This window comes from Lithobates pipiens, unplaced genomic scaffold (assembly GCF_037356315.1).
Source record: "Lithobates pipiens isolate NorthernLeopardFrog02 unplaced genomic scaffold, aLitPip1_a1.2 Scaffold_3, whole genome shotgun sequence".
NCBI lineage: Eukaryota > Metazoa > Chordata > Amphibia > Anura > Ranidae > Lithobates > Lithobates pipiens.
In genome coordinates, this window is record NW_027507790.1 from 195,122,443 (window position 1) to 195,189,135 (window position 66,693).

The window sequence follows — 66,693 nt, forward strand, 5'->3', positions numbered from 1 at the left end:
TTTTTTTTTTGATGGTAGCCTTCAGCTAGTCTGCGATGTTGGGTCTGGTATCTCTCTCATCTTCCTCTTGACTGTACCCCACAGATTCTCTATGGGGTTTAGGTCAGGCGAGTTTGCTGGCCAATCAAGCACAGTGATACCATGATCATTAAACCAGGTATTGGTACCTTTTGACAGTGTAGGCAGGTGCCTAGTCCTGCTGGAAAATGAAATCAACATCCGCATAAAGTTGGTCAGCAAAGGTAAGCTCTCAGCTCTCTAGAATTTCCTGGTAGAGGGCTGTGCTGACTTTGGACCAACACCAGCAGGTGACATGGCTCCCCAAATCATCACTGACTGTGGAAACTTCACACTGGACCTCATGTGACTTGGATTCTGTTCCTCTCCAGACGCAGACTCTGGGACCTTGATTTCCAAATGAAATGCAAAATTTACTTTCGTTTAAAAGAACTTTGGACCACTGAGCAATAGTCCAGTTCTTTCTTTCCTTAGTCCAGGTAAGACGCTTCTGACGTTGTTCCTGGTTCAGGAATGGCTTGACATAAGAAATGCAACAGTTGTAGACCATGTGGTGGCTCTTGAAGCACTATGGACCAGCCATAGTCAACTCCTTGTGAATCTCCCCCAAATTCTTGAATGGCCTTTGCTTCACAATCCTCTCTATGCTGCGGTTATCCCTGTTGCTTGTGCACCTTTTTCTACCACACTTTTTCCTTCTCAACTTCCCATTAATATGCTTGGATACAGAACTCCGTGAACAGCCAGCTTCTTTAGCAATGACCTTTTGTGACTTATTCTCCTTTTAAAGGCTCAGGAAACCTTTACAAGTGTTTGTAGGTTAATTAGCTGATTAGAGTGTGACATCAAGGGTCTACAATATTCACATTTTCTGAGATACTGAATTTTGGGTTTTCAATAGCTGTAAGCCATAATCATTAAAAAAAATGAAATGCTTGAAATATATCACTCTGTGTGTAATCAATCTATATAATATGAGTTTCACTTTTTGAATTTAATTACTGCAACAAATGAACATATTGAAGATATTCACATTTTTTTTAGATGTACATATATGTGAACTGTTTTACCTGCTAATGATTTTGTAAATCAGTTCAGCCTCTTGCCTCTGCCTGACTGCACAGTGTAGTCCTGGAGCTCCCTGCAGAGTACACCACAGATGTATAACCTGGTCCATGTTCACAGATAGTGCTGTGCAACACAGACCGCTTCAAGTCTGAATGCTGTACTGCACATCTGTAAGATCAGTCTTTGATGTCTCTGGGTCAGAGAGTACAGATGACACTGTAAAAATTCTATGCACAGCAAGGGGTGGAAGGAGACATTTCAATGAAAAGTATACATACTGTGCATGCAAAATTACTGATGCCAACTTGGAAATCCAATATAAGTGTCATTGTTTACAGCTTATAATTGAGTATCTATTCTAACCTCTTGTTTTGCCACCCAGGTGTGTTCCTCCATGTACTGGCTGACACTCTAGGCAGTGTAGGTGTGATAGTCTCCACCATTCTGATTCGGCAGTTTGGCTGGCTCATCGCTGATCCTCTCTGCTCTCTCTTCATTGCTATTCTGATATTCGGAAGTGTCCTTCCTCTGCTAAAAGATGCCTGCCAGGTGATCCTCCTTCGAATCCCTCCAGAAATAGAGAAGGGGATAAACATTGCCCTGGAGAAGGTGAGACTGGATAGAGCTCTGGGAACTTGGGATGGAGGGGAATTTGAGAGATACTGGCTTGCTATATTGTAGCTGGCCTGTGCTGTCCTAATGAGACAGTATAGCTGTGCATTTGCATGAGTACTCGTGCAAATGCTCCTGTATGTGAAACTGATACCTTTGTAGTGCGATTTGAGCCCATACAAAATGAATTGGCTCAAAACACACTGAAAAGAATCGCATGCAGTTTGAACAGGAATGTGGTGCGATTCCTGTCTGAATCGCATTCAGTTTCCCTCTCCGCTCCTGTGCGAGCCCAGGCTTGTCATTGTGTCTTCAGCCTGGGTTCGCAACAGGAGCGGTGGGGGGGAAAAAACGGTATTGGTGCAACCTTACTTATTGAGATCGCCCATTTCATTTCAAAAGGAGTTTTTATATTTCAAATAACTCTACACAGTTGCCAATGTTTTTTGCTAGTCTGAGAAACATCTCAAATTGGATGAAAGAAGAACGTTTTTTTTTATACCTCCTATCCCATTTCCTTTTCCCACCTACACTGGAAGAACCAATAGGAAAATATAATTTGTTAAGGACATACAGCTGTATAAATTCATAGGGCCTCATCCATTCAGTCCATTGCACAGATGTGTCTGGAACCTCCGATCCCCATCACAGACGGGTCGTATTAAGACCCTTTTCACACTGTGCCTCTGCGGGCGTCATCGGTAAAGTGGTTTTAGCGGCGCTATTTAGACGTTAGCGGGGCGATTTTAACCCCCCGCTCTTGGCCGAAAAGAGTCAAATCTGCCCGCAAAACGCTGATGCAACCGCACTTTGCAGGCAGTATGGCAGCGATGCGCCATTGTTTTCAGTGGGTAGGAGCGGTGTATTCATCGCTGCAAAGAAGCTGCTGGCAGGACTTTTTGTGATGCCATGCCAGTGCAGCGCCCCAGTGTGAAAGCACTCGAGCTTTCACACTGGGTTTGCAGCTGAGGCTTTTTTCAGGTGCCATGCAGACGCTATTTTTAGAGCTGTATCGCCTGAAAAACACCTCCAGTGTGAAAGGGGTCTTAAGTGCAATGCACGTGTACATAGTGTTTGGGTGTGAATGAGGCACATAGAAAAACACTGCTTTCTATGTGCTCTTGAAGTGACCTGTGTTGACCGGTGCAGAAGAATGCAGGTCACTGCACATGATGTGAATGAGCCCTCACTCCCCTCTGGCTGACATCAGTACTTTTCTGAATCCTGAGGCCGCGTACACACGCGGGGACTGTTCGCTCAACTTTGTGCGCTGAACAGTGTTTCGGCGGACAGTCCGCTCGTGTGTGGGCTTTCAGCGGACAGTTTCAGCGGACAGTCTGCTGAACAAAGTTTTTCGGAAATTCCGAAAAACTGTCCGCTGAAACTTTGTTTCAGCGAACAGTCCCCTCGTGTGTAGGCTTGTTCGTCAAACTAAGTTCCGCGCATGCTCAGAAAGGATTTACACGCCGAAGTTTGCATTGCAGTGTATAGGACGTCGTATTTTTCGTCCCGTCGTACGTGCCGTTCACGTCATCGCGCACGGTTTCAGCGGACTGTTCGTTCGTCGTGTGTGGGCAAGTCCGTCCATGCTAATTTTGAGCGGACTGTCCGCTGAAACTGTTTGACGGACAAAGTTGAGCGAACAGTCCCCACGTGTGTACGCGGCCTGAGAGAAACCCACATCTGGACAACCAATAGGAATTGTCCACATGATATGGACACCCAAAACAGGACCCATGCAGGTAGTAAAGAGAAGTATTTGGTGCTTTTGTGTCCTGTGTCTGCTGCTTATTGTGAATCTTTAGATTATTTTTTTTTTTTTTTTTTGGGGTGATTTAATTTAAAGCTGAGGATTTAAGTGTGTTTGCATTCCCATAGACTTGTATAGGAGGAAAAGATGTTCTGAAGCAGACATAAGCCCTCGGCACTGGGCCTTACTGTGAAATAACTTTTCATACAGTTGACCACTAGAGGGTGGTACAGAAACTGCATGAAAATTCATGGTTATTACACAAGATGTTTGCAGCTTTTACACTGATTGGCCGTGTGTAATGCATGCAAGTTTTGCATGTATTTTAAAAACATATTTTCATATTTGTATGCAGCACATGTCTTATCTACAAATCAGCATTTTGCTGTTTGCTTTCATTTTGCATTCATAGTAATTTAAAAAAAGAACTTCTCTCACTTTTTAGATATCGAAGATCGATGGTCTTATATCTTATCGGGATCCTCATTTTTGGCGTCACTCCGCTTCAATTATTGCAGGGACTATACATGTACAAGTGATGTCTGATGTTGTAGAGCAGAGGATCATCCAACAGGTAAAGCACCATGGACTAATGGTGGTGATCACACATTGGCATGCAATGTTTTCTTTCCTCATTGTGCACATAAACATGCATAGTTTTATTTTATGGGTGTACTGGCTGATAAGATCTTACTAACAAAGATCTCCAGTTCTTTTACTTCTAAAGTACTTTTTACAGGCCCACTTTATAAAACAGTGGTATGTCCTAAGTCTTCTGGGGTATTAGGCACAGTGCTCCTATCTTTTCAATGACGTACTTGCAGAGGGGTCACTCCGTGGAGCAGGGGTTTTTGGTAGTACTACCGTCTAGAATTGGGAAATTATCTTCCTGCCTCCCCTGCATTCAATTCTATCCTAGCCATTACATACACTCTATTTACTTATGTCTAGATTAGAATTTTTTTGATTTTCTGTTTTTTGCATGCTTTTATATACAGTGTGTGTACAATTATTAATCATTTAAGGACCGAGCCTCCTTTTTTTACACTTTTTTTTGATAGAATTACCTTAAAAAAAAAATATATATATATATATATATATATATATATATATATATATATATATATATATATATATATATACACACATTTTTTTTTTTGGGGGGGGGGGGTTCTAGCGAAAAAGGTCAGCGGGAGGGCTCGGCCCCACCCACTGGAACTGTGACCCAAGAGAAAAGAGCTGACAAGTCAGCACAGCGCTCGAAACCAAGCCTATATCGATACAATTTGACAGATTTTTTGTTTTTACAATACACAGGGTTACTTAATATGGTACAGAGGGGATGAGAGGATTTGAAAGATGTGGGTTAACGACCACTTTAAATCTCTTTTAGACCATTTTCCCAGAGGAAAAGAAGCTGCCTAATAATTATGCACACCTTGATAAAGGGTATTGATCTCCTTAGGCCACACCCTCCATCATTACACAAAAACACATCACCCGATATGCTTAAATCCAATAAGCATTTAAGTTTATAATTATAGCTTGGAGTTGGACAAAATGCATACAATGTATGATTTGGTCAAAATACTCATTTGCCTAATAATTGTGCATACCGTGTATTACTGGGTTACTGTGAAAGTATGTGATTTATCAACATTCATGATATAAAGACCTGGGTCTTCCCCAGACAACATGAAAACCTTTTCATTTGTGTTAAAGAGGTAGTTCATTGTTATGCTGGGGTATTCCATATTGACTTATAAGCGGGTTTTTTATGGGGTAGAATGTGTTTTTGTTTTTTTGCTTATTCTTTTTTTTAAATTTGTACATTTTGATATTTGTTGTGCAATAGCCCACTTTAGGGGGTTTGCCCCCCTTAGTTTTGGCTGTGCACAACCTTTATATTTTTTACTATTGCCATAACCTTTGCCTGTTTGTGTGTTAGGTAACCGCAATGCTGAAAGACGCTGGAGTCAATAACCTTACTATCCAAGTGGAGAAAGAGGCCTACTTCCAACATATGTCCGGCCTTAGCACCGGGTTTCAAGAAGTCTTGGTCATGACGCAACAGATGGACACCATAAAATATTACAAGGATGGGACGTATATCATGTGACTGGCACCTTTCCACTCAGTATTCTTCCTGTGTTTGTCAAAGGAAACTTTCAGACTTGAACTTCAGTGTACAGAAATGAAACATATAAATCTGGATTTTATACTTCACCTCTATTCTTATCTTTGAGACTGAATCAAGATGTTTTTATACATTGTTATAAAATGACTTCTGCCATTTTTAGTTCTTTACGGGGATCTGAAACACAGAGGAGGTACTCTATTTTGTGCTATCAGATATAAATACTGTTCATGGTCTGAATGGAATAGTAGGACAATAGTCTATCATTCCTTTTTTATTTTTTTTTTGTTCCTCCAGACAGTGAATTTGTTCTAAATTGTGCACAACAGAACAGATATTTTGAATATAATTATAATGGATAAGGACATTTTATGTATTTAAAATTTGAGTCTAATATATGTTGCATTCTCTTACTTCTCTTGATTTGCTTTGGGCTTTCAGATAGGTATTCGTAAATTCATTTTCGTATAAAAAAAAATAAAAAAAACCCTTGGGTTGGCTCTTAAAGTGGTTATAAGCCCTTAAAAAAAAAAAAAAAAAAAAAATATCCAAATAACAAACCTGCAAGACAAAGGCACAACGAGCTAGTATGCAATTCATACTAGCTCATTGTGAATGACTTACTTGAGATCGAAGCCCCTGCAGCCGTCTTCGTTCACCTTTCTGGCAGCCAACATCGCTTCCAGGGGTTACTTCTGGGTATGGCGGCTCTGGCGCTGTCATTGGCCGGAGCCACGATGACCTTACTCCCGTGAAATGCGCAAGGGAGCCACCGGTAATGGCATAGTCTAACTGAAGCAATGCCATTGCTTCAGTTTGCTTAACTTTCGATGCCCTCGGCACATGCAAATACAGGCATATCTCCTAAACCGTGCAGGTTTAGGAGATATCCAGTGTAGCTACAGGTAAGCCTAATTATAGGCTTGCCTGTAGTAAAAGGTGGTTGTAAAGGGTTTACATCCACTTTAAGACCCAACCATACCATCTACAAAAATTGAATAGTTAAATTCTGGGTGAAGAAAATACTACTCCTGTGAAGTCTTGGGGCCCATTCACAGGGGTGTGTAGATCCATAGTCCATGATTGGGTCATGTCTTTAAGAGGTTGGAGATGCCAAGTACAGCGTACAGGCAGACCAGGCATGTCTATGTGAATGCAGCCGCTGTTCAGACACAGTCCTCCCAACTGCGTTCCAACTGACATAAACTGTCTGTCTGCACATGATACCTGGCAGCTCCAGCTGATTAAAGTGGTTGTAAACCCTTACAAACCACTTTGACCTACAGGTAAGCATAGATTAAGGCTTACCTGTAGGTCCAAGCAATATCTCCTAAACCTATATGGTTTAGGAGATATTTGCCCGAAAACAGGCACCGCTGTCTACGGCGCATGCGGCGTAGACAGCGGCACGCAGGCGCACTGAGCGTGGCATTCTCAGCGATGGAGCTGCCGCGCGTGTCGGCTCCCGTGCGCATGCGTGGGAGTGACGTCATCGCGGCTTCGCCGACCCCACCAACAAGATGGATGCGGCGGACTACAGGGGACAGAGGCGACTTCGCTGGCTCCTGTGTCAGGTAAGTGACACATAATGGGCTACTATGCGATGCATAGTAGTCCATTATGCTTTGCCTTTGCAGGGAATTAAAGAGGAAGTAAACTCATCAGGGTTTACTTCCTCTTTAAAGTGCAACTTCACTCTCTCAATCAACTTTGACCATTTTGAATCCTTATGCTGCTACCATTAGTAAATATTAAAATATATTGTTTTAAACCTTTTTTTTTTTTTTTTAATGCATGTCTTCAGTTACTTCCTGGTTTCCATGCCTAGCAAATGATGTCATACATCCCAGCAGTCTTGAGGAGGGGCTTTTTCAGCTAAGAACATCCTCCTGCCTTCACCCTTGAGCTAAGGGCAGGAAGTAAATGCTACATGAATCATCTGCCCTTACTCGAGATGTCTGCCAGAAATGTCCTGGGGTGGCAGGGGGGTGTTTTTGAAGGTGATTTCTCAACAAAATAAAGCTTGGAGACATGGCTGGATGGGGGAGTTTACCTTGAATGTTAAAAATGAATTAAACAACATTTTTGGTTTGTGCTGCTCAGATGCAGTGTAGTTCCCCTTTAAAGTGGTGTTTCCCCCAAAAATATATATATATATATTTTTTTTAAATTGGAAAAAAAATTAACTCACCTCTAAATACCTGTTGCTAGGGGGGTCCCTCATAGTCTGCCCCCTTCAGTGCCCGGGCTCGTGACATCACTTCTCCTCTGCGCAGTCAGTCATGTGGGACACGTGACAGGTCCCAGATGACTGCGCGGCGCAACGCAACACCGCTTGCGCATGCGCAGTAAGAATGCCGGCGCTGCCGAGCAGGGCTTTGTTCCCCCACATCACTGGACCCTGGGACAGGTAAGTGTGCGATTATTGGAAGTCAGCAGCTGCAGTATTTGTAGCTGCTGACTTATTTTTTTTTATTTTTATTTTTTTAAGGGGCACCCCACTTTAAAGACCTGGCCCATTTGTGTACTTATCAGTTTTACAGTGAGGGGGGAAAAAAAGTATTTGAGCCCCTGCTGATTTTGTACTTTGCCCACTGACAAATTATCAGTCTATATTATTAATGGTCGGTTTATGTTAACAGTGAGAGACAGAATAACAACAAAATATCCAGAAAAACGCATTTCAAAAAAGTTATAAATTGATTTGCATTTTAATGAGTGAAATGTATATTTGACCCCTTCGCAAAACATGATTTAGTACTTGGTGGAAAAACCCTTGTTGGCAATCACAGAGCTCAGACGTTTCTTGTAGTTGGCCACCAGGTTTGCACACATCTCGGGAGGGATTTTGTCCCACTCCTCTTTGCAGATCCTCTCTAAGTCATTAAGGTTTCAAGACTGACATTTGGTAACTCGAACCTTCAGCTCCCTCCACATATTTTCTATAGGATTAAGGTCAGGAGACTGGCTAGGCCAATCCAGGACCTTAAAGCGGGCTTCCACCCTAAAGTGGAACTTCCACTCATCGGAACCCCCCCCCCCTCCTCCGGTGTCACAGCTGGCACCTTTCAGGGGGGAGGGGGTGCAGATACCGGTCTAAGACAGCTATTTGCACCCACTTCCAGGCATAGACTCCCAAGGGAGTCTATTCTTCCTCCTCTCCGGGCGTGCTGTCTGCTGGGAGACACACGGGTCCCAGAGACGGCGCGGTAGGGAACCGGGAAATGAAGCCGCAACACTTCACTTCCTGATTCCCTCACCTAGAATGAGGGTGGCAGCAGCCGAGAGCCAAGCGATCGATCGGCCTCAGCTGCCGACATCACTGGACCCTGGAACAGGTGAGTGTCCATTTATTAAAAGTCAGCAGCTGTAGTATTTATAGATGCTGGCTTTTAATAATTTTTTTTTTCCAGTGGACTCCCTCTTTAATGTGCTTTTTCTTGAGCCACTACTTTGTTGCCTTGGCCGTGTGTTTTGGGTCATTGTCATGCTGGGATACCCATCCTCAATGCCCTGGCTGAGGGAAGGAGGTTGTCGCCCAAGATTTGACAGTACCTGGCCCCATCCATCGTCCCTTTGATGCAGTGAAGTTGCCCTGTCCCCTTAGCAGAAAAACACCCCCAAAGTATAATGTTTCCACCTCCATGTTTGACGTTGGGGATGGTGTTCTTGGGGTTATAGGCAGCACTCCTCCTCCAAACACAGCGAGTTGAGTTTATGCCAACGAGCTTGATTTTGGTCTCATTTGACCACAACACTTTCACCCAGTTCTCCTCTGAATCATTCAGATGTTCATTAGCAGACTTCAGACTGGCCTGTACATGTGCTTCCTTGAGAAGGGGAGCCTTGGGGGTGTTGCAGGATTTCAGTCCTTCATGGTGTGTGTTACCAATTGTTTTCTTGGTTACAGCTGCCTTAAGATCATTGACAAGATTCTTCCTTGTAGTTCTGGGCTGATTCTTTACTGTTCTCCTGATCAGTAAAACTCCACAAGGTGAGACCTTGCATGGAGCCCCAGACCGAGGGATATCTATTTTGTGTTTTTTCCATTTGCGAATAATCACATCAACTGTTGTCACCCTCTCACCAAGCTACTTGGCGATGGCCTTGTAGCACATTCCAGCCTTGTGTAGGTCTACAATTTTGCCCTTGACATCCTTGGAGAGCTCTTTGGTCTTGCCCATGGTGGAGAGATTGGAATCTGATTGATTGCTTCTGTGGACGGATGTCTTTTATACAGGAAATAAGCTGAGATTGGGAACACTCCCTTTAAGAGATTGCTTCTAATCTCAGCTAGAAGACACCTGGGAGCCAGAAATCTTGCCGCTTTGATCTGGGATCAAATACTTATTTCACTCATTAAAATGCAAATCAATTTATGACTTTCTTGAAATGTATTTTTCTGGATATTTTTGTTCTCTGTCCCGCTGTTAAAAAATAAACCTACCATTAAAATTATTGCCTGATCATTTCTTTGTCAGTGGGCAAATGTACAAAATCAGCAGGGGATCAAATACTTTTTTTTTTTTTCCCCTCACTGGAAGTGGTCTTGTAAGCATGTGCTGCAAAGTCTGTGCCTGGCAATAAGGCTGCAGAAAGGACTACTCTGCTGTGTGGAAATGGTGCATCTCATCTCTCACCTGTTGAAAGGTGCCTGTGTTGTATTGTGCTATGCAGGAGAAAGGTTGCCTGCATTGCATTGAGTCAATGCAAATTTTTGCTCAAGGTGACCTGGGTTTTTGAGGACTTCTACAGCTACATTTTAAAATGCCAAAAGTACTTCTGCACCTTGTGGCTGCACCTTGTTTTGGAAGGCTTATTGCTCTGACTTTTTTGTTTTAAGGCTACTTTCACACTGAGGCGCTACAGCGCTAAAAATAGCGCCTGTAAAGCGCCTCTCCTGTGTCTCCAATGTGAAAACCCGAGGGCGTTCACACTTTAGCGGTGCGCTTGCAGGATGGTCAAAAAAGTCCTGCAAGCTGCATCTTTGCAGCACTATAGGAGCGGGGTGTTCACTTCCCATTGAATTGAACACACCGGGCGAATAGCACCACTAAAATGACAGTAAAGCGGTGCTAAATATAGCGCCGCTTTACCCCCTGCGCCCGCCCCAGTGTGAAAGTTGCATAAAGAATAGCCACTACAAATGTTTAGAAAACTGTTAGCAAATGTATACACTACTTGGTTTTCAATTTATTCTAATGCATTAGCCCTGTTTAGCAAGGTCACTTTTCTTCTTGAAATAGTTACTGCTTAGCAGAATTATACCAAGTCTACAGTCAGGTCCATAAATATTGGCAAATCGACATATGGATTTGAAATGAAACAAACAACATATGTTTTAACTGCAGACTTTCAGCTTTAATTTGAGGTATTTACATCCAACTCAGGTGAACGGTGTAGGAATTACAACAGTTTGTATACGTGCCTCCCACTTTTTAAGGGACCAAAAGTAATGGGACAGATTAACAATTATCCATCAAACTTTCACTTTTTAATACTTGTTTGGAAATCCTTTGCAGTCAATTACAGCCTGAAGTCTGGAACACACAGACCTCACCAGATGCTGGGTTTTATCCCTGGTGATGCTCTACCAGGCCTCTACTGCAACTGACTTCAGTTCCTGCTTGTTCTTGGGGCATTTTCCCTTCAGTTTTGTCTTCAGAAAGTGAAATGCATGCTCAATCGGATTCAGGTCAGGTGATTGACTTGGCCATTGCATAACATTCCACTTCTTTCCTTTAAACTCTTTGGTTGCTTTCGCAGTATGCTTCGGGTCATTGTCCATCTGCACTGTGAAGCATCCTCCAATGAGTTCTGAAACATTTTGCTGAATGTGAGCAAGATAATATTGCCTGAAACGCTTCGGAATTCTCCCTACTGCTTTTTGTCAGCAGTCACATCAATAAATACAAGAGAACCAGTTCCATTGGCAGCCATACATGCCCACGCCATGACACTACCACCACCATGCTTCACTGATGAGGTGATATGCTTTGGATCATGAGCAGTTCCTTTCCTTCTCCATACTCTTCTCTTCCCATTACTCTGGTACAAGTTGATCTTGGTCTCATCTGTCCATAGGATGTTGTTTCAGAACTGTGAAGGCTTTTTTAGATGTTGTTTGGCAAACTCTAATCTGGCCTTCCTGTTTTTGAGGCTTACCAATGGTTTTCATCTTGTGCTGAACCCTCTGTATTCACTCTGGTGAAGTCTTCTCTTGATTGATGACTTGTGTTCTTGATCTGGCCAACTGTTGAAGGGTGTTTTCTTCACCAGGGAAAGAATTTTTTGGTCATCCACCACAGTTGTTTTCCGTGGTCTTCCGGGTCTTTTGGTGTTGCTGGGCTCACCAGTGCATTCTTTCTTTTTAAGGATGTTCCAAAGGTTGATTTGGCCACACCTAATGTTTTTTTGCCATCTCTCTGATGGGTTTGTTTTTGTTTTTCAGCCTAATGCTGGCTTACTTCACTGATAGTGACAGCTCTTTTGATCTCATATTGAGAGTTGACAGCAACAGGTTCCAAATGCAAATAGCACACTTGAAATTAACGCTGGACCTTTTATCTGCTCCTTGTAACTCTGATTGGGGGAATAACACACACCTGGCCATGGAACAGCTGAGCAGCCAATTGTCCCATTACTTTTGGTCCCTTAAAATGTGGGAGGCACATATAGAAACTGTTGTAATTCCTACACCATTCACCTGATTTGGATGTAAATACCCTCAAATTTAAAGCTGAAAGTCTGCAGTTAAAGCACATCTTGTTCATTTCATTTCAAATCCATTGTGGTGGTGTATAGAGCCAAAAAGATTAGAATTGTGTCAATGTCACAATATTTATGGACCTGACTGTACCTGCAGGCAGGCATATTTAAAGGCTGGCTCCACCCTAAGTATGGACAGTCATGAGGGAGTGCTGGAGACAGATCCCAATGGCAATACTGAACTTCTTTAAGGCCCATTCATACCTCTGCCCTGTGGTGCCTTTAAATGGAACTCCAGAAATGTGTTTGTTTTTTTTAAATACATTTTTACATTTTGATTGGTACAGCAAATTTTACCTCTGATGTTGGATATACTATATCTGGAAAGCTGTTGGGATGGCTAAAAATCTTAGTTTTCTTGCCAGATACTACTGCTAGCTTTGATCTTCAGCTCTGCTGCTCTAAGTTCCAGCACTTGTACAGTGTAGGATGTTGTCCTTTTACTCTCCCCCTTTCGTACCCCTTCATCCATCCCCAAAGTGTCTGGGTTTCTGTGATTGGGCAATAGGAGAGGAAGGGTGGATTAATGACCGCGGACTCGCTTGCCGCGGGGATACCCACGATCATGTCGCAGAGCTGAAGAACGGGGAGATGCTGATGTAAACAGCATCTCCCTGTTCTGCCTAATGACAGGACACTGATCGTCTCCTCCCTGTCATCGGGAGCAGCAATCAATGTCATGTCACACGCAGCCCATCCCCCAGACAGTTAGAAACACTCCTCTAGGAACACTTAACCCCTCTCTGCCCCCTAGTGGTTAAACCCTTCACTGCCAGTGCCATTTTTCCAGTAATCAATGTAATTTTATAGCATTGATCGCTGTATTAATCCCAATGGTCCCAAAAAGTCTTAAAACTGTCAGATGTTTCCGCTATAATGTCACAGTCACGATCAAAATCGCTGATCACCACCATTACTAGTATAAATAAAATGACATAAAACTATATTGTGCAAACCAATCAATAAACGTTTATTGGGATTTTTTTTTTTTTTTTTACCAAAAATATGTCGAAGAATATATATCAGCCTAAACTGAGGGAAAAAATGTTTTATATATATATATATATTTTTGGGGGATATTTATTATAGCAAAAAGTAAAAAATAATGCTTTTTTTTCAAAATTGTCACTTTTTTTTTGTTTATAGCGCAACAAATAAACAAAAGTGAACAAATACCACCCAAAGAAAGCTCTATTTGTGGGAAAAAGAGGATGTTAATCTTAATTTTGTTTGGGAGCCACGTTGCATGACCGCGCAATTGTCAGCTAAAGTGACAGTGCTGAATCGCAAAAAGTGCTCTGATCAGGAAGGGGTAAATCCTTCCGGGGCTGAAGTGGTTAATAAAACATGTATTTTTGTGTAACTCTGCCCAGCTGTGCCCCCATTGCCTCCCCTATTCTAACACTGATCTCGGATGATACCACATTTCCAAATGCTGTAGCCTACACCAGGCCAGGTGACTTTCCACTGTCTTGGGTAGTGAAGAACTGCACAGTCCTGGGTATGCTTGTTTTCATTCCATACAGTAAAATGGCCAGCCTGCGTGTCTATAGGCCTATTATGATCTTCTGTACACTATAGAACAGTAGATTAGTAGCATACTGTAGATCAGTGCTGTTTCTTACACTGTCATTTTAGTTACATTTTGCAATGACTCTAAGTTGAAAAAAAATTAAAGTGGCGGGGGAGTTAATGATAATAATGCACATTAAGGCAAAAACTGCCCTTGCATAATTTGCAAGTGTGCACGGCATGTTTACACAGACTTACCTGCCAAAGAGACCCCTCCAGTGCTGCTACAGTCATCATTGCTCTATCACCGCCACTGACATAAAATGCCAAACCTGGAAGATGAACTCAACTTGATTGGCTGGCCTGGGATAACATAGGAATTATTTAATCCTGGCAGGTGTTGGGAGTGCAAGTGCACGGTCAAGTATGCAATTCATTTTTTTTTTTTAATAATAGGACTTGGCTGCTGGTCTCCTGAAGTCTAGCTTATTTGTGCAGTCTTCACAAAGTGAATATAGCATAGTTTTGCAGAAAATGTTGCAATAATGATGTGCAAGACCAATTTACATAGATTATGACATTTTCTTTCCTTCTACTATGGGTGAAAGGAAAGAAAATTGCTAGATTTGCTCATTAACACAGTCAGTGTTCTTCCCCAGTGCTTATGTGTTCTGCCAGTGGGTAGTCCTGTCGGCAGAACATAATGGTCCCTGCTGGTGCCTATAGCCGCTGACAGCAATCTCATGCCAATAATCCAACAGGCTGGTTGTACTGAGGTCAAGCAATGGTTTAACTTCAGTGCCACCAAGTCCACCCATGGCTTGATCAAAGCTCAGCTGGTCCTTGCTGAAACTGATGAGATTCAATCCATCTATGGCTGGTTTAGGTGTACCCTTCAGATACGTTATTTGTACTTCTCATATTTGGTTAAATGCCAGCAGCTGGTACTCTTGAAAAATCTTTCTACACCTGTACAGGATTGAAATCTCTGGCAGAAAACAAAATCATAAAACAAGGCATCCCAGGCCTCTCTTTAATGCAAGCTGTTTCCTGTGACCAGTGGTCTCCAAACTGTGGCCCTTTGCTTGTTTTTCTCTGGCCCCTGGAGCATTATTCTGCTTTGGTGGCTGACATAGTTCCTGCCACTGACACCCAACGATGGGGCACTAGTCCTCCCGCTAACACCAATGATGGTGCACTATTCCTCCCATTGACACCAATAATGGGGCACTACCCCCCCCCCCCCCCCCAATACCAATCGTGGAGCATTGTTTACTCCCACTGATGCCAAGGCATTCTCTTCTCCCACTGGCCACAGTGCAGCCCCCGTAAAGTTTGAAGGATATTAAAGTGACCCTTAGTTTTGAAAGTTTGGAGATCCCTGGTTTATACTATGAACCCATAGATAATTGTTGCCAGGTAAATCTAATTCTCAAGACAATCTGGACTAATAAATCTGATACAAAAAAATCCTTACTTTTTAGATGCTGCATGCAGTTCAGTGTTTTATTTTGGTCAAACAAGTGTTTTAGTATATTATGGAATTTACAAATTGTGCTCTAGTATTGTTAGTATACTGTATGCTAGGAGCTGAGTAAGCAAATTCTATCCACATCTAAAGGGTACAAAGGGATGCTTTATTAACACAGTTTAAACTGTCAGCTCAGAATCCACTTGGAGCACTCAGGGGCACAAGCATACATATATTAGTCATTTGAAACATTATTTGACTAGCTTTTTTTTTATATATATATTAAAAGGATAAGTGCACTTTTAACTTTTAGAAAAGTATCCTTTTTTATTTATTTATTTATTTATTTATTTATTTATTTTTAGAGCTGCCCCTCTGCCAATGTAGATACCTTGATCGTGTGATCCCATAGAAGTCTATGGGGATACCTATATATTCCAACCTCCATGGTTGATTTGTGCCTAAATTTACCATTGAATTAGCAAATGATCAGATATACAATGTGTATACCATAACTGGGAGTCCTTGTTCTCAGAACTAGACAGCCCGTGCAAGATGTATATCCGTCTGCAATGAAAACTGAGTGTAAACACGGGAGATCCGAGTAACACAGAACTGCCACCTTCAGTCTATTTCGTCCATAATAAATTGTGAAATGGTCAGTTTTTGTCCTTTGTAAAAGACACTCCAATGTATTTGTGTTAGAACAGGAATAAGGAATGTTTTTTTTTGATGGTTGAAAGGACCAACATCATCATTTTGAAGTGCTTGTGATATGCAAAACTGGGACTTAAAGGACAATATTAATATTTATAAGTGGGCTTTATTTTTCTATAAATGTTCAATAAAATATATGGGCATATGTTTTTCCCACCAGTCATCTTATTTGACTTACATGTTATCATTTATTACCAACATTCATTATTGGTCATAAACTATGTTGTAGCAAGGCTGCCAAATAGAATAACACAGTCTCCTACAAAATTAACTTTGGAGAAGAAGAAATGCAACAGTCCCGACGGTATCAATAAAGAAGAATCCACTCTCCCTGCGTGTCTCTCCGCCCATAAATGAGGTGTTAGAACGAAGACCTCTTGGCATTGGGCTAAAGTCACTGAAAGGTGCTCCTGTGATATTAGGAGCTGTGAGTGCAGCATTGGGATTAGTACACATTCCATGCAATGGCAGGGATGCAGTTCTACAGTTTCAGGAACTGGACTGCCCTATCAACTGGTTAAAGCAGCCTTTCTCAACCTTTTCAACAGAGGAACCATTGAAATAACTTTCTGGTCTCTGGGAAACCCTACTAACAATGATTATATAACTCATGATACATTAAAGAGGAAGTAAAGGCAAAAAAAAAAAAAAAATGCACCCTGTAAGGCAAAGGCATAATGAGCTAGTATGCATAGCATACTAGCTCATTATGAATAACTTACCTGAGAACGAAGCCCCCAAAGCGGTCCTCCATCTTCCTCTTCACCGCTACCATGTATCCCGGAGCCACTTCTGGGTCTGGCGGCTCCGGCGCTGTGATTCGCCGGAGCCGCGATGACGTCACTCCCGCGCATGTGGTGGCTGTCTTCGGGTAAATATCTCCTAAACCGTATAGGTTTAGGAGATATTTCTTGGACCTACAGGTAAGCCTTAATCTAGGCTTACCTGTAGGTCAAAGTTGGTTGTAAGGGTTTACAACCACTTTAATCAGTGGGAAGGCGGCTCCTTACACTTGTGGTCATTGGGAAGACTTATCCTCTTATAGATAGCTAAAAAGATCAATGGTGTCAGTGGAAACTTATCTGAGAGGCAAAAATTGCTTAAGGAACCCCTAGCAACCTCTGGAGGAGCCCTAGTTTAAAGTTTGTCCATATGCAACATTTTTTGATAACGCACGGAAGGGTTTAAACTGCTGCCATTTTTTTTTTTTTTACCTCTGTGTAGTATTAGGGAAATTCCCAATCAGGAGTGCTTTATTGAAGGAATATGTACAGTACAGCATAACAGGAATACATTCAGTTTGTGGAATGAGAGAAGTACAGCATATAACAACAATATAAATGTTTCACATGTTATGTATGCAATATACAGTCAGCAGTGTGAACCGTATGTTGATACAAGAAAAGGTAAACCTATGTTCAGGTATTGGGTCCCATGAAGATGGGGGAGGGATCCGATGGGGGGGAGGATAGGGGAAGTAGGGGCAAGGGAGGGAGGGAGGTGAAAGGTCTACGGTTTGTGGTTGCAGGAAAGAAATTTGCACCATGGGCTGCTTTAGGCAGCCTACTTAACTGCTTCCCGACCGGCGCACAACGATGTACGTCGGCAGAATGGCACGGACAGGCGAATGGGCATACAGGTACGTCACTTTGAATTTGCCACTGTGCCATTGCATGTGTGCTGCTGCCCAGGACCCCCATAAGTCCGACCACGGGTCCCGTGGACTCAATCGCTGCGGGATCGCTGCCGATGTCTCTCCGTTCTGCCTAGCAACAAGTGACACTGATCCCTGTGATTGGAGCAGAGATCAGTGACCTGTAAAATGCAGCCACGCCCCCCACAGTTAGAAACACGCCCCTAGGACACACTTAACCCCTACACTGCCAGTGTCATTTACACAGGAATCAGTGCATTTGTATAGCATTGATTGCTGTATAAATGACAATGGTCCCAAAAATGTCCGATGTGGGGGGCGTGGCCTGGACATGCTGGGATAGAGACGTGCTTGCCTTGAGCTCCCGGCCGTCTCCCGCTATCCCCGACCGCTCCGCTTTTTCAGCGACGAAGCATGCACACCGCCAGACGAAAGAAGGCACTGCGGAAGCTCCGGGCGTCAGAATCAGCCTCTCAGACCCCCGCAACGGGCGATATTGAGCGATTGTTCCGCCGCTCTCACCAGCTCACCCCGGAATCCAAGATGGCGGCCGCACGTGTGGTGGGTGAGGAGTCCCTGAGCGCTTCCCCGTGGCTACTGACGGGAGCTGGGATGTCGGATCTCTTAGAGGACACCCCTCCAGAGCTGCAAGCTGAACCCAGCTGTCCCTCGCACCAGCTCACGCATTCCTACCTGCCTGACCCGGAGCTCAGGTCCCTCCTGCAGGCGCTGCCCACGAGAGCAGACATAGTAGCTCTTATAGGCACTGTGGAAGCAGCTCACAAGAAGGAGATCTCTGTGATTAGAGCAGAAGTACAGGAGCTGACAGTTAAGGTGTCTGCGGGGGAGTCTTCCACCGCAGCATTAGACTTACGGGTGGGATCCCTGGAGGAGCGCCTTGTGCAGCACATGGAGGCGATTACGGACCAACAGCTGCAACAAGAAGAAATGGAGGACCGCAGCCGGAGGAACAACGTCCGAATCCGGGGTCTCCCGGAGGCCACGGGCGCAGAGGACCTGACGGACACGGCACTGGCCATCTTCCGCCACGTTGCAGGAGGTGAGCTACCTGAACGGGTGACCCTGGACCGCATCCATAGGGCCCTGGGCCCTAGATCAACAGACCCGGAGAGGCCCAGAGACGTAATCTGTAGATTTCATCACTACACACACAAAGATCTGGTTATCCGCAAGGCATGGGAGTCGGGTGACATGGAATTTGATGGCGCTAATGTTAAAATTCTCCCGGACCTCTCCCGGGCAACGCTGCGACGTAGAGCAATGCTCAAACCCCTGTTGGACCTGGCCCGGCGACGCGGCGTTACCTACAGATGGGGTTACCCTCTCTCAGTGTCTTTCCGCAGAGATCAAGATTACTTCACCCTCAGGAGACCGGCATCGCTCCCGGCATTGTTTGAATTCCTTGGAGTGGAGCCAATCACCCTCCCCAATTGGTTGGAGTTCCTGCCCCGCTACACGGCACGCCCAGACCATCAACCGATGCGTAGGGAGAGATCCCTACCCAGACGCAGGGGGAGCCGTCGCCTTGGCAGAGCACCCTTGGAGGAGGCGCCCAGAGAGATCTAATGCCCTGGAGTGTGAGTACATCCCTTAATGTGTTTTTGCCATTGACCCCACTTGCCTCACCCTGTTGCCCGGATTTTGAACTTCACCTGGCCCCCACCCATTCTGTGTCCCGGAGAGACGTTACTGTCCCTGTCCCACCTGGTGAACGCAGTATATTTTACCCTTGGGGACTTACACTTTGAGGGCTCTGGGGGGTGGTGTTGACATCCCCTGAGGCTGGGCGTTTCTGCTGGGGTGTCGGAGACGAGTTTTTCTGGAACTGAGTGAGGGGATGCCAATCAGACATTATCGCACAATGCTGAGCTGGAACTGGGAGTCCTGAATGCCTTTATCCTGCCTCCCGGTAGGGCCAGGGGGTACCATCCCAGGGGATTCTGGGGTTGTTTGGTTACTGGGTCCCATGCCCTCCTGGAACAGCACCTATACTCTACATTTCTCTAGCCGACAGGAGTGCTGTGGCTGCCCCGTATGGATCTTTGGACTCTGGCCCATTTACCTCTCTCTCACAGACTGGGGGTCAGAGGGGTGGAGGTGGAGTGCAATTCATAGAGACATGCTATGTAGTGCTGGGGCTCCCCACCTGGAGCTCGGTGTGGATGAGGCTTTACGCCACCAGAAGGTAGTGGGTGAGGGGAGGGATACTATAGGTGGCTCCAATGTGGGGATGTATAGATTATGTATTCCTAGCCGGTGTTAACCTTACAAGTTATGTTTTCTATGTGGTTCAATGCTTCGTTTATTGACAGTTATATGTTGTTTTGAGCGGTTGGGGGGGGGGGGGGGGGTGGCCGGGAGCTCGCCTATCGGGCAGTGTCCTTCCATCTCCCCCACTTAGGCCTGCATATTCGTCTGGGGGGTGTTTCACCCCTCCGGCGTACTATATGCGTATACCGTGTAATTACACGGATCACGGTTTTGACCGTGCATTAGTATTGTGGTTTACGTTAAACGCTTTCTATTTGTTTGATTTATTTGTTTTTCTCTAATCTCTTCTTCTTCTTCTGCTTCTCTCTTATCTCTTCTATTTCTACTATCTACTGTCTTATTGTTTCACCTACTCTCAATACCCTAACCCGCCCGTCCCCACCCTACCCCCTTTACCCCCCCCCCCCCCCCCCCTCCTCCTGAATAAACGGGAAAATGACACTAGACAACCTAAGGGTGTTCTCTTTGAACGCCAAGGGGCTTAATACACCCGAGAAACGGCGGATGCTACTGCATGACCTTAAAAAAGCCTCTGCGGATATTGCTTTCATTCAGGAGACCCACTTCAGAAGCGACAAGCTACCCTACTTACGGAACAAACACTTCCCCATAGCTGTTCATTCCACCAACCCGACGGCGAAATCCAGAGGGACTTCCATCCTAATCTCTAACGCAATTCCCTGGCAAACGCAGGATTCCCTCCTAGACCCCGCGGGACGATTTGTATTCCTCAAAGGCCATGTGGGTGACATCCAGCTGACGTTAGCGACTGTCTATGCCCCTAATGAGAATCAGGTAGGGTTTTTGGAGCGAGTTTTGGGTAGACTTCAGAGTTTCTCCCAGGGTCACCTGATTCTGGGGGGGGACTTTAATATCCCCCCGACCCCGTCATGTGAGACCTCGACTGGCAGATCGTCCATTCCCCAGGGTCATTTGCAACGCATAGCTAAAACTTTCCACAAGGCCCAGTTGATCGACGTTTGGAGGCTCCAACACTCAGGTGAAACTGACTATACGTTTTACTCTACCCCCCATAAGGTCTACTCCAGAATTGACTTCTTTCTGATACCACATGGCCAACTGCATAATGTCAGAGAGACGTCAATTGGCAATATTACTTGGTCAGATCACGCACCCATTTTTCTGAGCTATACTATTTCTGATCACACAACGCCTAGGCAACGGTTCTGGCGACTTAATGAAAGCCTACTTCAGGTTCCTGAAGTCTTTGCAGATGTGCTACGGGAACTGGAACTATACTTTCAAACCAATGATGGGGGGGATTGTGACCAGGGAATTGTCTGGGAGGCGCATAAGCCGGTCATTAGAGGCATCCTGATCAAACATGGAGCCCGGATCAAAAGGGAGATACAACGACAGCTCACCCTCCTACTACAAAAACTGGCGTCTATAGAGTCCGCGCATAAGCTTGCCCCTTCTCGTGCCTCAGAAATGGATTTGGCGACAGTACGACGACAGGTCACGGACCTGCTGGCGTATAAAGCCAAAGCAGCTCTGCAATTTTGCCGCAGAGTGAGTTATGAGTCGGGGAGCAAATGTGGGAAGCTATTGGCGAAGCAAGTTAGGGAACACAGACTTTCCTCCTACATCCCCAAGGTGATCAGTAATGGTGGACAACCTGCGACTCTACCCATACAGATCGCACAGGAATTCAGGGATTTCTATGCGCGACTTTATAATTTACCAAACCCCCCTACCTCACCGGCAGACATGGCGTCCTACATTAATGACTCTCGCATGAAGTCGCTCTCCCCAGACGATTGTGCTGAGTTAGAAACCCCGATTACCCTCTTGGAAATACAGACAGCCTTGAGTGCCATGAAACCTGGGAAAGCTCCAGGTCCGGATGGGCTCACTCTTCAGTATTACAAGACACTATTCCCAATCATAGGCCCCCACTTACTTAAATTATTCCACGCCTTGGACGCAGGGACACCTCTAGCTAACGAGACCCTTAAGGCCCATATTACGGTATTGCATAAAGAAGGAAAGGATCCGACCGCCTGTAGTAGCTACAGACCGATATCACTGCTGAATACAGACCTGAAAATCTATACGAAGATCTTGGCTACCCGTTTATCTCGACATATTCAGAATGTGGTCCACCTGGACCAGGTGGGATTTGTTCCCACGAGGGAAGCCAGGGACAGCACGTCTAAGGTCCTGAACCTACTACACGTAGTAAATTCCGGAGGCATACCATGCGTTTTCTTGAACACCGACGCAGAAAAGGCGTTCGACCGCGTAAATTGGGAATTTATGTTCTCAGTCCTCAGACACATAGGCCTAGGGGAAGTGATGATCAACAGAGTAGCTCACATATACTCGAGCCCAACTGCGCAGGTGAAGGCGAACGGAGTGCTCTCCGACCCCTTCCCCATTAGGAATGGCACTAGACAGGGCTGCCCCTTATCCCCCCTGTTATTTGCACTTTCCCTTGAGCCCTTTCTGGCGACTATTAGACTCAACCAGGACATCCAGGGTATACAGGTCGGGAAGGCACAACATAAGATCTCCGCATATGCGGATGATCTCCTCTTTTCTCTGGTAAATCCGTCGGTTTCTCTCCCTATTCTACTTAAACAATTCGAGATATTTGGCCGCCTATCTAACATGAAGATTAATTTTCAGAAGTCGGAAGCAATGGGAATAGCCCTCCCATCTAACATGATACAGATGCTCCGAACGAACTTCCGCTTTAGGTGGACATCAGTAGCGTTAACCTATTTGGGCACTAAACTATCACCTGATTTATCCCATCTCTACGAATTAAATTTCCCCCCTCTACTCGCGGAAACTAAGATCTTGTTGAGCAAATGGCAAACGAACTTGCACTCCTGGTTTGGGAGGTGCAACTTGTTAAAGATGTGCATCCTCCCGAAATATCTCTACTTATTCCAGGCGCTGCCGGTCAATATACCGACGGTATTTTTTCAGCGGGTACAGGCACTGTTAATGTGCTTTGTCTGGGCCGGCAAGAAAACCCGTTTACCACGGTCACAGTTAACGTTACCGAAGCACTACGGCGGGCTTGCGATCCCAGATGTGAGGAGGTATTACCTAGCAGTACATTTGGGAAGAGTCATTGACTGGCAGCGTCATGGTAATCTAAAACTGTGGGCGCAGATCGAACAGGAACAATCCCCTGTCCCCTTGAATAGAGCACTATGGTGTTGGGAAGACTTGCCACAATCCTTAAAATCACACCCTTTAATAGGAAATTCACTGAGAAAAAGCAGACAGGCTGTGTTAAGTGTACGGCAGACGTCCACGACCTCGCCCCTAACGCCCATTCTAGGCAACCCCAAATTCCCTCCGGGCATGTCATCCATACACTTCCGGACCCTACGGGAGTCCGACATCACAGCCGCATCTAATTTTGTCCTAGGAAATAGATGGCCATCTATTACAGAGTTGACAGATTCTGCAGGTCCCTTCCGTGTGCCCTTCTGGCCGGCGGCACAACTGCATCACTTCCTACACTCTTTACATGACCCACATCAATACTGTAGACCCCTTACTACATTTGAGGATTACTGCTCGGGCAGGGAACCACTTCCCCGGATCCTATCTGGGGCATATACCCTTCTTAATACACCCCCGGTCCAACCTGAACTGACTTGCATTGAGAAATGGGGCGTGGACCTCCAACGTACTTTTGACGCAGGGCAGGTCCACAGGATGATACACCTGTCTCTCAAGTCTTCCATTTGTTCAAAGACACAAGAAACGAATTATAAGGTTTTGATGAGATGGTACTTGACTCCCAGCAGACTCCGTGCCATGTTCCCGGAGACCTCAGACCGGTGCTGGCGATGTGGCACGGATAAGGGGACATTGCTCCATATTTTTTGGACCTGCCCCAAACTGCTAACATTTTGGCACTCGGTACGCACTATATCTCAGGACTTCACGGAATTCGTGATACCTGATGATCCCGCCTTCTTCCTGCTACATGTCTCTACCATGTCGCTCAAGACCTATAAAAAATAGATTCTACGACATTTGGTGAACGCGGCCAAGGCCTGCGTTCCCCTCATGTGGAAACAGCAAAACCCACCTACGGTGGCACTATGGCTGAGAAAGGTTGAAGAGATCAATAAAATGGAGGACTTGATTTTGACAGCAGCGGATAAACGTGAGACGTATCTTCAGATTTGGACCCGTTGGAACCTATTCAAGTATTCAGATGCAGGGAGACCCTTATTTGACGCCTGACATGTTAAATAGTGTATGTTACCCGGGGGCTCTACTATTAAGCCTAGAGACCCTGCGACCTGCCTCTACAGATTTGTCTACCCGTTACCCCTTCCTCCCTTCCCTCTCCCTCTTCCCCCCTCCTTCCCCCAATCCCTGTCTCTACTTATTGCTTCTCCTTCTTTATTTTCAGACTATCCATACTCTCTGTTTTCTCTGGTGATTCCAGTTCACGTAATTTACATTGCGCAGTGGTGATATATGGTTGTGGTCAATTATATATGTATGGAGGATGGTTATCAAAGTGGCTACTTTCAATATATGTCTGTGCATTTCACCGTGCCCTCGGGCAACCATTGATATTCGATCTGAGCTGGATTTTGTCTTCGACCGGTGCTGCGCACCTGTTTTCACCAATCTCTGTTACCTATATGATATGGTCACCAGACTGTTTGTTTTTTCTTCTTTGTTCTATGTACCGATAAAATTAATAAAACTATATTTGGAAAAAAAAAAAAAAATGTCCGATGTGTCCGCCATAATGTCGCAGTCACAATAAAAAAATCGCTGATCGCCGTCATTACTAGTAAAAAAATTTTTTTGATAAAAATGCCATAAAACTATGCCCTATTTTGTAAACGCTATAACTTTTGCGCCAACCAATCAATAATTGCTTATTGTGAGTTTTACCAAAAATATGTAGAAGAATACGTATCGGCCTAAATTGAGGAAAAATAAATTTTATATATATATTTTTCGGGGATATTTATTATAACAAAAAGTAAAAAAATGCGTATTTTTCAAAACCGACGCTTTTTTTTTGTTTATAGCGCAAAAAATAAAAACCGCAGAGGTGATCAAATACCACCAAAAGAAAGCTCTATTTGTGGGAAAAAAAGGATGTCAATTTTGTTTGGAAACCACGTCGCACGACCGCGTAATTGTCAGTTAAAGCGGTGCAGTGCCGAAATCGCAAAAAGTGCTCTGGTCTTAAGCCAGCAAAATGGTCCGGGTCTTAAGTGGTTAAACTTAGTGCACAATAAAATACAGCATCAAAAAGGATAGAGTGTCATGAAGGGTTATCAATCTGAGGGAGCAAGAGTGGAATTAACCCACCCACCCTAAACCTTATGAAACTTACAGGGTACTCCTCTGTCTGAGTATGTGGCTTTATAGAATGGGAGAGCTCCATTCCATTATACCATTGCTCTCCAGGCTGTGAAGGGGGTGCTGAAGCTTTTTTTTTCCAGTAGAGAATAATAAGTAGCATAGCATAGTAGAATGACATCGTAAGCAGAGTGCAGCTGGCATGTGTAGGTAGGTGCTATAACGTCAACCAGGTTGATAGTCAATATTTTTAAACTAAATATAAAAGTGAAAAAACAGTACTAAAAAAATCTAAATATCTAAATACCCCATGTCCCTGCTGCTGCTCCCAACTAGGTGTTGGAATCCCACACTATTACCTAAGATGAATAAAAAATGCATATGGCACAACCAATGCACATGAGTGGAAGCTGCACTGGGATGACAATGCCTAAAAAATGATTTTGAAACACCTATTCAACATATAAAGGTGTGTAGCAAGCACGTGTGAAAAACGCATAAAAATATTAAACATGCATGTACATTTAATCCACATATGTTTAGTGCAAACTATTGTCTTTTCAATTAAAAAGCCCTATGTTTAGTGTCCATGCAATCACAAGTGCTCTCTTCCCTCATAAAGAAAGCACCATATCCTGTGTTGCCAAAATTGGACTGTGATCACCGCTCTGAAATTCACACTCCACACTCAACAAATACTTGGACTCTGAGAGCTGTAGGTCAATATGTGCCCAATGTAAAAAAAATGCCACTTAGTAGGAAATACCACTCCTCCTGGCTCCGTGACCCCTGGTGGCATACCTGTAGCCCAGGGGTCTCAAACTGGCGGCCCTCCAGCGGTTGCAAAACTACAAGTCCCATGAGGCTGACCGTTACAAGCATGACTCCCACAGGCAAAGGGCATGATGGGACTTGTAGTTTCACAACAGCACGAGGGCCATCAGTTTGACACCCCTGCTGTAGCCCCTCTGCATTTACATGCCCAGAACGACAAAGCAAAAAAGGAGAGCCTTCATCGCGCAACACAACTAATTTTGTTTTAATAAAAATGACAGCAAGCAAACTTACATTTAAAAAGTACCACACAAACGGCACTGGAAAATACAGTATAAATATATTAGTCCACACCTGTGCCCCGCTATTCCTGGAGCCAGCCTGTGATCACAGGGAAATAAAAACCAGATATGAGTTTTTTACCAGACCGCAAGTCACATTCATAAAATAGCAACTCTGATGAAGCCATGTGGGCAAGTGGCGTAACACATAGGGCCAAGTGATATTACGTATGGTTTGGAGCTTCAAATTGGAAGTCATTGCATTCATTTTATGAAAGTGAGTGCATAGCTACTGCTGTTTAAGCATTTTAATTCATTAAACAAAATATTACACAATTGGAGGATTCCTCTTCTTTCCCTTCTGGGAGTCCACATAGAAAACAAGAGAGGGAGTCTATTGCAGTCGATTTAATGGGGACCTGCAGTCTGGTCCATATTATTGCCTTGGATGGATGCCCAGATAAAACGCTGTTGAGACCTGTATATTCATTTATATGGGTACATACAGTTGTATGATTTCCAATTGCTTCCTTCCCTGGAACCAGCTCTAAAATTCCCCTGTCAACGCTATCTGTGTCGATGGGGGAAACGTGCAATTTTCTTTCCTGCAACCCGTAGTTGCAGGAAAGAAATTTGCACCATCTATGGCCTGCTTTATGCAGCCTACTTAAGCATAGTGCACAAGTTTAAGTAGTATTACTATCTCACAAAAATGAGTGCACCCCTCACATTTTTGTAAATATTTTATTATATCTTTTCATGTGACAACACTGAAGAAATGACACTTTGATACAATGTAAAGTAGTGAGTGTACAGCTTGTATAAGAGTCCATTCACACAAGGGCAACACAACTTCCAGTGAGATTTTGGGAGGCAACTTGGACATGACTTGAGTAAGAATCACAGCACGACTTGAAGCAAATTACGAGGCAACTTGAAGTTGCCTCCAGGACAGGGGGCTTTGCCAGTGGCCAATCACATAATAATCAGCTCTGAGGAAGGGAGGGATTTGCCTAGAAAACTATTTTTACTTCCTGGAAAGTTGCTTCAGTTAAGACAGGGGATCAGATTTGGAGGCAACTTCCACTGAATTCTATGGGTACAAGTTGCCTAGAAGTTGGATTGAAGTAGTACAGGAACCTTTTCTGAAGTCGGAGTGACTTCAGTAGTGTACATTAAGACGGCTCTCATTCACTTATATTGATTTTATCATGTTGCGCCACTTGAGGCAACTTGGGACGACTTCAAGTCGGATCCAAAGTTGCCCCTGTGTGAATGGACTCTAACAGTGTAAATGTGCTGTCCCCTCAAAATAACTCAATACACAGCCATTAATGCCTAAACTACTGGCAACAAAAGTGAGCACACCCCTAAGTAAAAATGTCCAAATTGGGCACAATTAGCCATTTTCCCTTCCGGGTGTCATGTGACTCATTAGTGTTACAAGGTCTCAGGTGTGTTAAATTTGGTGTTATCACTCTCACTCTCTCATACTGGTCACTGGAAGTTCAACATGGCACCTCATGGCAAAGAACTCTCTGAGGATCTGAAAAAAAGAAATGTTGCTCTTCATAAAGATGGTCTAGGCTACAAGAAGATTGCCAAGACCCTAAAACTGAGCTGCAGCACGGCAGCCAAGACCATACAGTGGTTTAACAGGACAAGTTCCACTCGGAACAGGCCTCGCCATGGTCAACCAAAGAAGTTGAGTGCACGTGCTCAGGGTCATATTTAGAGGTTGTCTTTGGGAAAATAGATGTAAGAGTGCTGCCAGCATTGCTGTAGGGGTGGTGGGTCAACCTGTCAGTGCTTAGATCATATGCCGCACATTGCATTAAATTGGTCTGCATGGCTGTCATCCCAGAAGGAAGCCTCTTCTAAAGATGTTGCACAAGAAAGCTTGCAAATAGTTTACTGAAGACAAGCAGACTAAGGACATGGATTACTGGAACCATGTCCTGTGGTCTGATGAGACCAAGATAAACTTATTTGGTTCAGATGGTGTCAAGCATGTGTGGTGGCAGCCTGGTGAGGAGTACAAAGACAAGTGTATCTTGCCTACAGTCAAGCATGGTGATGGGACTGTCATGGTCTGGGACTGCATGAGTGCTGCCGACACTACAGTTCATTGAGGGAACCATGAATGCAAACACGTTCTGTGACATACTGAAGCAGAGCATGATCCCCTCCCTGGGCCACAGGGCAGTATTCCAACATGATAACGACCACAAACACACCTCCAAGATGGCCACTGCCTTGCTAAATAAGCTGAGGGTAAAGTTGATGACAAAAGCCTGGGGAATGCCCAGGAAAAAAACAAAGCCTACTTACCACCAGCTCGCAGAAAACATAATAAACCTGTCTAACAGTATGCGTTAAAAACTGAGGTTTAGTCTGCACGCATTTGCAAACTCATGCGTGAGCCATAGAGCCAGAGTTCTGTGCCTAGCGCGTTCTTTGGGAGATAACTTGGTCTGGCCCAGCTGCATAGATTCCTCAGGAGATGGAGGGGTGCTCCTCGGATCAAAGAGAAGGGACAGGGAGCTCAGGCTGCCTAAAGAACGGGGAGTGCTGGCTTCTGTTTTCCAGGGCCCTCTCCGGAAAGCGAATATCGATCTGGTTACACAAGGTGATGACACCGTCCAGATCAGCAGGGAGGGATCTTCCTGCAAATTCATCCTTCACTCTATCAGAGAGGCCATATAAAAAAGTTGCAACTAGGGCCTCATTATTCCAGCTCAATTCAGCTGTGAGGATACCGAAATGAAGAGCATACTGTCCCACAGAAGCGGACTCTTGACGGAGACGTAAAAGAGTGCTGCCCGCTGAGGAGACGCAACCCGATCCTCGAAGATATTCCGAAAAAGTTCAAGGAATCAGTCAGGCTAGAAACCATTGGATCATTCAGTTCCCACAGAGGAGCAGCCCAGGCTAACAGGAGGGATATAATATAGGCTACCTTCGCCCGATCAGACAGGAAGTTTTGGGGCTGAAGTTCAAAATGAATTTTGCACTGGCTAAGGAAGCCCCTGCATGCCTTGGAGTCCCCAGAGAAGCCCGGAGCTGGCAGTTGTAATGAATGTGTGGCTGTGACTGGTGCGATAGGTGCAGCAGCAGATAGCGGTTGAGGTTGTTGAACCAGGGATCCTAATGAGGCCTGAACCTGTTCAAAATGGGAGGCCAAATGCTGAAAGAATTGCATCATCTGGGTCTGATGCGATTCTTGGGTCTCAAGTCTGCGAACTAGGCCCTGCAACGGATCATCTGCAGGTAGCGGCACATCAGCCAGGTCCATGGCTATGGAATCCTATGGACTCGGCACAGAGGGGTTTCAGAAGAGTTAGCCAGAGGCTCGGCAGTCCAGGAACTGAGGCTGGCAGCGGCCTTCCTGGGGGAGGCTTTTATCTATCTTATTCGCCTCCTGGCCCAAACTATGCTATCTTCGGTCCCGGTTAAGCGGGCCTTGTGGTTATGGCCTTGGGTTTCCAATCCAGCATCCAAACATGCCTGGTGTAGGATCCCCTTTGAGGGCTCCTCACTATTTGGTAACAGGCTGGACAGCGCTATAACCCCGGCCACCTGTGGGAAATTAGGCTTCCTACCCCAGGATAGGAGTCTGTTTGGTCAGAAGAGACCTCAGCTTAGAAGACGCAGTACAAGGAATTGGAACAGAGGTCAGGCTCCCTTCCAAAAGTCCACTAAGAGCCAGGCGTCCAGTGGACGTAAGCCAGCTAAGTCGTTTTGAGATTGGGCCCACCCTGGCAGGGTCGGGTAGGGGCTCGTTTGCTTCTCTTCTGGGTTTGTCTGGGTGGCCTCAATCTCGGATTACTGGACCATCAAGACGGTATCCTCGGGGTGCCCATTGTCGCCCCTGTTGTTTGCCTTACCCCTGGGACCCTTCGCGTAGATGGTGAGAGCATCACCATTGATATCCGGCTTCATGAGAGGACCTGCAGTTGATAAAATATCACTGTATGCAGATGATGTCCTCCGATATCTGGGAGATACTTCCACCTCACTACAAAACGTGATGTCATTAACCTCTAGAGATCCGCACTATAGCCGAATGATGGCTGCAGCGCGGACCTGCTTTGCTGGGACTACGTCTATTGACGGCGTCCCGTGCACAAGCGGCCTGCGCGCCCCCTGAAAGGCGCGCACGGCGCACTCTGTGATCAGCGAGTCTATGAGACTCGCCTGATCACGGATCAGAGCAAGGGGTCGATCCCGACCCCTTACCACGTGATCAGCTGTCAGCCAATGGCAGCTGATCATGTGATTGCAACAGAGCCGGTAATCGTCAGCGCAACAGCGCGAGGAGAAAAAAAAAAGCCGATCACCGGCGGCCGTGAGAGGGACTTTAGTCTCGATCATGGCCAGATCATCAGTGCCCACCTGCCCCCTGCCAGTGCCACCTAAGTAGGGGAAAAAGTGAAACTCATCAGTTTCACCCATTAGTGCCCACAGTGCCACCCATTAGTGCCCACAGTGCCACCTATCAGTGCCCACAATCTGCCGCAAAAAAACAGTGCTGCTCCTCAGTGCCACATATCTGTGCCCATCAGGGTCACCTACCAGTGCCCAGCAGTGCCACGTATCAGTGCCACCTATCAGTGCCCATCAGTCCCATCTATCAGTGGTACCCATCAGTGCCCATCCATGCCACTCATCCGTGCCACTCATCCGTGCCACTCATCCGTGCCACCCATCCGTGCCACCCATCTGTGCCATCTTATCTGTGCCCATCTTTGCCCATCAGTGCCGCCTTATCTGTGCCCATCCATACTGCCTTATCTGTGCCCATCGGTGCCACCTTATCTGTGCCTATTAGTGCCACCTTAACTGTGCCTATCAGTGCCCAACAGTGCAGCCTATCAGTGCCCACCAGCGCCGCCTCATCAGCGCATTTCAATGAAGGAGAAAAATGACCTGTTTGCAAAATTCTATAACAAACTATTAAACATGATTTTTTTTTGCATCTTTTTTTGTTTTAGCAAAAAAAAAACTCCCAGCTGTAATTAAATACCACCAAAAGAAAGCTCTATTTGTGGGGAAAAAAATGATAAAAATTTCATTTGGGTACAGTGTAGTATGGCCGCGCAATTGTCATTCAAAGTGCATCAGCGCTGAAAGCTGAAAATTGGTCTGGGCAGGAGGGGGGTTTAAGTGCCCAGTAAGCAAGTGGTTAATTTGGCACCTTCTCTGGCTTCTCCATAAACTGGAGCAAGTCAGCTCTCCTGCCCTTTGATGAGCTCACAGAACCACTGCCAGTGTGCACCCAGTCTCTTCAGGTTGTCCCCTCATTTAAGTATTTGGGAGTACAGATTACTTCGGATACCTCCAGTTTTCTAACGCTGAACTTACTCCCTATCATCGCCAAATACAAACCAAATGCAGCGCCTGGTGCAAGCTACCCATTTCTATTACCAGTAGAGCCAATCTTATAAAGATGGTATGGGCGCCTCAGCTTTTATACATACTAAAAAACTCCCTGCAATGGATCCCATGCAGGTGGTTCACAGGCATTGACACTATATTTAGAAGCCTCCTCTGGAAAAAAAAGATTGCTAGAATTAAACTATCCACATTGCAGTATAGTAAAGACCAGCGGGGTCAACAGTCCCTAACATGAGACTCTATTTCCTGGCCTCTCAGTTTCAGCAACTGGGTGGTTGGGGAGGAGTTGATATGGAAGACCCTATCCATAACATACTATTTCATGGCACATTAGGGCCTCCCTGCGGAAACTATGGGGCCTCATTAAACAGCTTAGGTATGAAGGGCTTCACCGTACAGCCCCCCCCCCCCCCCTCACTGTGGCATAATCCTTGCTACACGGAACTGCAGAATTTAGAGAGATTCCAGTCCTGGGAGGCTAAGGGCATTAGGTAAATTTCACAACTCTATTCCCAGATCATCTTTAAATCCTTCACTGATTTACAGGAGAAGTTCGGGCTACCAAGACATAACTTTTATAGATACCTCCAACTCCGGCATGCTGTGCAATCGCAGATACAACTGTCCAGGTTGGAACGCATAGAACATCTGATAATGACTCACATACTTAACACACAGAATAAAAAAGGTATGATCTCACAAATATATAATACACTTTCATCTAGAATGCAGGCTGCAGCTAAAATTCAGTGTAGAGCAGGGAGCAGGACCTGGGAGAGATTGAGGGCGAGGACCGGGAACTGTGCTTACAGTTTCTGCCAATTGTCTCAATGTCTCCATCGTACAGGCTCTCTCAACTCTTCATTTAACATAGAACTTACCGTACCTCTGTGTTGTTTCACAGATGGGGCAGGAGGGAATGCCCTCTGTGTCCCAGATGTGGGGGGCTAACGGGGATCTTTTACACCTGTTGTGGCGCTGCCCCAAACTATTCAGATATTGGAGTACGGTAACTAATACCATATCATCTGTATATAAATCCACTGTTCCGCTACACCCTGTCATATGTTTGCTGGGCACGGTGGATGAGGAATTTTTTACCCCCCGCCCAACTAATATAGCTGTTTCAAGATGGTTGTATATCGCACACAAGCAGATATCTCGTTTAAGGCTATCACCACATAGCCCAACAACGAAGCAGTGGATTGAACAGGTTAATAATATTTTAATTAAAGCAAAGCTGACGTATCAACACAGAAATGTGGTTAATAAGTTCTATAAACGCTGACAAACATGGTTGGAGACTCTGGGTCAAGCATCCTCTCAGCTAGTTCTCAATAGACTGCTCCAAATGTAAACTTCTAAATACCTTTAAAAATATTAGCCAACTGTTTGCACCATATCATAAAAATACAAAGCCTTGAGCGTGATCAAGGATTCAGGGATCATTCTTAACACCTCCTTTCTTAGCGGTCAGCCAGCGGTATAGACCGCTGTGACCCAACAAGGTCCTGGTTGTGATGAGAAGCTTCAGTAATGCCTCGTACACACGATCAAACAATCCGTTGGAAAAGTTCGGCGGACTCAAGTCCGCCGGACAATCCGCCCGTGTGTAGACTTTTTTTTACCCAAAAGTCCAGCGGACTAAGAAAGTAGTTTTGCACTCCAATCTGTCTGTCGGACTTGCATTTCGGCGAACAGTACGGCCATGTGTGTGCCAGTCCGCCGTACTTTTGAAATGAACGGACTTTTCCCGCCCGGAGAAAAGTCCACTCCCATGTTGAGGGCACACAGCCTGGTACGGCTCAGGAGGGGGGGGGGGGGGGGCGCTCGCTCGTCCCCACCCCCTTTCCTGGCCGTCTGGGTAGCATGCTCAAATAAGGGTCTGATATGGACCTAGGGGGGACCCCCACGCCATTTTTCTGTCGTAGGGATTCCCCTTTAAGTCCATACCAGGTGACGGGGCCAGCGACGCCTCCTTCGCTGACCCCGGCTACCTGGAGACTTTCCTCCGCGTGTGTGGGCGAGTCCGTTCATTTCAAAAGTACGGCGGATAGTCCAGGGGACTTAGTATAGTCATATTAGTCCACCGCAAAAGTACCGTGTGTGGGCAGGTAGCTCGTTCGGAAAGTCCAGCGGAAAGTCCGCCAGATTAAGGATAGTCTGCTACGTGTGTACGTGGCATTAGTTTCACCTTCCCGTTGGAAGGTAGTTCAATCAAAGTTTCCTTTTGTTTATGACTACTAGTGTGTCATGTACATTGCTACCGACTTACTAATGAAACGTACTGAGTTTAAAGCAGAGACAGAACATACCTGATATAAGTATCTTGTCTGAGCTCTATGCTTTAGAATGCATAGAATGCTCTATGCTCTAGGCCAACAACTGAATATAATACAGTTATTAATGTACACCCTGAAGTTACTATGCTATATATGTTTATATTGTACATCTGTTTGTGTGACACAATAAAAACCTTTCTCATTAAAAAAAAAGACGGTATCCTCAGCCCACACATGGTCCTTCACCAGTTTTCCTCCCCCCAGATTTATTTCCACCCTGCAACCACGGTCAGAAGAAAAGAAGCAGGTGTTACTATCCTACGTGGATTCGCTGAGAATACAGGGAGAAGTGATGCCTGTGCCAAAGGACAGAAGAAAAACAAAGAAAAATGGTTTATGGTGTCCAGTGATAGATCTAACTTACCTAAACAAATTCATAAAATACAAAAGGTTCAAAATGAAGACCCGGTCTACCATCCAGCAACCCGTGCAGCCAGGCGATTGGCTAATTTCAATTGACGTAAAAGATGCTTTCTTCCATGTGCCTGTGCCAGAGTATTTCCACAAATACCTCCGGTTCTAAGTCCAGCAGGAACATCTGCAGTTTATCTGCCTCCCTTTAAGGCTGGCAACCTCACCCCGGGTTTTTCGAAAGTTCTGCTAGCTGCGGTGGCCCTCATCAGAACAAGAGGGATACACTTGTTCCATTATCTCAACGACCTCCTGTTGCTGTCCCAGGACAAGGAGCAATTGTTAATCCACAAGCAGCAGGTTATCACCACATTGGTCGACTTTGGGTGGCTCCTAAACCTGGAGAAGAGCCATCTATTACCAGTCCAGTTCCTGATATACTTGGGGGCCAAGTTCGACACAGTGAAAAGAACCATCTCTCTCCCTGCGGAGAAAATCCCAGTTGTTCGAGAGAGAATTTCACAGGCTCTGAATTCCTCACGCCTGAGGGCCTCATAGTGCCTAAGAATTATTGGCACAATGGTCTTTACGACCCCCATGGTCAAGTGGTCTCTGTGGAGGTTACACCCCTTTCAGACAGGATTCCTTCAGCAATGGAATTCGGGGGACATCAATCAGTCCATTCGCATAACATCAGTGATGAGGAAAAGCCTTTTTTGGTGGCTTTAGCGCAGGAATTTACTCACTTGCCACTCCATCGTCTCCATCTCATGGGTCACGGTTACGACCGATGCCAGTGGTGCCGGATGGGGAGCCTTCTGCATGTCAGAACTGCCATAAGGCAAGTGGGATGCTTGTCTTCACAATCCGGGCTCGAACATCCTGGAACCCCGGGCGGCCTGGTGTGCCCTTCAATCCTTCTTTCATCTCTTGAAAGGGGAGTCAGTGGTACTAAAGATTAACAACATTACAGGTGTCTCTTATGTGAGGGGGCAAGGGGACACTCAGACCCCCACCCTGCTCCAAGTGGTCGAGCCTATTATGTCTTGGGCCCAGAAGAACCTGCCCAATATTTCATCAGTCTTATCCCCGGAGCCCAAGGCGATGGAGTGGCAAGTGAATAAATTCCTGCGCTAAAGCCACCAAAAAAGGCTTTTCCTCATCACTGATGTTATGCGAATGGACTGATTGATGTCCCCCGAATTCCATTGCTGAAGGAATCCTGTCTGAAAGGGGTGTAACCTCCACAGAGACCACTTGACCATGGGGGTCGTAAAGACCATTGTGCCAATAATTCTTAGGCACTCTGAGGCCCTCAGGCGTGAGGAATTCAGAGCCTGTGAAATTCTCTCTCGAACAACTGGGATTTTCTCCGCAGGGAGAGAGATGGTTCTTTTCACTGTGTCGAACTTGGCCCCCAAGTATATCAGGAACTGGACTGGTAATAGATGGCTCTTCTCCAGGTTTAGGAGGACTTCTTGTCCCACACACAGCTAGACAACGAGTGGTCTCTTCATGTGCAGATGTTCAAGTCAATCCTGTCCCTGGGAGTCGATCCCGAAGTGCATCTATTTGCACCCCCCTGCAACTTCAAGCTCAAGAAGTACTATACCCGAGTTTGTTGCAGACAGGCCTTTGGAATAGATGCCCTGACAGATCAGGGGAGCTTCAACAGAGCATACACCTTTCCCCCGCTTCTGATCATCCTCAAGTTCTTATAGAGACTTCAAGTGGAAGCGATCGAGGTGGTGGTGATTGCACCTTACTGACTGAACAGGCCATGGTTTCCCCTCCTGACCCAGCTCAGCTTGCGGGACCCAGTGCCTGCTCAGGCCGGACCTTCTTTCTCTGGGGGCAGTCCTGCGCCCTTGTCCGGCATTACTGAGACTGATGGTTTGGTTCTTGAGGGGGGGATTCTGGAATCTCTCGGGTGCGCTTCAAGAGTGATTTCCACCCTCATGAGCTCAAGTTAAGTGAGCATGAATAAAGTATATAAGAGAATATGGGCCAAATTTGTTGCATTCTCATCCAGCAGATCATTTAGGGATTCAGAGATCCAGGATATCCTCAGGTTCCTTCAATCCAGCCTAGATCTGTCTCTATCAATCATCTCTCTTAGAGTCCAAGTCTCAGCCTTATCGGCCTTCTCCGGAACATCATGAGCTGTTCACCCGCTAATCCGGCAGGTCTTACGTGGGGCATCAAGACTCAGGACTCTAAGAAAACCGAGATTCTCCAAATGGGATCTTCCCTTCATTTTTTGACTCTTTGTCTGGACTGATTGTCATGGGGTCTACCCCACTTTCTATCAAAGACCTTTCTGCGAAAGTCGCCTTCTTGGTCGCTATCACTTCGGCTAAAAGGGTTTCTGAGATTGGTTACTTGGGTCATTCCTGACTTTTTTTCCAGACCGGGTGGTCCTCATCCCTATGCTCGGCTCAAATCCAAAGGTCACTTCAGTGTTCCATGAGAACCAAGAAATCGTCCTACCTACATTCAGGTCTCCAGGATCCACCGAAGTTCATCCTTTGGATATAGGCGAAATACTGAAGGAATACCTGTAAGCTACTTCCTCTTTTAGACGCTCCGAATACCTGTTCATTCTGTATTCCGGTAGTAACAGAGGGAAGCGAGCCTCAACCTGAATGATTGCGGCCTGGATCATCCAGTCCATTCAGCAGGCTTATGGAGCTAAGGGCTTGGTTCCTCCAGAGGCAGTGATGACACATTTCACCAGGGGTATGGCGGCTTAATGGGCAGCAGCCCAACACGTGGCTCCAGATGTCATCTGCAAAGCGGCCTCTTGGGCCTCCATTAATACAGTGCCTTGCGAAAGTATTCAGCCCCCTTGAACTTTTCAACCTTTTGCCACATTTCAGGCTTCAAACATAAAGATATAAAACTTTTATTTTTTGTGAAGAATCACCAACAAGTGGGACACAATTGTGAAGTGGAACGAAATCTATTGGATTTTTAAAACTTTTTTAACTAATAAAAAAATGAAAAGTGGGGCGTGCAAAATTATTCGGCCCCCTTGCGTTAATACTTTGTAGAGCCACCTTTTGCTGCGATTACAGCTGCAAGTCGCTTGGGGTATGTCTCTATCAGTTTTGCACATCGAGAGACTGAAATTCTTGCCCATTCTTCCTTGCAAAACAGCTCGAGCTCAGTGAGGTTGGATGGAGAGCGTTTGTGAACAGCAGTTTTCAGCTCTTTCCACAGATTCTCGATTGGATTCAGGTCTGGACTTTGACTTGGCCATTCTAACCCCTGGATACGTTTATTTGTGAACCAATCCTTTGTAGATTTTGCTGTATGTTTGGGATCATTGTCTTGTTGGAAGATAAATCTCCATCCCAGTTTCAGGTCTTTTGCAGACTCCAACAGGTTTTCATCCAGAATGGTCCTGTATTTGGCTGCATCCATCTTCCCCTCAATTTTAACCATCTTCCCTGTCCCTGCTGAAGAAAAGCAGGTCCAAACCATGATGCTGCCACCACCATGTTTTACAGTGGGGATAGTGTGTTGAGGGTGATGAGCTGTGTTGCTTTTACGCCAAACATATCGTTTTGCATTGTGGGCAAAAAGTTGGATTTTGGTTTCATCTGACCAGAGCACCTTCTTCCACATGTTTGGTGTGTCTCCCAGGTGGCTTGTGCAAACTTTAGACAAGACTTTTTATGGATATCTTTGAGAAATGGCTTTCTTCTTGCCACTCTTCCATAAAGGCCAGATTTGTGCAGTGTACGACTGATTGTTGTCCTATGGACAGACTCTCCCACCTCAGCTGTAGTTCTCTGCAGTTCATCCAGAGTGATCATGGGCCTCTTGGCTGCATCTCTGATCAGTCTTCTCCTTGTCTGAGCTGAAAGTTTAGAGGGACGGCCAGGTCTTGGTAGATTTGCAGTGGTCTGATACTCCTTCCATTTCAAAATGATTGCTTGCACAGTGCTCCTTCGGATGTTTAAAGCTTGGGAAATCTTTTTGTATCCAAATCCGGCTTTAAACTTCTCCACAACAGTATTACGGACCTGCCTGGTGTGTTCCTTGGTCTTCATGATGCTCTCTGCGCTTTCAACAGAACCCTGAGACTATCACAGAGCAGGTGCATTTATACAGAGACTTGATTACACACAGGTGGATTCTATTTATCACCATCAGTCATTTAGGACAACATTGGGTCATTCAGAGATCCTCGCTGAACTTCTGGAGTGAGTTTGCTGCACTGAAAGTAAAGGGGCCGAATAATTTTGCACGCACCACTTTTCTGTTTTTTATTTGCTAAAAAAGTTTAAAATATCCAATAGATTTCGTTCCACTTCACAATTGTGTCCCACTTGTTGGTGATTCTTCACAAAAAATTAAAATTTTATATCTTTATGTTTGAAGCCTGAAATGTGGCAAAAGGTTGAAAAGTTCAAGGGGGCCGAATACTTTTGCAAGGCACTGTACTTTTATGTCACATTACTGCATAGAGCTTGCTTCTCTATCTTCTGTGAACTTTGGTTTAAGAATCCTGTCAGTTGATGGGGCAAATTAAATATTTTTTGTTCAGCATACCCACCCTTTGTTGTCTGGCTAGTTATTTCCCACATGTAGGCTGCCATGGAGTCTGTCAGGAAAACATTTATTATTATTTATTATTAAATACTTATCGTAATTTTCCTTTCCTGATGGACTCCATGGCAGATGGAGTTTCCACCCATTTCGTCAAAGAGTTGGCTAGTTCAAATTTATGGGTAATGGGTTTTATAGCATTGGAGAGGAGATGGGGTTAACCCACATGTAGGCTGCCATGGAGTCCTTTAGGAAAGGAAAATTACAGTAAATATTTGATAATAAATTTTCAGTTTTAACAGAAGACAAAGAGGCTGGCTCTATGCAGTAGTGCGACATGAACATGTTAATTGAAGACCATGAGGCTGCTTTGCAAATAACTTCTGGAGCCACGTGGCGCGAAGCCGCCCATGATGTAGACACGTTTCTGGTTCAGTGAGCGGTCACCGCTTCTGGAGGCGCCAAGCCCTTAGCTTTGTAAGCCCACTGAATGGCCTGAACAATCCATGCTGCGATAGATCTGGAAGAGGCACGTAATCCCTTATTCTTTCCATGAAAAAGAATGAACAGGTCTGACTAACGTAACGGAGCTGTAGCTTCTAGATACTATCTCAGAGCTTTCCCGACATCTAGGGCATGAACACTGGAATCTCTGGTAGATCTAAATGTTGGAAGAGCAATCTCCTGATTATCGTGAGACACAGATGATACTTTGGGGTTTGAACCCAACATAGGAATTAAAACTACTCAATCAGGAAAAAAGGTTCGAAATGGCTCCTTGCATCCCAGAGAGCCGATTTAGGAGACCCTCTTGGCTTATGTTATAGCCACCAGGAAGGAAACTTTCAGAGAAAGTAAAAACGAAAGAAAATGCTGCGCTTACCTAAAAATCCAACCACCAAATATGATCTAAATATTATGAAGCTGCAATTATTACGATGTGACACACATCAAAAGTAAACATAAAACAAAAATATAACTGCGCTACCCCACAACTTTAACCTAACAAATACTTCACACGTATACTACCAAGGACTAAACCCCAGTAGCGATTCTCATATTCATAAAAAGAAATTATTCAATATAAACACCATGTGACTAGTGTTAAATAAATAACTTATCACAAAAATATATATAATAAATGATAAGAAACCTGCAATCCTAATAAAATATCAAATAAATAAATGAATTCATTATAAGATGTGTAATAAATAAATAAATAAAGTGCTCCAAAAGAAATGAGTGTAACAATTCATAAAACTACACAAATAATGTGCACATAAAGTGCTCAAGAAAGGGGAAGAAGAGAAAAGTGCAAGCAGTCCATAAAGCTGAAAAATGATTCTTCCAACAGACGTTCGTATGGAGACGGGCTTCCTTCACCACCAGTGTGCTGATAAATAGACCAAATGCACGCTTACCAGACCAGAGAAAGGTTCAGGCTTAAATAAATATCATGTAAAGACCATCGGAATGGAACAGCAACAGCCCCCTCCAAAAACGACCTCCACTGACGGGATCTCTCACCGGGTACAGACAAGAAAAACTCCCATAGCGTAAATCCACATAAATGCCAATTTATTATAAAATATATAACATACTCACAAGCAAATATATAAAAACAGCGTTAAATGCCGGCCGGCAAAACGAGCACCCAATAGTTCCTGTCACGTGATGGCGTCAACACGTCGAGACCATCCTACGCACGTTTCGTCATATGTGACGTCATCTGGGGTGTGGGCGATGCGCTGACGCATCACGTTAATATACCAACAATACAAACCAAGCCACGTTCTGAGCTGAGGGGAAGAAAACCGGAAATGGGTTGCATAAACATGGCAACCGCATGTAACCTGTAATGACATCTTAAATGAGGGCAAACAAAGCTAGCAGCAAACCGCCAGCAAAACAAACGAAAAAATAAAATAAATAAAAAGAAATTCCGAATAATAAAAAATATATGAATGAAAAAATAAACAAAAGAATAAATGAATAAAAAATAAAAATTTAAATTTAAATCTAGTCCAATGGTAAAGACTAATATACCAAAAAACAAAAGCAGACCCTGTATATCAGAGCAAGGGTAGTATATCAAAACCCCCCAATCCCTGTTGGTCCGCAAATATATAACAAAATCCAAGAAAAATAATAATAATAAAGGAAGTAAAAATAAGGAAAAAAAAAAATTTTTATTTAAAGAAGAAAAAACTTCCTATCCTCCCACCAACACCAATTGAGTTCACAAAAGTGTGATAATAAAAATAATAAATAACAATAATATAAAATCCTCCCAAAATATCAACATGTTTACAATATATATATATATATATATATATATATATATATATATATATATATATATATATATATATATATATAATATATATGTAAACAAGAAGAAGAAAAAGAGATTTTTATGAATTGTCTATAAATGCATTGACATCTATGTCTATGTTAAGCCCAAAAGGGGCATAGCATTTAATTTTATGGATCCAAGCCATTTCTAGTCTTGATATGCCTCTAACCATGGAGCCCCCCCTCCAAGGCAGGTTGAATTTGTATATACCTAGAAATATGGTTTTTGTCGGGTTCTTATTATGGCATTCCAAATAATGCCTAGATACAGAATGCTTCGGGAAGCCATTGATAATGTTAGTTATGTGTTCATTTAGACATACACAATCCCCCTGGTGCGTTGGCCCCCTCTATTCGGGTTTTTAGAGACGTCATTCTTAGAGATCACACTTTTGTGAACTCGATTTGAGTTGGTGGGAGGATAGGAAGTTTTTTCTTCTTTAAATTAAAAAATGTTTTTCCTTATTTTTACTTCCTTTATTATTATTATTTTTCTTGGATTTTGTTATATATTTGTGAACCAACAGGGATTGGGGTGTTTTGATCTGAGCACCTGATTGTCGGAGAGGTGGTTTAGTGTTAGGAAAGCACTTTCTAACGCATTTGCTTTTCAAATGAGTGACCTGTGAGCGCCCAGCATGGGGCTCAAAGGTCACCTTTTTTGACACCTATTAGAGCCTATGGCTCTAATCAGGTGCTTCAAAAAACAAAAAAACCCCACTGCTGTGATTCAGGTGCCTGAAAAGGGGCTGGGCACCTGAATAGGGGGTGGCATCGGCGGCCATAGATAGAATTATGCTATGCATGAATCTATCTATTGGTGCTAGAGGGGGTGGCAGGAGAGAGGGAGCGGCGCCCAATACGCCCTTATAGACGCACCGCCACTGCAATGCAAATTACACGGGCATGTTTCACTGTAGTCACCATCAGGGAACCCACCCTGAGAAAAAAAGAAATCCCTCAGCAGTCACTAGAGTGCATGTAGATAGGAAGATCTGCAGTGCTGATATGCAATGAAGGTTAAAAATATTTTATTAAAGCGGAGGTCCAACCTAATGTGGACCTTCCGCTCATTGGAATCCTCCCCCCCTCCAGCGCCACAATTGGCACCTTTCAGGGGGGAGGGGGGTGCAGGTACCTGTACAGTACAGGTATCTGCACCGACTTCCGGCATAGCTATCTGCGGAAAGGGGTGTAGATTCTGCAGAATCTACACCCCTTTCCGAAAGTCCCCCGCTGCCTGCTGGGAAACACACAGATCCCAGGGACCATCCTTATTGCGCAGCGCGACTCACGCATGCGCAGTAGGGAACCGGGAAATGAAGCCGAAAGGCTCCACTTCCTGATTTCCATAACCAAGATGGCGGCGGCAGCACCCGAGAGACGATCGAGAGATCGGCTTCGGGTGCCGACATCGCGGGCACGCTGGGCGGGTAAGTGTCCTTATTTTAAAAGTCAGCAGCTGCAGTATTTGTAGCTGCTGGCTTTTAAAAAAAAAAGAAAACGGCGGAACTCCCGGCGGACTCCCGCTTTAAAACAAAAGGCAATTGTTTATAATTCTGTGCTCAAGCAAACTCATTGTGATTCGGATGAGTTTGTATACAACACTCTACATCATTATACACTTGCAAGTTAAAACATAATGCTATTAAATTACACTCATCTGAATGCATTACCATTTAGGTGTTTATCTACTAAAATAACCTTCAATAGCTGACACTGCACCCAGAAAATCAGAGACAGAAGACAGCCATACAACAGCCTATTACTTAGGCCAGATAAGAAGATCTGTTATCAGCTGATCAATAAGCAGAGCTCAGGACACTCAGCTGTTTGAAATCAGCTCCCCACCTCCAGCTAATCAGCAGGCAGTTTGGAGGGATTTAAATCTCCCAGATGCTGGTAGAGGTCAGATTGTGGACTTTGGTGGAAATATGGCAGTGGTGATGACAAGGGTAATGCTGGAACCATGTGGAGGGATGTGTGGCTTGCCTGTTTGTGAAGTAGTGGGTGTATTCTAACATTTTCATTTACATATGTAGTACCAGCTCTGTGTTGGAATATGGTCATTGATTTTCTATCTTGTGAAGTTTAACAAATTTAGAAGGCCAGTATAGTTAGTTGCTGCACATAATTCAATCTACACATGGGACCTTTGTTTTCATAACTCTTACATTTTAAGTTAAGAAATGCATAAAGCTTCTATAGTTGTTTGCTGTACACATCTATGGGCTGCACATGAGCGAGTCTATACAATCTCATACTGGTTTACCAAGAACCATGTAATATGATTGCTTGTTTGCATATAAACTGAATGTGCTCTTTAGGAAAGTGTGTCCCCCCCCCCCCCCCCCTGCATGAGCTACTCCAGCACTGACTTCTGCCCAGCCTTGTATGATGCTTCCCTGGAGAGGATTAGAGCCCAGTGTGATATTCCTGTCTGAGTTTGTTCCTAAGGATTTACTACAAGTTGATGACCTACTGGCAACTTGCTTTTCTCTGCCACTGCGAAATGCAGTGAATGGCTGGGGTGTAAATGCCCATGTGCAGGTGAAAAGGGGTCCTGCGCCTTTTTTGTACAGATGTCACTTGAGCAAGTCAAAATGTATGACTCCAATTGCACAGGAAAGTTGTGTTATCCACGTACCAGTGTGAATAATTTATGCTGAAGGTCAGGGGTTATATATATATATATATATATATATATAATATTTTTTTTTTTTTTTTTTTTTCTTGTGCTAGAGCTATTATGATGCTGATGTTACCCCCCCTTTCCAACAGATTCCCCAAAATTGTAAAGTGGATTCTCCACTTGATTAAAACAAGGCAAAAGAGAGGGGAGAGTTTCAACTACTGGTCGAAAGTAAAAATGTATATGGTCTTAGTTGGTAGTATAGTTTTCCTGTTATCTTTGGGCACCGCTAGCGCATAGTTGCACTGATAGAATTCTCTTGTTTGGCCCTGCATTGCCTATTTTGTTTTGGCGGTATTGTACTATGTGGGTGCTTTGCTGACCATTGAAAACTATTTTCAGAGTATGCGACTCAATGCAGAGAATAAAATGGAGACCGTGGCAGCTGCAAAGAAGGTTGGACTGTTGAAACCACAGCAAAGAAATGCTCTGGGGGATATCGGGAACCATCTGAACAGAGCCAAAGCAGCCTTAAAAAAGGCAAGGCCTTAATCCCATATGTCTTCACCCTTCCTAATTTCTAACCTACTACTTTGAATTTAATTTCTTCAGTCTACATTTAAACCCTGAAGCAAATTTAATGTTGGGACCTTTTTTTATATACTAGGAGGCTGGATATACTTATATATGTGGTATTGTCATTATCAATAAGCCTGTCACTGCATCAAATTGAACTAGTGTGAATAGGCCCCTAATCTTGCATAAAGGAAACTTCTTTTGATAGTGCAGGCAATGGTCTAATATTCATTGTTGCTTTAACCTGTTTTCTATACAGTCATAGCTTTGAAATCTTGGTATAATTCTATAAGGCAAATCCACTTTGCACCGAAAGTGCACTTGGAAGTGCAGTCGCTCTAAATCTAAGGGGTAGAGCCCCGCCCCCCTCGGATCTACAGCAACTTTACATTCAGTGCAAAGTGGATTTTCCTTTAGTAAATAACCCCCTATGTGTCTATTGCAGGAAAACAAAGCTGTAAGAACGGATGTGGAAAAGGTTGCCAAGCTGGCTCCTGTGGTGGAGGAAAAGGTGATCTACAGAATCGTGTAGCTACAACTTTTATAAAGCCAGTCAACCCCCTAACAAAATGGGCAGTTGGGAGTAGTCTACAATATTGACAGGTCTTATAATAAAAGTAGAGCAATCCCTGTTGGCCATTGCAGCTGCTTATAACATTAACCATCTGACATCTGCGCTATGGCCGAATGACTGCCACAGCGTGGATGTGAATTCCCACGAGTCACTGAGACTCAGGTGATCACCGATCTGAGTAAGGGGCTGGTCCTGACCACTTACCATGGGATCAGCTGTCAGCCAAAGACAGATGATCAAAACAAGCTGTGTTTATTTTTTGAATAAAATTCAATCTTTTTTTGAACACACAGGTGATCAAATGCCACCAGAAGAAAGCTCTATTGGGGGGCGGGAAATGTTAATTTAATTTGGGTACAGTGTTGTATGACCGCGCAATTGTCAGTCAAAGTGCATCAGTGCTGAGAATTGGTCTGGATAGGAGGGGGGTTTAAGTGCCCAGTAAGCAAGTGGTTAAAGGGAGTGAGTCAGTATGGGGGTGGGGCAAGGCAAGCTTTTGTGCATTTCTGATAGTTGCCCTTTTATTTATTACAGGTGCTTGTATAGCGCTGTTAATCTGTCGTTTTTTTTTTTTTTTTTTTTTTTTAAATGTTGTACATCCATGTCAGTCCCTGCCCTCGGAGCATGCAATCTAAGGGTTCTAATACCCATTTACACACACACACACACACACACACACTAGAGCAGGGGTCTCAGACTGGCAGCCCTCCAGCTGTTGCGAAACGAAGTCACATGAGGCATTGGCAGGCTGCCAGTTACAAGCATGATGGGACTTGTAGTTTTGCAACAGCTGGAGGGCTGCCAGATCACATACCAGCATGCCTTTATGGAGGAAACCCAGGGGCACAGGGAACCCTTTACAGGTAGTGCCATGGTTGGGATTCAAACTGACCTTGGAGCTTTTGACAGGCTCTGCCATAACTAAGGCCTCATGCACACGAGACGCAGATGAAACCTCTGTTAAAAAAAAGCTGAAACGCGCGTTTAGAAACGCGCGTTTTGCCGCGTTTGCATGTCGCGTTTAGACGCGTTTAGACGCGTTTGCGTTTAGACGCGTTTATAAAGATAACATCATGTAGACCCTCCCCAAGCTCTCAAAGCATTTTTTTTAACTATTTCTGCTATTTTGATCAGAGTGAGCAGCAGCAGCATAGAGAGCAGTTGTACACTTGCATTTGCCGTGTCACTTGCCACGGCACCTGCCACAAGTTGTGGATTGTCCACTTGCCACGTCACTTGCCACAAGTTGGGGATTGTCCACTTGCCACATCACCTGCCACGTCACCTGCCACAAATTGTGGATTGTCCACTTGCCGCGTCACTTGCCACATCACCTGCCACGTCACTTGCCACGAGATGTGGATTGTCCACTTTCCACGTCATCTGCCATGCCACCTGCCACAAGCTGTGGATTGTCCACTTGCCACGTCACCAGCCACATCACCTGCCACAAGTTGTGGATTGTCTACTTGCCGCGTCACTTGCCACATCACCTGCCACGTCACTTGCCACGTCACCTGCCACAAGTTGTGGATTGTTCACTTGCCACGTCACCTGCCACGTCACCTGCCACAAGTTGTGGATTGTCCACTTGCCACGTCACTTGCCACAAGCTGTGGATTGTCCACTTGCCACATCACTTGCCACGTCACTTGCCACGTCACCTGCCACATCACTTGCCACGTCACCTGCCACAAGTTTTGGATTGTCCACTTGCCACGTCACCTGCCACGTCACCTGCCACAAGTTGTGGATTGTCCACTTGCCACGTCACTTGCCACATGCTGGGGATTGTCCACTTGCCACATCACTTGCCACGTCACCTGCCACGTCACCTGCCACAAGTTTTGGATTGTCCACTTGCCACGTCAGCTGCCACGTCACTTGCCACATCACCTGCCACGTCACCTGCCACAAGTTGTGGATTGTCCACTTGCCACGTCACCTGCCACAAGTTGTGGATTGTTCACTTGCCACGTCACCTGCCACGTCACCTGCCACAAGTTGTGGATTGTCTACTTGCCGCGTCACTTGCCACATCACCTGCCACGTCACTTGCCACGTCACCTGCCACAAGTTGTGGATTGTTCACTTGCCACGTCACCTGCCACAAGTTGTGGATTGTCCACTTGCCACGTCACTTGCCACAAGCTGTGGATTGTCCACTTGCCACGTCACTTGCCACGTCACTTGCCACGTCACTTGCCACGTCACCTGCCACGTCACCTGCCACAAGTTTTGGATTGTCCACTTGCCACGTCACTTGCCACATCAGCTGCCACGTCACTTGCCACGAGATGTGGATTGTCCACTTTCCACGTCATCTGCCATGCCACCTGCCACAAGCTGTGGATTGTCCACTTGACACGTCACCAGCCACATCACCTGCCACAAGTTGTGGATTGTCCACCTGCCACGTGACTTGCCACATCACCTGCCACGTCACTTGCCACATCACCTGCCACAAGTTGTGGATTGTCTACTTGCCGCGTCACTTGCCACTTCACCTGCCACGTCACCTGCCACGTCACCTGCCACAAGTTGTGGATTGTCCACTTGCCACGTCACTTGCCACAAGCTGTGGATTGTCCACTTGACACGTCACCAGCCACATCACCTGCCACAAGTTGTGGATTGTCCACTTGCCACGTGACTTGCCACATCACCTGCCACGTCACTTGCCACATCACCTGCCACAAGTTGTGGATTGTCTACTTGCCGCGTCACTTGCCACTTCACCTGCCACGTCACCTGCCACGTCACCTGCCACAAGTTGTGGATTGTCCACTTGCCACGTCACTTGCCACAAGCTGTGGATTGTCCACTTGCCACATCACTTGCCACGTCACCTGCCACGTCACTTGCCACGTCACCTGCCACAAGTTTTGGATTGTCCACTTGCCACGTCAGCTGCCACGTCACTTGCCACATCACCTGCCACGTCACCTGCCACAAGTTGTGGATTGTCCACTTGCCACGTCACTTGCCACAAGCTGTGGATTGTCCACTTGACACGTCACCAGCCACATCACCTGCCACAAGTTGTGGATTGTCCACTTGCCACGTGACTTGCCACATCACCTGCCACGTCACTTGCCACATCACCTGCCACAAGTTGTGGATTGTCTACTTGCCGCGTCACTTGCCACTTCACCTGCCACGTCACCTGCCACGTCACCTGCCACAAGTTGTGGATTGTCCACTTGCCACGTCACTTGCCACAAGCTGTGGATTGTCCACTTGCCACATCACTTGCCACGTCACCTGCCACGTCACTTGCCACGTCACCTGCCACAAGTTTTGGATTGTCCACTTGCCACGTCAGCTGCCACGTCACTTGCCACATCACCTGCCACGTCACCTGCCACAAGTTGTGGATTGTCCACTTGCAATTGCAATTGTTTAAAATATTTTTCTAATGGTTTTTCATCATTTGCAATCATTTTTGAGATTTTTAATGTAAAAAAAAAGGTCACCTTTAAAAACGCATATAAACGCAAACGCGGCTAAACGCGGTAGCCGCGTTTTGCCGCGTTTTACCGCGTTTTGCCGCGTTTTGCGTCTGAAACGCAGAAATTTTTGTTTCTGAACGCATTTTTTTGCTTCTGGAAAAACGAGATGAAACGCAACTGCATATAAACGGAAAAAAACGAGACTGTGTGCATGGACACATAGGATAACATTGAATGAGTTCAGGTGCAGTTGAAAAAACTGTCCAACTGCATCTGAACGCGCGTTTAACTGCGTCTCGTGTGCATGAGGCTTAAAACCTCTTCATGCAGTGAATAACTAGCCACTGATAGCTGTTTTTGGAACTGGCTTATCTAATGTATTCTAAAGAACAGTTTGTCTTATTAGCCTGTGAGCCCAATGGACACATCTAGTTCTCCAATGGAAGAGCAAAGTGAAGCTTTCTCAGATGCTCTGCTGCAGGTGAAGGATGTGGATGAAGATGATGCTGACAATCCTATGCTGTGTAGTGATTATGTGAAGGATATCTACTGCTACCTGAGAGACCTGGAGGTGAGGACATCTGCTGTAGCAAATGGGCAACATTTTAAATGCAGTTCTTCTGAAATTGCAATCTCATGTCTAAATCCTATTGATCTAGTATTTTCCAAGAATTTTAGGCTCTAACTAGTTGCTTCAGCTTCTAATGCACATTGACACCACATGTGCAGAAAATCAGAGCAAGCAGCTTCAATAGAGAGCCTATACAACTAAGGATTAAGAGGGATGCAGGGTTCATGACATGTACATGCAGTGAGCCAAAACCTTTGTGTTTAAAGGTATAATTGACTTTTTATGAAGCCATGGCTAATATCCAACATGAAATCAGTTGAGATGTATTAGTGGTGCCAAACTTGCTCAGCTTTAGTTTGACAGTTAAATTTGATGCATTTAATCTAACTTTCTTGTAGGCTGAACGTGCAGTCCAGGCAGACTACCTCAAAGGTCAAGAGATAACTGGAAATATGAGGGCAATCCTCATTGACTGGCTGGTGCAAGTTCACATGCGGTTCAAGCTTCTCCAGGAGACAATGTTCATGGCTGTCTCAATATTGGACAGATTTTTGCAGGTGAGCATTAATGTCTGTTTTGTCATCACAGCTATGGAGGGGGGAGGAGGTGGCTACAGCACATTTTCATCTAGAGCTGGGAGTCTACATCTCTGGTCCTCCTGCTGTTAAAAGTACCATGTCTGGCTCTGACTTTCTTTGCCCCAACAGCTAGAGGGCTGTATCTTGCAGAGCCACATGTCTCTATCCATGGCCTGTGCTTTAAGTGCAGTATAACCATTGGTTTTGTTAGCTGTGCTTTGCCATAGTCGTCTTCATCTTGCTACAATGTATAGCTGTTGGGTAGTTTGCTTAGGTTGACACTTGATTGATGGCTTTTCTCTACTTGGAAAGATAAAATTTCTTGCGCACTTCTTAAATTGAGTGGACCAAACTATCTACACCTGATTGTGGTCTCTAAATTTCCACCAAACTGCTCTATGAAGCCATTCGGCAGCCACATTCCTAATGGCATAGTGCAGGGATATGCAATTGGCGGACCTCCAGCTGTTGCAGAACTAAAATTCCCATGAGGCATAGCAAGACTGACAGCCTCAAGCATGATGGGACTTGTAGCTTTGCAACAGGAGGTCTGCTATTTGCATATCCCTGGCATAGTGCGTGACTTATGACCTGCCTATTGACATACTAACTTGCTCTACTTTGCTCCAATTTAGGTAAACCCTGTGCCAAAGAAATCACTGCAGCTCGCTGGGGTGTCTGCCATGTTCATTGCTTCTAAATATGAAGAGATCTATTGTCCCACAATTGGAGACTTCTCATTTGTTACTGATCACACCTTTACAAAGAGTCAGATCAGAAACATGGAGATGCAGATTCTAACCATTTTGAAGTTTGACATTGGAAAGCCTTTACCAATTCACTTTCTAAGGAGAGCATCAAAGATTGGGGAGGTGAGGCTAAACACCTGTTTATATTTTGGAAGCTTAAGTCTGACATGTTACCCTAATGTAGATCTCTACCCATATGAGTTTAGGACACTTGGCCTAAACTGAAGTTATTGCTGTAATGTTATAACCTCAATCCTGCACTCCTTATGAGTGCACGGGCTACCCCCCCCCCCCCCCCCCCCCCCCGAGGTACATTGCCAACCAAAGCTATTGCTTGTTCTCAATGGTTGCATACATAGGAATGTTTTTGTGGAATCTACCTGTGCAAAACGCTAATGCTTTAGCGTCAATTGTAAAGCACATTTGAGTAATAGGATGGTTTCTGAGTTGCCTAATTTATTTATTTTTTTTTTATTTTATTTTTTTTTCTTAATATAGGTTGATGCTGCTTTGCATACCCTGGCAAAGTATCTTATAGAACTTGCTATGGTGGACTATGAAATGGTGCATTTCCCACCTTCACAAGTAGCAGCTGCAGCCTTTTGCCTGTCTCAGAAGGTTTTAGATGATGGGACATGGGTAAGTTCATGGCTCCAATGTAAAGCGACTACAGTAGGAATGCATCATAGGGAGACTGTAGGGTGGATATCTATAAGGGAACATAGTGAGCAACATGAAGTCTGATCATTAAAACGTTACAGCTAAACTGGAGATTCACTGGGAGACTGCAGTAGTATAGGAAGTGCATGACAAGTGCCATCCTGGTGAAATGCTTGCAAAACTGTAAACTTTTTTTTTTTTTTTTTTTTTTTTTTATCTTTCAGACTCCAACTCTGCAGCACTACATGGGCTACAGTGAGAACAATCTCATCCTAGTTATGCGGCACTTGGCAAAGAATGTACTGAAGGTTAACGGGGGGCTCACAAAGTTTATGGTAAGCTTACAGCTGGTGGATTGGGGAAATTGTGTATTAGCACTGAAACATGCCTGGCTGTGATGCATCTTGAGACTTCTGGCCAGTAGAAAATGCACCCATAAGGTTTTGTACATGGCATGTTTGCCTAGCTTGAAACGTAGACCTGTTTCAAACTAGATGAGCTTCAAAGCATAGAGGGGGGGGGGGGGGGGCTGAGAGAGACTGCTTGTGGAGTTGGAATGGTCTCCTTTTTTTTTTTTTTTTTTTTTTTTTTTTTTTTTTTATAGAAATGCAGGTGAAGATGGGAAGCCCTGGGAGCAGTGACACCATGCCACTGGAGTGATTAGTATTATCACTTTAATTGCCGTACGGCAGGTTGGAGGGGGTTGTAGTTTCTGGCTTATTACCACAGAAGTTGCCTAATTCAGAGTCCTGTGTTAACATGCTGCTGTACTTGCAGTTACTACTATTGTAGGCTGCACTACAGTAGAATGAAGGGAGGCTGGGTGGATTTTTGTCTTCCCTGACTTAAAGCCTGTAGCTTGTCAATTGGCACTTGGCCCTGACTATCACTTTCTGGAGTGATCTGTAGCTGAAGCATCCCACTGAGCTGCAGTGTCTGAGATGGGCAACATGGGAGACCCAGGAGAGGGATATGGTTCATCCAAGGTGGGGGACGGTGGTGGAATCATGCATTCTAACTGCATTTGGTATTTCTGTTTTGTCAGTCTAAACCCTGTACTGTTCTCAACTAATTTTCCCACACAACTTGCGTTGATGCCCTTTTACGTGTGATTTATCTTTTTGTTTTTTCAGTCTGTCAGAGACAAGTATGCCAGGAGCCAGCAAATGAGGATCAGCTGTTTACCACAACTCAATTCAGATTTCATGATGAAACTTGCAAAAAATGTATGATTGTAAATGGTGCACTATAAACTGTGATGCTCTTAACTTTTTAGTTTTATTTTTAAATTTTTAATAAACACTCGATCTAAACGTGGCTACGGGTGTCGTTTTTTTTTTTTTTTGACAGGTCATCTACATGGCATGAGTGCTGCTAATGCAGCAATGGGGTGTACTTGATGCCCACTGCCCAGCACCAAGTAAAAAAAATCATTACAACACCTTTCCAAATGTTTGGATACTGTTCTCCCATGTGTGAGAACTGCATGTTTATACAGTAGGTATCTGAAATTTTTGGTACTTGGGCTTGCTCTCCATCAAACTACCAACCCTTGTAGGAGGTAATTGTGGCACAAGTTCTCTGGAGCATAATGGGAGTCCTAAGCCATGTGGGATGGATGCAGGAATCCACCCTACTGCACTGTTATATTCTGACAATGGGGACTCCCTGATGTGGGGGGGGAGAGAGAGCAAAAGAGGGTCTTCCCAGTACATGAGTTACTGATAGAAACAATTAAGAGTGGCAGGATCCTGAAACGAAACCCGTCTTTTCTCATTCTCTAGAGAGGGTTTCCATTTTCAGAAGACCCAACTTCTATTTGGAATAAAAGCCCCAAATTGGATGCTGCCTTTTCTCAGATTTCTAGGCACACTGACTTGGCCTTCAAGGATATGGGGGCCCTGTCCAACATCATGGATAAGACGATAGATTCCCTGCTTGGGGAAAACAGACTCAACAATAGGCAACCTAAAGCTGGAAATGGCTGTTACTGTGGTAGCCCGCAATTTGGAGCATTGGCTCACTCAGATCCAGGCGCACATTGAAACTGGTACAGCTAAGGAGTCTATTCTATTTCCCCCCCCCCCCCCCATTGTTTCTACGTGGTGTCACCTACATAGCAGATGCCTCAGCAGAGTCAGTCCACATGTTGGCCAGGTCAGCGGCTCTGGTTAACTCTGCCAGAAGAACCCTCTGGCTGAAGACTTGGCCCGGTGGCAGCGCCTCTAAGGTTCAGTTGTGTGGAATACCCCTGACAGGTGATCTCCTCTTTGGTCCTGGTTTAGATACTGTTCTAGACCGTACGGCGGACAAAAGTCTTTCCCTCTCAAACAGAAGGTCCCGGCTCAGACTAAAAGGGTTTCGTCTGCCAAAGGGTAGGGGAAACTTCAAAGCCAGAAGGCCAAAATAAATCTTGGCGCCAAAAAGGTAGAGGCTGAGGAGGGGCTATTTTTTCACCCTCCTGAAAAGGCCCTTAAGGAACAATGACTGCTTTGGTGCAGTCGGAGGAAGACTGGGGGGGCCTTCCTTCCGCAATGGGAATTAATCTCCTACCCCCCCCCACCAATTTATCCTGGGGGTCATAAGAAGGGGGTACCTCCTGGAGTTCACAAGATCGCCGCGCCCCCCCCCCCCCGCGCAGAAGTTCCTTGTCACGCACCTATCCAGTTGCACGACAGGCAGGGGCCGAGGCTCTAAGGCAGGGGTCTCAAACTGGCGGCCTTCCAGATGTTGCAAAACTTAAAGTCCCGTCATGCTTGTAACTGTCAACCTTGCAATGCCTTGTGGGACTTTAAGTTTTGCAACAGCCGGAGGGCTGCCTGTTTGAGACCCCTGCTCTAAGGGATCTAGAAGAACAGAGGGTAGTTCGCAGAGTTCCAAGGGGGGGAAGGAGAGGGATTCTATTCCCACATTTTTGTGGTGAAAACCCTCGGAAATTCTGAATTTAAAGCCCCTAAACAGGTCTGTCACCTACGAAAGATTCCGCATGGAGTCTATCTTGACGGTCAGAGCCCTGCTTCCTCACAATTGCTTCATGGTCTCGCTGGACCTGAAGGACACGTATTTACATGTACCTATCGCAGAAACGTCTCAGAGGTTTCTCCGGCTAGCTAAACCTGGATGATGTAATAGTGCATCTACAGTTTCAGGCACTGCCCTTTGGGCTATCCTCCTCGCCCCGCATCTTTACCAAGGTCTTGGCGGAGGCCATAGCTTTCCTGTGACTCCAGGGAGTCTCAGTAATAGCGTATCTGGACTACCTGCTCCTATTTTCAGTATCCCCAGAGAAGCTACCCAGGGACCTGGATCTAACAAAAAGGGTCCTAATGGGCTTGGGGTGGCTGCTGAACTTAGAAAAGTCCAGCTTGATCCCTTCGCAGTGGATTATGCACCTAGGATACCTGCTGGACTCAATGCAGTTGAGGGTGTTTCTCCCAAGAGAGAAAATCTTCAAACTGGACAGAGCAGTTGCCTCTCTTCAGTGCAGCCAGCGGGTCTCCAAAAGGTTTTAATGTTGTCACTGGGCCTTCTAACCTCTACCCTCCCAGCAGTGCAGTGGGCAGGACTGCACTTTTGTCCCCTGCAGACATTTCTACTAAGGGTATGGGATCACAGAGGGACCTAGATGCTTTAGTACATGTACCTCACCACGTAAAAAGATCTCTCCGGTGGTGGAGGAGGGAAGCGAACCTGTCGCAGGGACGTCTGTGTGTCCTGCCACTCTCAGATAGTAACCACAGATGCAGGGGCTGGGGGGGCACATCTGGGTTCCCTTCTGGCTCAGGGCTCCTGGGAAGGCGATGAAATAAAAATCGTCCAATTGGAAGGAGCTGAGGGCAGTAGGACTAACCCTCAGGATCTTCAGGGAAGAACTCCAGGTACGGTCGGGCAACTCTTCGGCTGTGGCCTATATAAACAAGCAGGGCGGCACGAGAAGGAGCCCTGAAGGCCCTAGCAGACATCTTAAGGTGGGCTGAGTCCAACACTCTCTGCAATTTTCCTGAAAGGGGAAAGCAATGTTGTAGTGGACTTTCTCAGCCGAAGGAGGTTGAAAGAGGGAGATTGGGTCCTCAATCAGGAGGTCTTTAATCTCTCATTCAAAAAAATGGGGACCCCCAGAAGTAGACTTATTCGTGTCAAGAGACAACGTGAAAACTTTTTTTTTTTTCTCTAAACGGAGGAAAACTGGGAGTGGATGCGTTGTCCCAGAATTGGCGGTTCAGGATATGTTATGCCTTCCCTCCTCCAGCTCTGTTACCGGCAGTGCTGAGGAAGTTTCAGCAGGAAGACGCTTCACTGATTCTTGTGGCTCCACATTGGCCAAAAGGCATGGTTTTCGGTTCTCGAGCAAAAATGCAGCAGAACCCCCCCCCCCCCCCTTTTCCTTCCTCCACTGGAGGATCTCCTCTCACAGAGCCCAGTCCTCTGCCCACAGGTACATCAGTGGAAATTAGCGGCCTGGCTACTGAGGAGGGTATATTGAAGTCTAAGGGATTTTCAGAGTGATTAATCTCTACTCTTCTCAATAGCAGGAAAAAGGAGACATGCCAGATATATGAAAAGGTCTGGCTTTGTTTCAACGAGTGGTGTGTGGGAAGCTCTTTCTCAGTGCGGAGCCCCATAGCTGTGCTGGAATTTCTGCAGTGCGGGGCGGACAAGGGATTATCCATAGCTACCCTGAAGAGTTGGGTATCGGCACTTAGTGCTTATTTAGAAAGATCTCTGGCCACCGACCCATGGGTGGTCAGATTCTTTAAGGCTTTGTCTAGACAGGGACTGGTCGAAGGTCCACCCTTTCCCAGCTGGGACCTGTCCATAGTTTTGCAGAGCCTAACGGGACTTCCTTTTGAGCCTTTAGTCGAATGTTCACTAAAGGATCTCACCCTAAAAAAAATTATTTTTAGTTGTAGTAACAACTGCCAGGAGAGTCAGCGAGATTGAAGCCTTATCTATTAGACCTCCTTTTTGTGTTATCTTTCGAGACCGGATAGTTCTCAGGGCTGATCCGGCTTTTTTTTTGCCCAAGGTGGCTTCGGGTTTTCACAGAAGCCAGGAGATAGTTTTACCTTCATTTTGTCCCAACCCCTCAGGTGAAGGGGAATGGAAATTTCATTTTCTGGATGTAAGGAGAACCTTACATCCAGAATCTTGTAAAAGACCAGAACGCAGCATGACAAGGATAATTGAATGTATGTTATTAATGTGTTCTTGTGTCTCCCCAGCTGGCCAGAGGTAATCTTGAAGGAACTGAGGTCAGGCAGGGGAAGTAAGAATTGATGGGCTGGCGCAGTGTTTCCTAGAGGGAAGAGTAGGAGACTATCAAAGTGGCTGTCCTGAAGGACTACAGGAAAAGACGTTACCGGTAAGCGTAAACTTTAATTTCCCAAGTGTTCTTCCAGGACAGCCCTTGAGAGATGGAGCTCCTCCCATCGACACAGGAAACACATTGCCACAGTTCAAAAGGCGGTCCCTCAGGTCCCTGGTCAGTCATTTGTGTTTCCTCCGTCGGAGGAACATGTTGCCAGGAACCTGGAGGCCCCTCTCAGGGGCTGCCTGAGAACCTGCAAGCCTAAGGGACCGGGTCCTGGTTTATGGCTGCAGTTTGGGTCCATACCTTTTTTTCTTTGGCTCGGGTACCGTCCAGCTGAACCGGAGCAGACCCGTTACCCTCCTCCTTCCAGTGCCGAGGTGGCCAGGGGCAGAATGACGCCGGTTTCCCCCAGGAGTGGTGAGTGGAACCTTCCATCTTCCCTCCTCGTTGCAGGGGGTCGGAGACGCCGAGCGTTCACTTCCGGCGGAACCGCGTCATCACTGCGTGCCGAGACTTCCGGTTCCGGGTCTCTAAGGGTACAAGGAGGAGAGGGAGAGCCAGCGCTGTGCCTGTAAAGCCCGACCAGCGTCCAGCTATACCGGATTAGCGGCGGGATTCGGAGCGTCAGAGGGGGACCATGGAGGCTATTCCCCAGGATACTCCGGCGGAGACAGGCACCAGCCAAACCCAGGTAGGCTGCTGGGCATGCTATTACTCTGGTGGAGTGGTGGTGTTTGTAGGCTGGGCCCTGTAGTACCCCACGGTGGCGGTTTACTCACAGTGAGGTTGTTTGTTAGTGGTGATTCTAAGAGGGACATGGTTCTGACGCTAAGAAATCCTTTGTCTTCTTATTTTCAGGCTAAAGAGATGCCAAGGGAAGACAAGACAGGCCGCAAAAAGTGTCCTAATTGTGGGAATAGGTTGTCCTCTGGCTCTAACAAAGCCCTATGCAAGCAATGCATTGCAAGCTTGCTTAAATCTGAGGCAGATTCCCCTTTAGCAAAGTTTTTGGGCTCCTTTAAAGAGGAAATGGCGTCGACCTTTAAGTCCCTCCGGGAGTTAATCACTGACGTGGGATCAGCTGCAGCTGCCTCCACGAGTAAAACAACTATAATCTCATCCTCACCATGCCTTACAACACCCAGCTCAGGGGAGCCCCGTATGGTCAGGGAGCCTAGCCCCACGTTGATTAGCCCCGAATCCTCTGACACTGACTCGGGTCAGGAAGAGGATCAAGCAGCATCTAAAGCCTCAAAATATAGATTATCTCTCGAGGAAGTAGATGAGCTAATGGGGGCTATCTATGATACGCTGGAAATTGAGGAGGAAGAAACTCAGTTATCCAGACATGATCAAATGTATGAGGCTCTGGGGAAAAAGAAAGCAAGGGTTTTTCCTATACATAAGGTGCTTTCTGACCTTGTCCTTAAGGAGTGGTCTGAACCAGACAAGAAGGTTTTCTTTCCTAAATCCCTTAAGAGAAGGTTCCCTTTTGATGAGAGCCCAGAGGCGGTCTGGAATAAAAATCCAAAACTAGACGCCCCTCTGTCCAAAATCTCAAAGCAGGCTGATCTGGCCTTTGAGGATATGGGCCACCTGAAAGATCCCATGGACAGGAGAACAGACATCGTCTTAAAGAGGGCCTGGGATGCCTCTATGGCAGGCTTAAAACCAGCTCTAGCCACTTCCTGTGTAGCTAGAAACCTGGAGTTCTGGTTATCGCAACTACAAGAACACTTAAAGGCAGGCACTCCTAGGGGGGAGCTTTTGAAATCTTTCCCTATGCTTTTTAAGGCCACCAGTTTCATCTCTGACGCCTCCACGGACTCCGTTAAATTTACGGCTAAATCTGCAGCACTTTCAGTGGCAGCAAGGAGGTCAGTATGGATGAAAACCTGGGGGGGAGACACGGCGTCTAAAACCCGCCTGTGCAGCGTCCCTTTTACAGGAGACTTAGTCTTCGGGCCTGAATTAGACTCCGCCTTAGAAAGGACGGCGGACAAAAAGAAAACCTTTCCTGCAAAAAAGAAAAATTTTCAAAGAAAAATTTTTCGTCCCTTTAAGGAACCCTCTAAATCAGAGAAGAGTTCAACCCCCAAAAAACATTGGTCGGGACATAAAGGGAAAGGAAAAGGGGGCATACTGTTTAGCCACCCCAATCAGGATCCCAAACCCCAGTGACGTCAGGGTTCCTGTGGGAGGAAGATTAAGCAAATTTCTTCCTCAATGGGAAGAGACAACCTCGAACGAGTTTGTCTTAAACATAATAAAAAGGGGTCATGCGCTGGAATTTCACAGCAACCCTCCTTCCAAGTTTCTGGTGACAAAGCTTCCAAGTCACTCAGAAAAGGCCAGGGCCTTACCTTTACTAATAGGGGAAATGGTAGATCAAGAAGTATTGACACCAGTCCCTATTCAGGAACAAGGGGACGGTTTTTACTCGCACATCTTTGTGGTAAGAAAACCGTCAGGGAGATTCAGACTAATTATGAACCTCCGTCCACTGAATCGCTCCATCCGTTACAAGAGATTTCGGATGGAGTCCATTTATTCCATAAAGAATCTCCTGCAGAAAGAGACATTTATGGCAACCCTGGACCTAAGGGATGCTTATCTGCACATTCCAATAAGGGAGGAATGCCAGAAATTCCTTCGGATGGCAGTGCAGATAGACACAAAGGTTTACCACTTTCAGTGCAGAGCACTTCCCTTCGGTCTATCATCCTCTCCGAGAATCTTTACCAAGGTTCTCGGAGAGGCTTTAGTTCCTCTGAGGCTTCAATCAGTCTCAATTATCCCCTACCTAGACGATCTGCTCCTAACAGCCCACTCAGAGAGTCGTCTTTCTCAGGACCTAGAATTGACTCAACTCAGTCTGAGTCGATTAGGGTGGATTGTCAGTCAGGAGAAATCCAAGACAAACCCAACACAGGAGATCCTGTATCTGGGGTACTGGATCAAGTCTGTAGATCAGAAAATTATACTGCCGGAAGAAAAGATTTTGAATCTGTGGCAGAGAATATCTTTTCTTCAATGCAGCCCCAAGTGTACGGTGAGGGAAGTAATGTCGGTCTTAGGTCTTATGACGGCAGCCATTCCAGCCGTACAATGGGCCAGGTTCCATCAAAGAGAACTTCAGGGTTTTCTGTTAGAACAATTAAAAGGCAGAGATCTGGAGGAGGAGGTATCGATCCCCTCAAGGGTAAAACGCTCCCTCTGGTGGTGGAAGGACAGGGAGAACCTAAACAAAGGGGTTCATTGGGTCCTTCCTATCACTTCAACACTAACAACGGATGCGAGCAGTTGGGGCTGGGGAGCCCACCTAGGCTCAAGCTGGGTCCAGGACAAGTGGACCCCGGAGGAGAAATGTTTCTCTTCCAATTGGAAAGAACTAACAGCAATCCTGAGAGCTGTTCTAGCTTTCCACCCCGCAATACAGGGTCACCATCTACAAGTCCGTTCAGACAATACGACGGCTGTAGCATACATAAACAAACAAGGAGGAACCAGAAGTCCTCGTTTGATGTTGGTAGCCAGACGCATTCTCCAGTGGGCAGAAACCAATCTGGAATCCATTTCTGCAGTTCACCTGAAAGGGGAGCTGAACAACAAGGCGGACTTCTTGAGTCGACAGAGGATTTCGAACCAAGAATGGTCCTTACACCCAGAGGCATTCAATCTCATAACAGCTCACTGGGGAGAACCAGAGGTAGACCTTTTTGCGAGCAAGAAAAATGCAAAGGTTCCCAATTTTTTCTCGCTAAACCCAGGAGATCAACCCCTGGCGGTAGATGCCTTGCAAACTCCATGGACTTTCAGTCTGGCGTATGCATTTCCCCCTCTTCATCTCATTCCGAGGGTCCTAGCAAGATTCCTCAAGGAAAAAACCTGTTTGATTCTAGTAGCACCTTTTTGGCCCAGGAGACCGTGGTTCACAACGTTGCTACAATTGACAGACTGTCCGCCTCTAAGACTTCCCTACAGACAGGACCTCCTGTCGCAGGGACCTCTTTACCATCCGCAGGTCGCCACACTGAAGCTGTCAGCGTGGTTACTGAGGAGGAAATCTTAAGGAGTAAGGGCCTGTCAGACGAGGTAATTGCGACCTTACTACAGAGTCGCAAACCAGTCACGAGAGCTATTTACAAAAAAGTCTGGAAAAAATTCAATAGCTGGCTGAATGGCCGGGACATAAATACGGCTAATATTCTACAGTTTTTACAGGAAGGTGTAAACAAGGGTTTAACCCTAAGTACTATTAAAGTACAGATAGCTGCCTTAAGTGTATACCTAGATGAACGCTTACAGGAAAATCCTTTTGTCGCTAGATTCTGTAAGGCAGTCGCTAGACGCAAGCCAGTCAGAATCACAAAAGTCCCATCCTGGGATTTAGCAGTTGTGCTAAAAGCTTTCTTGGGGTCACCCTTTGAGCCTATCTCAGAGGCCTCCCTAAGGCTTATTACCTTTAAGACAGTTCTCCTGGTGGCAATCACTTCAGCCCGTAGGGTCAGTGAAATCCAAGCACTTTCCATCAGGGAACCATTCCTACAGATCCTAGAAGACAGAGTCATTCTAAAGACAGACCCTGGGTTCTTACCAAAGGTAGCATCTAGCTTCCATAGGTCCCAAGATATTGTCCTCCCTTCATTTTGTCAAAATGCAGCAAATGAGAAAGAGGAACGTTTTCATTTATTGGATGTGAGGAGGTGTATTCTAGAATATCTTAAAATAACAAATCCATTCAGAATCTCAGACTCCCTTTTTGTCCTTTTTTCCGGACAGCGTAGGGGACAGAAAGCTTCAAAAGTAACCATAGCTAGATGGATTAGGCTAGCTATAGCAGAGGGGTATAAGGCCTTGAATAGAGATCCTCCTGAGGGTGTTAAAGCTCACTCAACAAGAGGGTTGTCTGCATCCTGGGCAGAAAGAGCTGGTGCCACCCCGGAGCAGGTATGTAAAGCAGCCACATGGTCAAGCTTTTCCACCTTTACAAGGCATTACCGACTGGACTTAATGTCTAGTCAGGATCAGGCCTTTGGGAGGAAAGTCCTCCAGGCCGTGGTCCCCCCCTAATCTGGTAAGTACTTGGGGATCCTCTCAAGGGCTGTCCTGGAAGAACACTTGGGAAAACTGGAGTTAGTACTTACCGGTAACTCCTTTTCCGGTGGTCTTCCAGGACAGCACGATCCCACCCTTTATTTGATTGTAGTGATGTACTAATGTTATTACCTGTTATGGTTTTATATGTTTTTCAGTTCCATCCTTCGGTTCTTGGTGAATGACTGACCAGGGACCTGAGGGACCGCCTTTTGAACTGTGGCAATGTGTTTCCTGTGTCGATGGGAGGAGCTCCATCTCTCAAGGGCTGTCCTGGAAGACCACCGGAAAAGGAGTTACCGGTAAGTACTAACTCCAGTTTTTTTTTCCCACTTTCGGGCAATTTGCAGACCTGAGAGTGATAGTGGACAGGGTAACTAAGTAGTTAACCTTTTACACTGGCTATCACTGTTTTTTAAAACCCTACCTATAGCATGGCTTTTGCAATTCTGCCCTTTAAGAAAATTTTTGACTTGGTGCCATGCCCAGGAATGGCACAGATCTTGTGGTAAGGCTTTAGAAATGCCTTCCTAAAAGTAATTTGAGGAAGGTATTTCTAAAGTATTTAGAGAACTAGTCATTCTGGGACACTGCATATACTAATGGAGACAAACAATGTTGACGCTTTTTCCTCCAAGGTCAATTTTCTCCCTTCGTCTTTCAGGACAGCACCTGGAGAGCGCGCAGCTCCACCCACTTTTCCCAGGAAACACTGCAGTTTATTTTAAAGACCGATCACTTCCTCAATGGCCTCAGTTGTATGTTTCCGCCAGCCATGGTGGAAGCCCTGCAGGGAACCAGGGGGTGCTGCACTTTCTCCAGGTGGGGAGAGTTGGAGGCATACCAGACCTGGCCCAGAATCCACTCTCCTTCATACCCGGGGGGTTAGGCTGTTAGGAGTCCCCGTCCTTCACTAGACCAGTGGCATGAGGCTAAGGCGCTTCTGTGTTTGTATTTCGCTCCTTTTACACAGCCTCATGCCTTCCGGGTTCGGATGGCGAGCGAGTCATTCTGGGGGCAGGACTTCTGGCTGCTGGAACACAGGGAGAGGGGGTGGTCTCATCTGGCTGACATCACTTCCGGAAGCGGCAAGCACTTGGCGCCATTGCATCATCTCTGACGATGGAGGAGGATCAATCGGTGGTAGCAGGAGCCACTCTGGTCAGCCAGGCTCAGGTAAGCAGGGACAGTGGTCTGTCATTATTCTATTGGCCATGTTATGTCTTCCCTTCCTTGTATCTGAGAGTCAGATTGGGAGCCTGCAGCATTCTTTTCCTATCTGCACAGTTTTAGGAATAATGCTTTTTGTAGTCTGTTTAGTGAGTCTGTGGGGGGATTCACTGGCTGAAGGGCAAATAGAAATTGAAGTCTTAAGCCGCGTACACACGGGCGGACTGTCTGTCCAACTTAGTCCGCCGAAACACATTTCAGCGGACAGTCCGCTCGTGTGTGGGCTTCAGCTGACTTTTTCAGCGTGCAGTCTGGCGGACTAAGTATTTCGGAATTTCCGTAATATTGTCCGTCCAACTTTGGTTTCAGCGGACAGTCCGCTCGTGAGTAGGCTAGTTGGACGGACTAAGTATGGCGCATGCTCAGAAAGGATTTACACGGCGGAAGGTTGCATTGCTGTGTATTGGACGTCCTATTTCTAGTCCCGTCGTACGTGCTGTACACGTCATCGCGCAAGCTTTCAACGGACTGTTTGTTCATCGTGTGTGGTCAAGTCCGTTCATTCGAAAGTAGGACGGACTGTCCGTCGGATTGTCTGACGGACTTAGTTGGCCAGACAGTCCGCCCGTGTGTACGCGGCTTTAGTCTTTCTTTCTATTTGGCAGCATGTTATCTCTTCTGGTTGGTTTCATGTTTTAAGCTGAGGGATGTTTTTTTTTTTTTTTTTTGGTGTATTTCAGAAGGTGAAAGAAGACCAAACATTCCTCCCCACTCCTAGCAAAAGGAAATGTCTGTCATGTAAAAACATACTTGGATAATCCTGGATCAAGATTTTGTGCAGGTCCTGCATAAACTATTTGGTTAACGCAGAAACCGCTTCCACTACTCCTGCGTCTCGGCAAGGAGAGTTGAGTTCTTTTCAGAAAGAATTGTCAGATACTTTTGAAACTTTCTGGTCCTATTTAGATAGACGCCCAGCTGCAGGTAGCAGCACAGCACCCCGTTCTCATTCTTCAGCTTCTGCATCCAGAGGTGGCAGTGACTCCGAGGATGAGGGCTGTAACGGGTACTCAGTTTCTGGGGAGGAAGCAGGCGAAGTAAAGGAAATTTCCGCTTCGTCATCCCGGTACAAATTTATCCCTAGAGGAGGTGGATGATCTTCTAAAGACTATCCACATTACTCTGAACCTCAGAGGAAAAAGCCCAACTGTCATTACATAAGATGTTTCAAGGTATGGGTGAGGTGAGACAGTGTTCCTGGTGCATAAATTTCTATCCGAAACAATTAAAAGGGAATGGAAGGACCCAGAGAGGGCTCCTTTCTTTTCCAGATCCCTCAAACGCAGGTTTCCATTTGAAGAGGCTAGCTCTCAGGTATGGAACAAAAAACCTAAACTTGACGCAGCTTTTTCTCAGGTATCAAGGAATACGGATCTAGCTTTTGAGGACATGGGTATCCTAAAGGATGCCATTGACAAGAGGGCTGACTCCCTCCTAAGGAAGGCTTGGGATTCAACCTTAGAAAACTTAAAGCCAGCTATGACATCAATTGTGGTAGCCAGAAATCTGGAGCACTGGCTGGAACAGTTAAAAGCCCATATCAAGGCAGGAACTCCTCAAAAGGATCTGGATACTCTGCCTGTTCTTTTAAAAGCTGTAGGGTATATGGCAGATGCCTCGGCCAAATCCATAAACATGTAAGCCAGATCCTCAGCCTTGATAAACTTAGCCTGTAGGGCTTTATGGCTTTATGGGTTAAGACATGGACCGGGGATACTGCCTCAAAAACCAAACTATGCGGTCTTCCGTTTTGAAGGCGATTTGGTTTTTGGGCCCCGATCTAGAAGCCATACTTGACAGAATGGCCGACAAGAAGAAGGCCTTTCCAGTAAAGAAAAGGGTGAACCCCCAGGGTACTAAGAATTTTCGTGCTTTTTGAAAAACCTTGAAAACAAAAGAAACGGGATATAAAAGGCCCTGGAGGCCTCAAAGGGAGGGGCAAGTCAGGTGGGGTGTTCTGCCCCCACCCCAAAGAGCCAGTGACGGTCTTCCACTGTGGAAAGAAGGCCTGTAGCCTTGCTCCCGCAGTTGGAAGTCGATAACAACCAGTCTGTTTATCCTCAAAACAATAAAAGAAGGTTACAGGCTGGAATTCGCTCAAACCCTTCATTCAGAATGGATAAAAAAAGTTCTCAGTGAAGAGTCTCCTGACCCCAAACTGTTTCATGGCATCCACAGGCATCCCTTAGGTCTATCTCCATGTGCCTATAGCATCGCAAAAATATCTAAGGTTTGCGATCAGGACGGGAAGTTCAGTCCTACATCTTAAGAGTGCTTCCGTTGGGGACATCCTCATCCCCGAGGATATTTACCAAGATCTTAGCAGAGGCCCTAGCCCCCCTCAGAGTAGAGGGAATATCAATTGTCCCATACTTGGATGACCTTCTAATATTTGCCAGTACTAAGCATCTATTAAAGAGGGACTTGGAAGGTCTCAGTTGGTTAATAAACAGGGAGAAATCAAACATGATTCTGTCTCAGTTGATAAAATTCCTGGGATGTATCATCGACTCCATACAGGAGAGAATTTTTCTCTCGGAGGAGAAGATAGAAAAGGTCCAAAGCGCAGTGAAGAGGACCCCGACAAACCTGCCATTTTCTATCAGGGCAGTTATGTCGGTGTTGGGTCGCCTCACTGCATCCATTCCAGCAGTACAATGGGCATGCCTCCATGCAAGGGATCTCCAGCAGGCAATATTGAGAAATTGGTCCTATGGAGAGTCCCTGGAGAAGCTATTCCGGGTGCCTTCTCGAGTTCAGAGGAAGCTCTGGTGGTGGAGGAGTCACTCAAGCCTAGACAGGGGTCTGCTTTGGTGTTTCCTGGTAGACAGGAGGTTGACAACGGATGCAAGCTCCTGGGGGTGGGGTGCCCACCTGGAGGGACAGATGGCTCATGGAGGCCAGGAGATCCTCCAATTGGAGGGAACTAAGGGCTATCCTGTTGGGACTATGGGCCTTCAAGAAACTGGTTCAGGGTCACCATATACAGGTCTTATCGGACAACGCCACAGCAGTGTCTTATATAACAAGACAGGGTGGCACAAGAAGCAGGGTGTTGCTATCTTTGGCCAGTCAGATTCTGTCTTGGGCAGAAAACAACCTGAGGTCCCTAACAGTGGTACACCTAAAAGGTGACCAGAATTTAGTAGCGGACTTCCTGAGCAGGGAAAAGATTCTAAAATCAGAGGAGTAGGAACCCCAAGGTTTTCCAAGGACTAACAGAAAAATGGGGATTTCCTCAGATCTGTTCGCATCCCAGAACAACACAAAGGTGAAGGCCTTCTTTTCTTTAAACAGACAAGACTAATCAAGGGGCCTGGATGCACTAGCACAACCATGGAACTTCCACTTGTGCTACCCCTTCCCTCCTTTTCAGATGATCCCTTTAGTTCTGAAGAAATTACAAAGGGAGATCACGAGTATGATTCTAGTGGCTCCTTTCTGGCCCAAAAGGGCGTGGTTTGCAACTGTACAGAGGATGCCGGTGGGATTCCACTGGGTTCTTCCGCTTCAGAGAGATCTCCTAACCCAGGGACCTCTTCAGCATCCAAATATTGAGCACCTCAATCTGACAGGGTGGTTACTGAGGAGCAGATCCTAAAAAGAAAGGGTTTATCTGACAAGCTGGTCTCAACCATTTTAGGTAGACGAAAAAAGACTACTAGAGCAATTTATTTTAAAACGTGGAAATGTTTTAACTCCTGGTGCTTATCGATAGAATTCCCTCCCCAGGAAATACTTTCAGTTCTAGAATTTCTCCATGAGGGTATGGAGTTGGGGTTGGCGGCCAGTACCCTGAAGGCCCAGGTGGCCGCTTTTATGGGTTTTTCTTGAGAGACAGATATCTCAGGAGCCGCTTATTAGTTTGTTTTTTGTTTTTTT

General features: G+C 45.6%; 2 protein-coding genes across 2 annotated transcripts in view; both read left to right on the plus strand.

Moving 5' to 3' along the window:
* SLC30A5 (solute carrier family 30 member 5) overlaps positions 1 to 7,356 on the plus strand; it is a gene marked incomplete in the record, with an annotated part of 53,708 nt that extends 46,352 nt beyond the window's left edge. The window contains 3 exon segments of the mRNA XM_077462668.1: positions 1,469 to 1,695; positions 3,894 to 4,022; positions 5,397 to 7,356. Of these exon segments, the coding sequence (XP_077318794.1) occupies positions 1,469 to 1,695; positions 3,894 to 4,022; positions 5,397 to 5,567 (527 nt within the window).
* Positions 7,357 to 43,252: 35,896 nt separating this feature from the next.
* CCNB1 (cyclin B1) lies at positions 43,253 to 52,490 on the plus strand. The gene is made up of 9 exons (XM_077462669.1): positions 43,253 to 43,336; positions 44,416 to 44,553; positions 45,035 to 45,100; positions 49,022 to 49,186; positions 49,585 to 49,743; positions 50,400 to 50,636; positions 51,012 to 51,152; positions 51,398 to 51,508; positions 52,307 to 52,490. Exons 1-9 carry the CDS (start codon positions 43,316 to 43,318, stop codon positions 52,403 to 52,405), a joined length of 1,137 nt encoding a protein of 378 aa, XP_077318795.1. The 5' UTR covers positions 43,253 to 43,315; the 3' UTR covers positions 52,406 to 52,490.
* The last annotated feature ends 14,203 nt before the right edge of the window (positions 52,491 to 66,693 follow it).

What these genes read in the sequence shown, in the direction of transcription:
- CCNB1 (XM_077462669.1), top strand. Translation starts at nt 43,316, where the DNA reads ATGGCAGTGGTGATGACAAGG. An exon ending in TGGCAGTGGTGATGACAAGG is followed by an intron (nt 43,337 to 44,415) that starts GTAATGCTGGAA and finishes AACTATTTTCAG; the next exon opens with AGTATGCGACTCAATGCAGA. An exon ending in CTCCTGTGGTGGAGGAAAAG is followed by an intron (nt 45,101 to 49,021) that starts GTGATCTACAGA and finishes TTGTCTTATTAG; the next exon opens with CCTGTGAGCCCAATGGACAC.